Raw genomic sequence first — 72,089 nt, 5'->3', positions numbered from 1 at the left:
GTTCGAGTTTCTCTCGTTTTTTTGCTGACCCTCCACTTTACTAAACATGACGTCCTTTTCTAGCCATTGGTCTTTCCTGATGACGTGTCCAAAGTAAGCAAGACAAAGTCTCGTCATTGTCCCTTATAAGTAGTATTCTGGCTGTATTTCTTCTAAGACTGATTTTTTCGTTCTTGTAGCAGTCCACAGTATAGTCAGTATTTGCCATCAACACCACAGTTTGAATACATCCATTTACAGTATTATTATCTTCATTTTATTGATGGCAAAATTGACCCACAGAGAGGGTAAAATGACTTGTTCAGAGACACAGAGCTAGCAAATGACAGAGCTTAGACTTGACCCAGATCTTCTAACTAAATCCAGATTCCAAGTGCAGCACTCTCCCCACTATCTCATCACAGACACCCCTGATCACGGTACCTAATCAATGATGTTGGAGTTCAATTCCTGCTCAGCCCTCGCCCACCTAAACTTAATGGCTGCATCTGGCTCTCTTTAACCTCTATTGACAAAAAAAAAAAAAAAAAAATTGACAGGCATACCCTAATTTAGACAGGATATGGATAGAAAATGGAAAACAGTATACACCTGGCGCATTTATTGAACATAGTCCTATGGTGGTGATATTGTTGTTTATTGCCATCAAATCCATCCCCAAGTCGTGGCGGCCTCATGCACATTGCAATGAAACACTGCCCAGTCCTGTGGCACCCCCATGATTAGTTGGGGATCAGAGCATTGTGATCCATAGGGCTTTCCTTGGCTGGTTTTTGGCAGTGGATTGTCAGGGCTTTTTCCTGGTCTGTTTTAGTCTGGAGACTCTGCTAAAACCTCTTCAGCAACATAGCAATACACAAGCCTCCACTGACAGGTGGGTGGTGGTTGTACGCAAGGAATTGGTCTGAAATTGAACTGGATCTCCCGCATCCGAGAATTCTTCCACTGAACAACTATTGCCTCACTGTATTGTGTTAAATAGTAACTAAGTGATGGTGGGGCCTCAGGTGTGTGCTGGGTTTGAACTCTGGCTCGGTCACTTACTAGCTGCTTGCCCTTAGCAAAGTTTTTCCATCTATAAAGTGGGGATAATAAAAGTAATTATCTCATAGGATTGTTATAAGACTTAAATAGAAGAATGACTGGCACTTCCGAGGAACCCCTGAGTAGACTCAGTCCTCCAAAGTTTCAGTTAATAGCCAAGTGCATTAACTGCTTGCTGTATCCAGGACTCCATGTGAAGGAAAACTAAAACCAAACCCATTGCTACTGAGTCAATTCCAGTTCCAATTCACAGTGACCCTATAGGACAGAGTAGAACTGCCTCTTAGGGTTTCCAAGGAGTAGCTGCTGGATTTGAACTACCAACTTTTTGGTTCGCAGCAGAGCTCTTAACCACTGTACCACCAGTGCTCTGTGTGTGAAGGAAAGAGATAGTTAAAAAACATTCTGATGGCTACATTCCTGAATGGAACTTTGGGAAGAACATTAATGTCTCACTGGAGTTTTTTTTTTTTATAATTTTTATTGTGCTTTAAGTGAAAGTTTACAAATCAAGTCAGTCTCTCACACAAAAACCCATGTACACCTTGCTACACACTCCCAATTACTCTCCCCCTAATGAGACAGCCCGCTCTCTCCCTCCACTCTCTCTTTTCGTGTCCATTTCACCAGCTTCTAACCCCCTCCACCCTCTTATCTTCCCTCCAGGCAGGAGATGCCAACATAGTCTCAAGCGTCCACCTGATCCAAGAAGCTCACTCCTCACCAGCATCCCTCTCCAACCCATTGTCCCGTCCAATCCATGCCTGAAGAGTTGGCTTTGGGAATGGTTCCCGTCCTGGGCCAACAGAAGGTCTGTGGGCCATGACCACCAGGGTCCTTCTAGTCTCGGTCAGACCATTAAGTCTGATCTTATGAGAATTTGGGGTCTGCATCCCACTGCTCTCCTGCTCCCTCAGGGGTTCTCGGTTGTGTTCCGTCAGGACAGTCATCGGTTGTAGCCAAGCACCATCTAGTTCTTCTGCTCTCAGAATAATGTAGTCGCTGGTTCATGTGGCCCTTTCTGTCTCTTGGGCTCGTAATCACCTTGTGTCCTTGGCATTCTTCATTCTCCTTTGATCCAGGTGGGTTGAGACCAATTGATGCATCCTAGATGGCTGCTTGCTAGCGTTTAAGACCCCAGACGCCACTCTTCAAAGTGGGATGCAGAATGTTTTTTTAATAGATTTTATTATGCCAATAGACTTAGATGTCCCCTGAAACCATGGTCCCCAGACCCCTGCCCCTGCTACACTGGTCTTTGAAGCATTCAGTTTATTCAGGAAACTTCTTTGCTTTTGGTTTAGTCCAATTGTGCTGACCTCCCCTGTATCGTGTGCTGTCTTTCCCTTCACCTAAAGTAGTCACTATGAGTCGGAATCAACTTGAAGGCACTGGGTTTTGTTTAAAGTAGTTCTTATCTACTATCTAATTAGTGAATACCACTCTCCCACCCCCTCCCTCCCCCCTCTCGTAACCACAAAAGAATGTTTTCTTCTCAGTTTAAACTATTTCTCAAGTTCTTATAATAGTGGTCTTCTACAATATTTGTCCTTTTGCAACTGACTACTAGTCAATAATGCCTTCCAGGTTCCTCCATGTTATGAAATGTTTCACAGATTCCTCACTGTTCTTTATCTATGCATAGTATTTCATTGTTTGCATATAACATAATTTATCCATTCATCCATTGATGGGCTCCTTGGTTGCTTCCAGCTTTTTGCTATTGTAAACAGTGCAGCAATAAACATGGGTGTGCATATATTTGTTTGTGTAAAGGCTCTTATTTCTCTAGGATATATTGCAAGGATCGTATGGCATAAAAAAGAAAAAAAAATTTTTTTTCTTTTTTATGGCCGTTCTATTTCTAGCTTTTTAAGGAAGCGCCAAATCGATTTCCAAAGTGGTTGTACCATTTGACATTCCCACCAGCGGTGTATAAGTGTTCCAATCTCTCCACAGCCTCTCCAACATTTATTATTTTGTGTTTTTTGGATTAATGCCAGCCTTGTTGGAGTAGGACGAAATCTCATTGTAGTTTTGATCCGCATTTCTCTAATGGCTAATGATCGTGAACATTTCCTCTTGTATCTGTTAAAAACCCAGCGCCGTGGAGTCGATTCCGACTCATAGCGACCCTATACGACAGAGTAGAACTGCCCCATAGAGTTTCCAAGGAGCGCCTGGAGGATTCGAACTGCCGACCCTTTGGTTAGCAGCCGTAGCACTTAACCACTACGCCACCAAAAAAAAAAAAAAAAAGGGTTTCCATGTATCTGTTAGCTACCTGAATGTCTTCTTTAGTGAAGTGTCTATTCATATCTTTTGCCCATTTTTTAACTGGGTTATTTGTCTTTTTGCAGTTGAGATTTTGAGTATCATGTAGATTTTAGAGATCAGGCGCTGATCAGAAATGTCACAGCTAAAAACTTTTTCCCAGTCTGTAGGTAGTCTTTTTACTCTTTTGGTGAAGTCTTTGGATGAGCATAAGTGTTTGATTTTTAGGAGCTCGCAGTTATCTAGTTTTTCTTCTACATTCTTTATAATGTTTTGTATACTGTTTATGCCATGTATTAGGGCTCCTAATGTTGTCCCTAGTTTTTCTTCCATGATCTTTATAGTTTTAGATTTTATATTTAGGTCTTTGATCCATTTTGAGTTAGTTTTTGTGCAGGGAGTGAGCTATGGGTCTTGTTTCATTTTTTTTGCAGATTGATATCCAGTTATGCCAGACCATTTGTTAAAAAGGCTGTCTTTTCCCCCATTTAACTGTTTTGGGGCCTTTGTCGAATATCAACTGCTCATATGTGGATGGATTTATGTCCGGATTCTCAATTCTGTTCCATTGGTCTATGTATCTGTTGTTGTACCAGTACCAGGCTGTTTTGAATACTGTGGCGGTATAATACGTTCTAAAATCACGTAAAGTAAGGCCTCCCACTTTGTTCTTCTTTTTCAGTAATGCCTTATTTATCCGGGGCCTCTTTCGCTTCCATATGAAATTGGTGATTTGTTTCTCCATTTCATTAAAGAATGTCCTTGGGATTTGGATTGGAATTGTGTTAAATGTATAGATCGCTTTTGGTAGGATAGACATTTTTATAATGTTAAGTCTTCCTATTCACAAGCAAGTATGTTCTTCCACTTATGTAAGTCTCTTTTGGTTTCTTGCAGAAGTGTACTGTAGCTTTCTTTGTATAAGTCTTTTACATCTCCGGAAAGATTTATTCCTAAGTATTTTATCTTCTTGGGGACTACTGTAAATGGCATTGATTTGGTGATTTCCTCTTCAATGTTCTTTTTTGTTGGTGTAGAGGGATCCAACTGATGTTTGTATGTTTATCTTGTATCCCGATACTCTACTGAACTCTTCTGTTAGTTTCAGTAGTTTTCTGGAGGAGTCCTTAGGGTTTTCTGTGTATAAGATCATGTCATCTGCAAATAGACGTACTTTGACTTCTTCCTTACCAATCTAGATGCGCTTTATTTCTGTATCTAGCCTAATTGCTCTGGTTAGGACCTGCAGCACAATGCTGAATAAGAGCGGTAATAAAGGGCGTCCTTGTCATGTTCTCAGTCTCAAGGAGAATGCTTTCAGACTCTCTCCATTTAAGATGATGTTGGCTATTTGCTTTGTATAAATGTCCTTTATTATGTTGAGGAATTTTCCTTCTATTCCTATTGTGTTGAGAGTTTTTATCATGAATAGGTGTTGAACTTTGTCAAATTCCTTTTCTGCATCAATTGATAAAATCATGTGATTCTCATCTTTTGTTTTATTTATGTGATGGATTACATTCATTGTTTTTCTAATGTTGAACCATCCCTGCATACCTGGTATGAATCCCACTTGGTCATGGTGAATTATTTTTTTGATATGTTGTTGAATTCTATTGGCTAGAATTTTGTTGAGGATTTTTGCTTCTAAGTTCATGAGGGATATAGGTCTATAATTTTCTTTTCTTGTGGTGTCTTTACCTGGTTTTGGTATTAGGGATATGCTGGCTTCATAGAATGAGTTTGGAAGTATTCCGTCCTTTTCTATGCCCTGAAATACCTTAGTAGTAGTGGTGTTAACTCTTCTCTGAAAGTTTGGTAGAACTCTGCAGTGAAGCCATCTGGACCTGGGCTTTTTTTGTTGTTGTTGTTGGAAGTTTTTTGATTACCTTTTCAATCTCTTCTTTTGTTATGGGTCTATTTAGTTGTTCTACCTCTGTGTTAGTTTAGGTAGGTAATGTGTTTCTAGAAATTCATCCATTTCTTCTAGGTTTTCAAATTTGTAAGAGTACAATTTTTCATAGTAATCTGATACGATTCTTTTAATTTCAGTTGGGTCTGTTGTAATATAGCCCTTTTCATTTCTTATTTGGGTTATTTGCTCCCTCTCCTGTTTTTCTTTTGTCAGATTGGCCAGTGGTTTATCAATTTTGTTGATTTTTTCAAAAAAGCAGCTTTTGGTCTTTAATTTTTTCAATTGTTTTTCTGTTTTTTTATTTCATTTAGTTCAGCTCTAATTTTTATTCTTTGTTTTCTCCTGGTGCCTGTGGGTTCCTTTTGTTGCTCTCTTTCTATTTGTTGAAGTTGTAGGGATAATTCTTTGATTTTGGCCCTTTCTTCTTTTTGAATGTGTGCATTTATTGATATAAATTGGCCTCTGAGCACCGCTTTTGCTGTGTCCCAAAGGTTCTGATAGGAAGTGTTTTCATTCTCATTGGATTCTCTGAATTTCTTTATTCCATCCTTAATGTCTTCTATAATCCAGTCTTCTTTGAGCAGGGTATTGTTCAGTTTGCAAGTGTTTGATTTCTTTTTCCTGCTTTTCCTGTTATTGATTTCTACTTTTATGCTCTTATGGTCAGAGAAGATGCTTTGTAATATTTCAATGTTTTGGATTCTGCTAAGGCTTGCTTTATGACCTAATATGTGGTGTATCCTAGAGAATGTTCCATGTGCACTAAAAAGAAAGCATACTCGGTTGCTGTTGGGTGGAGTGTTCTGTATATGTCTACAAGGTCAAGTTGGTTGATTGTGGCATTTAGATCTTCGTGTCTTTATTGAGCTTCTTTCTGGATGTCCTGTCCTTCACCAAAAGTGGTGTGTTGAAGTCTCCTACTATTATTGTGGAGCTGTCTATCTCACTTTTCAATGCTGATAGAGTTTGTTTTATGTATCTTGTAGCCCTGTCATTGGGGGCATAAATATTTAATATGGTTATATCTTCTTGGTGTATTGTCCCTTTAATCATTATATAGTGTCCTTCCTTATCCTTTCTGATGGATTTAACTTTAAAGTCTATTTTGTCAGAAATAAATATTGCCACTCCTGCTCTTTTTTGATTGTTGTTTGCTTGATATATTTTTTTCCATCCTTTGAGTATTAGTTTGTGTCTCTAAGTCTAAGGCGTGTCTCTTGTAGGCAGCTTATAGACAGATCTTGTTTTTTAATCCATTCTGCCACTCTCTGTCTCTTTATTGGTGCATTTAGTCCATTTACATTCAGGGTAATTATGGATAGGTATGAATTTAGTGCTATCATTTTGATGTCTTTTTTTGTGTGTTGACAGTTTCTTTTTCCCATTTGATTTTATGTGTTGAGTAGATTTTCTTTATATATTGTCCTTTCCTCATATTTGTTGTTGTTGATTTTGTTTCTGCTGAGTGTATTTTTCCCTTGTATTTTATTTTGATTAGTAGGATAGTTTTTTTCCTTTGTGGTTACCTTATTATTTACCCCTATTTTTCTAAATTTAAAACTAACTTTTGTTTCTTTGTATCGCCATATCTTACTCTCCATATGGAAGGTGTATGATTACATTTCTTAGTCCCTCTTTATTATTTTAATGTTGTCCTCTTTTATATAATAACATTGCCGTTACCCTGTCTTGGGCTTTTTTTTTTTTTTTTAATCTTGCTTTGTTTTTTTGGATTTCCCTCTCTGGGTTGACTTCTGGTTGCTCTGCCCAGTGTTCTAGTCTTGGGTTGATGCCTGATATTATTGATTTTCTAACCAGAGAACTCCCTTTAGTATTTCTTGTAGTTTTGGTTTGATTTTTACAAATTCCTTCAACTTGTGTTTCTCTGGAAATGTCTTAATTTCACCTTCATATTTAAGAGACAGTTTTGATGGATACATGATTCTTGGCAGGCTTTTTTTTTTTCTTCAGTTTTTTAAAGATGTCATCCCATTGCCTTCTTGCCTGCATGGTTTCTGCCTAGTAGTCCAAGTTTATTCTTATTGGCTCTCCTTTGTAGGTGACTTTTCTTTTATCCCTTGCTGCTCGTATAATTGTCTCTTTATCTTTGGTTTCGGCAAGCTTGATTATAATATGTCTTGGTGACTTTCTCTGAAGATCTACCTTACGGGGAGTTCAATGAGCATCTTGGATAGATATCTTCTCATCTTTCACAATATCAGGGAAGTTTTCTGCCAACAAATCTTCAACAATTTTCTCTGTATTTTGTTATCCCTCCCTGTTCTGGTACTCCAATCACTCCTAGGTTATTTCTCTTGATAGAGTCCCACACGATTCTTAAGGTTTCTTCAATTTTTAAATTCTTTTATCTGATTTTTCTTCAAATATATTAGTGCCAAGTGAGTTATCTTCAAGTTCAGAAATTCTAGCTTCTACTTGCTCAGTTCTGCTCCTCTGACTTTCTACTGAATTATCTGATTCTGTAATTTTATTGTTAATCTTTTGAATCTCTGATTGCTGTCTGTCTATGTATTTTTCCAGCTTATTAAACATTTCATTATGTTCCTGAATAATCTTTCTAATTTCTTCAGTTGCTTTATCTGTGTATTCCTTGGCTTGTTCTGCATATTGCCTCATTTCCTCCTGATGTCTTGAAGGGTTCTGTATATTAAACTTTAGTATTCTGCATCTGGCAATTCCAGGAATGCACTTTCATCTAAAAGATCCCTGGATTCTTTGTTTTGAGAGCCTGTTGAGGTGATCATGGCCTGTTTCTTTATGTGACTTGATATTGACTGTTGTCTCGGAGCCGTCTATAAGTTATTGTATTAGTTTATGCTTGCTTACTGTTTTGTAGCTGCTTCCTTTGTTTTGTTTTGGTATAGCCCTATAGGTTGCTTGAGTGAGCTAGCTTGATTATTTTCGCCTTTGGAGCTCTGGTGTCCTGTCCCCAGATGGCTAGACCTGTTATCGGGTATACCAGTCTAGGAGTCCATTCCGTTTTCTTGTATGAATTCAGATTTCCAGGTAGCTGATATCAAGTGTGTGGTACAGGCTCTGTCCTACAGTCTTAGGGGGCAGGAGTGATTGGTGTATATACCAGTATCTGATTGCAGCAGGGGGTCATGCTCTGAACAAGGCAGGGGGCTGAGAACCGACCCCCAAGTGTCTCTGAGGAAAACACGTCTCTGTTCCCTAGAGCATGCTGCTGGGTGGGTTCTGCAGAGGGACCATGGGCACCCAAAGTTTTTGGTTGTAAGGACTGGGGGGTACCAGTTATCTTTGGATCCCTGTCATGGGTGGCTGGGTGATCTGAGTGGAGCTACCAGTCCTTAGGTCCCTGATGTGGGTAGGTGAGGACCTTGTTTAATAGGCAAACAACATCAAACATCAAACACCCACCTCTCCACTGCACAGTTGAAATGGTTGGAGTTTGCCAACAAGGGCCTATTTTCCCAAAATAGGCCCACACAGGTCCATGCAGAAGGGAAAGGTACTCAAGGCCCATGGACGGTTTATGCCTGGACAGGAGTCACTTCTGTCCTGAGCTCCCCCAGTTAATGGAGCTAGCAAATTATCTTTCCCCCCAGTTGCAAATTGTTTCCTCCCCCAAGGCTGGGAGGATGGCTCTAGGTGCTCACCAGGGTCTATCTCAGGCCCAGGGATTCAGCCGCTGAAGCTGGCTTGGGGGTGGGGGGGGCGCGATAAAATATACTCAAGTACTTAGCTTTTGCCGAGCGCGCCATTCTCCTCATGTTCCGGAGGTGTGAGTGGTCTGTGTGGCTGGCTGCTTCTCCCTGAGGAAACTGCCACTGAACGCTAGTACCTGCCTGCTGCCGCCGCCGCAGCTCCAGGAATGGTGCCTGAGGGCTCCCTGCGATTCAGGTCCAGTAACTCCTCTCCACTTCTGAACCATCTCTTCCTCTCCCTGCCCCTCAGTTCATTGTCTAAGCTTACCTTTGATGCTTAGCGCTCCCAGCTTGTCACAAATACACCTGTTTCACTTGTTTTTTCAGGTCTTTGTTGTAAAGAGGCCTCCACGGAAGCGTCCGTCTATTCCGCCATCTTGGCTCTGTCCCTCTCATTGGAGATTTTTAAATTTTCCTATGAAGTATGCAAAGTAAACCCCATTCTTCATCTCTTTTTATAAAATTTTCATTAAAGGCTACATGACAGGAACTTCCACTTTTGGATATGTTGGAATAACTTGTAACAGACTGATGCTTCTAACCATGAACAACTAGAAAGTCAGATAAAATAGAAAAAAGATGCTTACTGCCATAAGCCTACCATTATGCACACTGCTTTTCTTATCAGGGCATTTCCCAATTCTTGGAGTGGGGTAATGGGCTGTATAGTCTGGCAGAGTGTAGCTGCCTGGAGGTAGAGAAGTCAGTAGAATCTTTGGCATTCTCATTGGGCAGGAGAGACAAAAATTGGAGACTAGTACCCAGGCAGGATCCGAGGGGTGAAGACCCCAGAGAGAAGAAAGTGCAGAAAAGCCCAGCCACGGTTTTTTCCTTTTAGGGCCAGTGTAGCCGTGTAGGGCAAGAGACTAAATAAAAGATCAACAAAAATCAGAGGCGGGGCCAAGATGGCGGACTAGGTGGACGCTACCGCGGATCCCTCTTGCAACAAAGACTCAGAAAAACAAGTGAATTGATCACATACATAACAATCTACGAACTCTGAACAACAAACACAGACTTAGAGAAGGAGAACGAACAAATACGGGCAGACAGCAATCGTTTTCAGAACCAGGAGCCAGCGTACCAGGCAGGTGACCTTCGGAGCCCGGTCTGGGGCAGAGCCCAGGGGGGCAGACGGCACAGACAAGGGGCCCAGCCCTACCCCCCGAACTCATCCCGGGAGGGAGCCTGGCCGGTTGGCGCGGGCGGCGTAGCGGCGCAGCCGGTGGGAGAAGCACCCGGGAGGCAGTGACTGATCTTGGAGCAGGGATAGCAGCGTCCCAGCCGGGGAGCCGTCCCGCCGGGAGTTTGGCGGGAAATGGGCATGGCGCGAGCATGGGGATCAGCTATATTTCCCTAAAGCGACCCGGCGGGGGGGCCCAGACGTTAGTGCGGGGGACGCCCACCCAGTTCACGCCAGCGGTGCGGCGCACCGGAGGGAGAAGTCGCCAGGAGGAAGTGACTGGTCTTGGAGCGGGGAGAGCAGCGTCCCAGCCGGGGAGCCGTCCCACTGGGATTTTGGCGAAAGCGGGCGGGGCATGAGCGCGGGGACCAGTTATATTCCCCTGAATTGACCCCAGGGGCGGGCCCAGCCATTCGTGCTGGCGACGCCCACCCAGTTCTCGCGAGCGGTGCGGCGCACGGGAGAGAGAAGTCCCCGGGAGGAAGTGACCGGTCTTGGAGCGGGGAGAGCAGCGTCCCAGCCGGGGAGCCGTCCCGCCAGGATTTTGGCAGGCGCAGGTGGAGCGTGAACGCGGAGATCAGCTCTATATTCTGAGGTGCTACACTCCTAGCTCTCTGATCCCTCCCCCACCCTCCCCAGGCGGCTCCATTAACATCCGAGTACCATGAGCCAGAGGGAGAATTCAGATAGGGATCTGAATGCATTTTTTTTTTTAGCTGATTACCTGGAAAAACTAGTTTCCCAGTGATGGCTCGGAGACAGCAGTCCATATCAAACCACATAAAGAAACAGACCATGACAACCTCTCCAACCCCCCAAACAAAAGAATCAAAATCTTTCCCAAATGAAGATACAATCCTGGAATTATCAGATACAGAATATAAAAAACTAATTTACAGAATGCTTAAAGACATCACAAATGAAATTAGGCTAACTGCAGAAAAAGCCAAGGAACACACTGATAAAACTGTTGAAGAACTCAAAAAGATTATTCAAGAACATAGTGGAAAAATTAATAAGTTGCAAGAATCCATAGAGAGACAGCATGTAGAAATCCAAAAGATTAACAATAAAACTACAGAATTAGACAACGCAATAGGAAGTCAGAGGAGCAGACTCGAGCAATTAGAATGTAGACTGGGATTTCTGGAGGACCAGGGAATTAACTCCAACATAGCTGAAAAGAAATCAGATAAAAGAATTAAAAAAAATAAAGAAACCCTAAGAATCATGTGGGACTCTATCAAGAAGGATAACTTGCGAGTGATTGGAGTCCCAGAACAGGTAGGGGGGTCAGAAAACACAGAGAAAATAGTTGAAGAACTCCTGACAGAAAACTTCCCTGACATCATGAAAGACAAAAGGATAGCTATCCAAGATGCTCATTGAACCCCATTTAAGATTGATCCAAAAAGAAAAACACCAAGACATATTATCATCAAACTTGCCAAAACCAAAGACAAACAGAAAATTTTAAAAGCAGCCAGGGAGAAAAAAAGGTTTCCTTCAAGGGAGAATCAATAAGAATAAGTTCAGACTACTCAGCAGAAACCATGCAGGCAAGAAGGGAATGGGACGACGTATACAGAGCACTGAAGGAGAAAAACTGCCAACCAAGGATCATATATCCAGCAAAACTCTCTCTGAAATATGAAGGAGAAATTAAGATATTTACAGATAAACACAAGTTTAGAGAATTTGCAAAAACTAAACCAAGATGGCAAGAAATGCTAAAGGAGATTGTTTGGCCTGATGACCAATAATATCAGGCACCAGCACAATACAAGGTCACAAAACAGAACATCCTGATATCAACACAATTCAAATAGGGAAAGCACAAAAACAAACAAATTAAGATTAATTCTAAAAAATAAATAAATAAACAAAATAATACACATAACAGGGAATCATGGAAAACAATAGATAAACGATCACAATAATCAAAAAGAGGGACTAAATATAGGAGGCATTGAACTCCCAGATGGAGAGTGATACAAGGCGATATAGAACGATACAAGTTAGGTTTTTACTTAGAAAAATAGGGGTAAATAATAAGGTAACCACAAAAAGGAATATCAATTCCATAACTCAAGAAAAAAGCCAAGAAAAACGTAACGACTCAACTAACATAAAGTTAAACATTATGAAAATGAGGATTTCACAATCTACTAAGAAAAACGTCTCAGCACAAAAAAAGTATCTGGAAAAATGAAATGGCCAACAACTCACATGAAAAGGCATCAAAATGACAGCACTAAAAACTTATTTATCTATAATTACCCTGAATGTAAATGGACTAAATGCACCAATAAAGAGACAGAGAGTCTCGGACTGGATAAAGAAACACGATCCATCTATATGCTGCCTACAAGAGACACACCTTAGACTTAGAGACACAAACAAAGTAAAACTCAAAGGATGGAAAAAAATATATCAAGCAAATAATAAGCAAAAAAGAAGAGGAGTAGCAATATTAATTTCTGACAAAATAGACTTTAGACTTAAATCCTCCACAAAGGATAAAGAAGGACACTATATAATGATAAAAGGGACAATTGATCAGGAAGATATAACCATATTAAATATTTATGCACCCAATAACAGGGCTGCAAGATACATAAATCAAATTTTAACAGAATTGAAAAGTGAGATAGATACCTCCACATTTATAGTAGGAGACTTCAACACACCACTTTCGGAGAAGGACAGGACATCCAGTAAGAAGCTCAATAGAGACACAGAAGACCTACTTACAACAATCAACCAACTTGACCTCATTGACTTATACAGAACTCTCCACCCAACTGCTACAAAGTATACTTTTTTTTCTAGTGCACATGGAACATTCTCTAGAATAGACCACATAGTAGGTCATAAAACAAATCTTTGCAGAATCCAAAACATCAAAATATTACAAAGCATCTTCTCAGACCACAAGGCAATGAAGCTAGAAATCAATAACAGAAAAACTAGGGAAAAGAAACCAAATACTTGGAAAATGAACAATACCCTCCTGAAAAAAGACTGGGTTATAGAAGACATCAAGGAGGGAATAAGGAAATTCTTAGAAAGCAACGAGAATGAAAATACTTCCTATCAAAACCTCTGGGACACAGCAAAAGCAGTGCTCAGAGGCCAATTTATATCGATAAATGCACACATACAAAAAGAAGAAAGGGCCAAAATCAGAGAACTGTCCCGACAACTTGAACAAATAGAAAGTGAGCAACAAAAGAATCCATCAGGCACCAGAAGAAAACAAATAATAAAAATTAGAGCTGAACTAAATGAATTAGAGAACAGAAAAACAATTGAAAGAATTAACAAAGCCAAAAGCTGGTTCTTTGAAAAAATTAACAAAATTGATAAACCATTGGCTAGACTGACTAAAGAAAAACAGGAAAGGAAACAAATATCCCAAATAAGAAATGAGAAGGACCACATCACAACAGAGCCAAATGAAATTAAAAGAATCATTTCAGATTACTACGAAAAATTGTACTCTAACAAATTTGAAAACCTAGAAGAAATGGAAAAATTCTTGGAAAAATACTACCTACCTAAACTAGAACAACTAAATAGACCCATAACAAAAAAAAAAGATTGAAACGGTAATCAAAAAACTTCCAACAAAAAAAAGTCCTGGCCCAGATGGCTTCACTGCAGAGTTCTACCAAACCTTCAGAGAAGACTTAACACCACTACTACTGAAGGTATTTCAAAGCATAGAAAATGACGGAATACTACCCAACTCATTCTATGAAGCTACCATCTCCCTGATACCAAAACCAGGTAAAGACATTACAAAAAAAGAAAATTATAGACCTATATCCCTCATGAACATAGACGCAAAAATCCTCAACAAAATTCTAGCCAATAGAATCCAACAACACATCAAAAAAATAATTCACCCTGATCAAGTGGGATTTATACCAGGTATGCAAGGCTGGTTTAATATCAGAAAAACCATTAATGTAATCCATCACATAAATAAAACAAAAGATAAAAACCACATGATCTTATCAATAGATGCAGAAAAGGCATTTGACAAAGTTCAACACCCATTTATGATAAAAACTCTTACCAAAATAGGAATTGAAGGAAAATTCCTCAACATAATAAAGGGCATCTATGCAAAGCCAACAGCCAATATCACTCTAAATGGAGAGAACCTGAAAGCATTTCCCCTGAGAACGGGAACCAGACAAGGATGCCCTTTATCACCGCTCTTATTCAACATCCTACTTGAAGTCCTAGCCAGGCCAATTAGGCTAGACAAAGAAATAAAGGGTATCCAGATTGGCAAGGAGGAAGTATCACTATTTGCAGATGACATGATCGTATACATGGAAAACCCTAAGGAATCCTCCAGAAAACTACTGAAACTAATAGAAGAGTTTGGAAGAGTCTCAGGTTATAAAATAAACATACAAAAATCACTTGCATTCCTCTACATCAACAAAAAGAACACCGAAGAGGAAATAACCAAATCAATACCATTCACAGTAGCCCCCAAGAAGATAAAATACGTAGGAATAAATCTTACCAAGGATGTAAAAGACCTATACAAAGAAAACTATAAAACTCTGCTACAAGAAATTCAAAAGGACATACTTAAGTGGAAAAACATACCCTGCTCATGGATAGGAAGACTTAACATAGTAAAAATGTCTATTCTACCAAAAGCCATATCTATACATATAACGCACTTCCAATCCAAATACCAATGTCATATTTTAAGGGGATAGAGAAACAAATCACTAATTTCATATTGAAGGGAAAGAACCACCGGATAAGCAAAGCATTACTGAAAAAGAAGAAGAAGTGGGAGGCCTCACTCTACCTGATTTCAGAACCTATTATACAGCTACAGTAGTCAAAACAGCCTGGTACTGGTACAACAACAGGCACATAGACCAATGGAACAGAATTGAGAACCCAGATATAAATCCATCCATGTATGAGCAGCTGATATTTGACAAAGGACCAGTGTCAGTCAATTGGGGAAATGATAGTCTTTTTAACAAATGGTGCTGGCATAACTGGATATCCATTTGCAAAAGAATGAAACAGGACCCATACCTCACACCATGCACAAAAACTAACTCCAAGTGGATCAAAGACCTAAACATAAAGACTAAAATGATAAAGATCATGGAAGAAAAAATAGGGACAACCCTAGGAGCCCTAATACAGGGCATAAACAGAATACGAAACATTACCAAAAATGATGAAGAGAAACCCGATAACTGGGAGCTCCTAAAAATCAAACACCTATGCTCATCTAAAGACTTCACCAAAAGAGTAAAAAGACCACCTACAGACTGGGAAAGAATATTCAGCTATGACGTCTCAGACCAGCGCCTGATCTCTAAAATCTACATGATTCTGTCAAAACTCAACCACAAAAAGACAAACAACCCAATCAAGAAGTGGGCAAAGGATATGAACACACATTTCACTAAAGAAGATATTCAGGCAGCCAACAGACACCTGAGAAAATGCTCCCGATCATTAGCCATTAGAGAAATGCAAATTAAAACTACGATGGGATTCCATCTCACACCAACTAGACTGGCATTAATCCAAAAAACAGAAAATAATAAATGTCAGAGAGGCTGCGGAGAGATTGGAACTCTCATACACTGCTGGTGGGAATGTAAAATGGTACAACCACTTTGGAAATCCATCTGGCATTATCTCAAACAGTTAGAAATAGAACTACCATACAACCCAGAAATCCCACTCCTCGGAATATACCCTAGAGATACAAGAGCCTTCACACAAACAGATATATGCACACCCATGTTTATTGCAGCTCTGTTTACAATAGCAAAAAGCTGGAAGCAACCAAGATGTCCGTCAATGGATGAATGGGTAAATAAATTGTGGTATATTCACACAATGGAATACTACGCATCGACAAAGAACAGTGACGAATCTCTGAAACATTTCATAACATGGAGGAACCTGGAAGGCATTATGCTGAGCGAAATGAGTCAGAGGCAAAAGGACAAATATTGTATAAGACCACTATTATAAGATCTTGAGAAATAGAAAAAACGGAGAAGAACACATACTTTTGTGGTTACAAAGGGGGAAGGGAGGGAGGGAGAGGGTTTTTTTATTGATCAATCACTAGATAAGAACTGCTTTGGGTGAAGGGAAAGACAACACTCAATACAAGGAAGGTCAGCCTAATTGGACTGGACTAAAAGCAGAGAGGTTTCCGGGATAAAATGAAAGCTTCAAAGGTCAGCGGAGCAGGGGCTGGGGTCTGGGGAACATGGTTTGAGGGGACTTCTAAGTCAATGGGCAAAATAATTCTATTATGAAAACATTCTGCATCCCACTTTGAAATGTGGCGTCTGGGGTCCTAAATGCCAACAAGCGGCCATCTAAGATACATCAATTGGTCTCAACCCACCTGGAGCAAAGGCAAAGGAAGAACACCAAGGTCACACGACAACTAAGAACCCAAGAGACAGAAAGGGCCACATGAACCAGAGACCTACATTATCCTGAGACCAGAAGACCTAGTTGGTGCCCAGCCACAATCGATGTCTGCCCTGTCAGGGAGCACAACAGACAACTCCTGAGGGAGCAGGAGACCAATGGGATACAGACCCCAAATTCTCATAAAAAGACCATACTTAATGGTATGACTGCAACCAGAGGAATCCCGGAGGCAACGCTCCCCAGACCCTCTGATGGCACAGGACAGGAACCATCCCCGAAGACAACTCATCAGGCATGAAAAGGACTGGTCAGCGGCGGGGAGAGAGAGGCTGATGAAGAGTGAGCTAATTAAATCAGGCGGACACTGGAGAGTGTGTTGGCAACTCTTGACTGGAGGGGGGATGGGAAGATAGAGAGAGAGGGAAGACGGCAAAATTGGCACGAAACGAGAGACTGAAAGGGCTGACTCAATAGGGGGAGAGCAAGTGGGAGAAGGGAGTAAGATGTATGTAAACTTACATGTGACAGACTGATTGGAATGGTAAATGTTCACTTGAAGCTTAATAAAAATTAATTAAAAAAAAAAAGATCAACAGAAATCAGCTGAAGAGATGCATAAAGTTTTTGGCAATCTCACAGCTTTCAGGAGACAAAAATTACAGTTCAGGATTCACCAAAGGAAGAGGGATCCTGGAAAAGTATCCCATTTTCTCACTGGGGACCCTTGGAGGGCCCCAAATCAGAGAGAGAGCAATCTTTTCAAAGACTGCAAACTATCTGTGAGTCACTCAATCCCCTCTTGGTTTGAAGGGATCTGCCAGCCTACTCCCTCCTGATGGTGAAGTGAATTCTTTCTGGAGAAAGAATATCTTCCAGAATATATACAATTTTGTTGTTGTTGTTTTTAATACACAATGCAAGCATTTGGCCAAAAATCATCACACATTCTAAGAAATAGGACCAAGAAAAAAATTTTTTTTAAAGAAACTGCAGAAAACCACCCGGACTGTGGTGGTTTTTAACATATCCACAAATTTGTTCCCACTTCTGCCATCAAAAGGTATTACCTATGTCCTCTGTCTTCAACCCTGGGCCAACCTCGGAGATTCTTTGTAACCCAAAGAATGCAGATGCACTACAGATGTGCAGCTTTAGAGGCTGTGTCAGGAAAGACCACACAACTTCCACCTGGTTTTCTTGAGATACTCACCTTTGGAGTTCTTGAGACACCATGTAAGAAATCCAACCACCCTGAGGCAGCCATACTATGAGGAAGCCCAAGCCATATGGAGAGACCATATGCTCTATCTGATAGCCCCAGTTGAAATCCCCGCCAAGAGCCAGCATCAACTGCCAGTCATGAGTAAACATGTCTCTAAATGATTCCAGTCAACAGGTTTCCTCAACTGAGGCCTTAGACATAGTGAAGTACAGACAAGCCATACCCTTTTCCAAATTGCTGACTGTCTTAGTTACCTAACGCTAGTGTAACACAAATAATACGAGTGGTATTTAAAGAACAGAAATTTATTTTCTCACAGTTTTGGAGGATAAAATCCAAGTCAGGATCTTGGCTGCATAGATTTCCAGGCGTTTCTTGGTTCCTTGGCTTGTAGACAGTCCACACATGGCATCTGTCTTTCTTCATGTGTGTGTCTTTGAGTCCATCCTGGTCTTTTTATAACTCAGAAATTATTAGGTTTAGGATCCACACTACACCGCTATGACCCTACTAAATAACAAAATAAAAACCCTATTTCCAGACAGAATCCACAGATACTAATGCCAGGAATTCAACACATATTTTTGGGGGAACACAATTCAATCCATAATAAGATGAGAAAAATATATGAAATCTGAGGTGTCCAGAAAAGAAGACCAAAGACTGTGTTTAATTTTTTAATATCAACAGCACTTGGCCAAGTGCCTGACACAGAAAAGATCCTTAATAAACATTTTCTGAGTGTATAGCATCTGTTCCACAAAGGGAAGGAGGGTGTTGCTCAGGCTCTTCAGACTGGTTATTGAAGAGCTACCTGGGGCAACCAGAGACACTCCCAGATACTATTCTTCAGGTCCTCACATGACCTTCAGTTTTAATTTGTACCTTCTTCCAGAGATAAGACTTAAGAAGGATGGGAGGCAAAGAGTACCAGGATTTAGTACAGCAAGTTGTCCAGCTTCATTCCCTTTCATATACTTTTCTCATCTTGTTATGGATTGAATTGTGTTCCCAAAAAATATGTGTTGAATTCCTAGTCCTTGTACCTGTGGAAGTGATCCTGTTTGGGAATAGGGGTTTTATTTTTTTATGTTAATGAGGTCATACCGTGCAGGGTGGGTTGTAAACCTAATCACTTCTGAGTCATAAAAAGACCAGAACAGACACCGACATACACACACAGGGAGCAGACGAAGACAGACAACAGACACAGATGCATCTAGAAGGACTGTTGGAAACTACTAGAAGCTGAAATAGACAAAATGGAGCTGTCATACCTGAGGCCTTTGGGGAGCCAGGTCCTGTGTGGCTTGTTGTGTGTCTCTCTGTGTCTCTTCTATTTTATAAAGCTGTCGCTCAAATGGAATTAGGACCTACCCTACTCCTGTATGATCTCATATAACTGATGGCATCTTCACGACCCTATTTCCAAAAAAGTCTCATTCACAGGTGCCAGGGGTTAGGACTTCAGTGTATTGGTGGTGGGGGGGGAGGTAGTTCACACAATTCAACCTATAACATTGCTTAGACAAATTTTGAACAATTTTTTTTTTTAATATCCATTTAGATAGATTGAGTTAGCTGTCACTGCGTTGACTCCAACTCATGGCGACTTCATGTAAAACAGAATAAAACTTCACCCGGACCTGCATCATCCCATGATCGCTAGCATGTTCAAGTCTATCGTTGTGACTACGGTGCCAATCCATCTCACTGAGGGTGCCCCTCACCCCAGATGGCCCTCAACTTCACCAAACATGACATGCTTCTCCAGTGATTGATCCCTGCCGATGACATCATATTCAAAGCAGTTGGGTCAGGCAATATTCTATTGTGATCCATAGGTTTTCACTGGCTAATTTTTGGAAGTAGATCGCCAGACCTTTCTTCCCAGTCTGTTTCAGTCTGATATCTGTTCATCATGGGTAACCCTGCTGGTATTTAAAATACTAGTGACATAGCTTCCAGCATCATAGCAGCACACAAGCCACCATAGTATAGTAACCTGACAGACGGTGGTGGTGGTGGTGGAAATATTCATTCATCATGGACTAAAGTGATCTGCCCCATGTGGTTCAGGATCTGCGTCTGATAGGCCCAGGGTATTGAAAGATTCATTCCTTCCAGGAACCCCAAACCAAACCCACTGCTGCTGGGTCAATTCTGACTCACAGCAACCCTATAGGACAGAGTAGAACTGTCCCACAGGGTTTCCAAGGAGCAGCTGGTGGATTCGAACTGCTGATCTTTTTGTTAGCAGCTAAGCTGTGCCCCAAAACCTCATAAGTTTCCTTGTAAAAATAAGATTATGTCATATACGGCTTGTTTTAATAATTTAAAGGCTATAGGCACTAATATTAACAATGCAATGAATTCCAAAGGATTTTATTGTAAAAGCAAGCACGAGTAAGAAAGATTTTCGCAAATCATGTTTGTTCTTTTCCCTCCTTTTATCCCGATTTTCCTGAGAGACAATCAGAATTTTTACAATAGTGTTGGGCCAGGAGGGTTACTCTTTTCAGGCCAGCATAGACATCATCTACACTCTACAGACATTGTCGCTTGCCAAATTGTGCTTCTATGGGCCAATATCTCAGGCTTAAAATTAGAATTCCTAGATTTTGAAACACCAATCATTCTGTTTTCAAAGAAAGCTTTTCTCATTGACCCTTACTATATCACAAACAAAAATGCACAGCAGACTTGAAATTCCTTTCAACAATCTTATTTTTAAAACTCTACATTTTCATACGCCAGTGTTCCTAGTAGCACAATTCACAACAGCTAAAAGGTGAAAACAGCCTGTGTCTATTAACAGATGAATGGAAACGAATAATGTGGTACAAGCTTACAATGGATTATTACTCAGCCATGAAGAAAAATGAAGTCCTGACACACGCCATGACATGGATGAACCTTGAAAGCAGAATGTTGAATAAAATAAGTCAGTCACAAAATGATAAATACTCTATGATTCCACTTATAGGAAATATCCAGAAAAGGTAAATGAACTGAAACTAAAGTTTATTAGTGGCTTCCAGGGGCTGAAGGGAGAGAGAACTAGGGTATTATTGCTGAAGGGGTGCTGAGTTTCTATTTGGGGTGATGAAAACGTTTGGAAATGGGTGATGATGATAGTTGTACAACATGATGAAGGCAATTAATGTCATTGAATTTTACATCTAAAATGGTTCAAGTGGAAAACTTCTTGATGTCTATGTCTATATTTACCACAATAATAACAAATCCACACATCATTAAGCAGCAGTACCACACAGATTTTAATTAATTTGTCTTTGCCTGTTGTATTTATTCCCTTGTTGACAGCAGAAAACAAGAAGAACGAATTGTCAAATCATCTTAAGAAAAAACTGTGAGCCTCTTGAGTTTGTTTAGGGTGTGCAAGAAAACATTCCCCTTCCTTCAAACTGTCGTGCTTCCTTACCTTGTCTTCTAGAATCAGGAAGAATGGGTGGGAAAAGACAAGTGTTAGGAGGGAATGATGGAACGTTGGATGTTAAGCCAGATTCGTGCAGGGTTTTTTAGCTCATAATTAGAATTCTTGCCTTCCATGTGGGAGATGAGGGCTTGATTCCTGGCCAATGCACTTCATGTGCAATCACTACCCATCTGTCAGTGAGGGTTTGCATCTTGCCATGATACAGAACAGGGTTCAAACTAAGAAAGACCAGGAAGAAAGGCCTGGTGGTCTATTTCTGAAAATCAGCCACTGGAAACCCTATGGATCACAATGGTCCAATCCTCAACTGTTCATGAGAATGGCACATAACCGGGCAGCATTTCACTCCCTTGAGCATAGGGTCACCATGAGTAGGGGGCCAACTTGATGGCACCTACCAACAGCAACAACAATTCCAAATACAAAACAAGTCAAAGACTGTAAACAGTGAAAGGCAGTCCTCTGGGGAAAAGTCACTTCTTCACATTCTACAAAGCTGTTTCTCATTTTTCCTGCCGATGCAGTTTTCCCCGGCCTCTAGGGTATTCTATTTCAAAAGCACACAGGCCCACATCCATATCATTTAATGCCAAAAGCTGCAATTTCATTCTCTATTGAAAAGATCAGTTTTAATGTCCTTTATTATTGAATCCAATGGCAGTGTAACAACAGTCAGATTTTGAAAAGAAGAAAACATCTCTAATCCCACCTCCCTAGTACAGTAGTAACGTTCTCACGTTTGTCTATTCCCTTCTGGGATCTGTCTCCATGCATTCACATTTTTAGGAAGTCAGCGATGTAAGGATTTGTACCAATCTGTAACACAAATGGCACAAGTAGGTGGCTTTAAGATGCAGAAATGTTATCTTCTCAGGGTTCTAGAGGCTAAAGGTCCAAATCGGGGTATCTACCATGTCGATTCCTTCCCTGTTGGTAGCACCAGGCATTCCTTGGCTTATAGATGATCCTCATGTGGCATCTGTCTTCCCCTTGTGTGTGTCTCTGTGTCTTATTTGCTCTTTTTATAACTCAGAAGTGGTTGGGTTTAGGACCCATCCTACACTGGCATGACCTTCTTAGCATAACAAAAGAAAAAAAACCATTTCCAAATAGGATCAGGTCCACAGGTACCAAACCTGTTGCCATCAAGTTAATTCCGATTCATAGTGACCCTACAGGACAGAATAGAACTGCCTCATAGGGTTTCCAAGGAGCAGCTGGTGGATTCGGACTGCCAACATTTAGATCAGCAGCCAAGCTCTTAACCACTGTGCCACCAGGTTTCCGTCCATGGGTACAAGGGCCAGGAATATAACATTTTTGGTGGTGGGCACAATTCAACCCATAACATTCTGGATTTTACTTATTGACTATCTCTTTAGTCTTAGCCTCTTCCCAGCAGGCTTCTCTCCTCCTCCCTGGAAATCATGGACCCAGAAGGAAAGATATCGGGGTGACCATCCAATTAGCAGTTGGAGTTTGGAAACGATACTTTGAAGGGGTCATGGGCTGAATTGCAGCCCCTAAAAAGATATGTCCACATCCTAACACCTGGAATCTGTGAATCTGATCTTATTTGGAAAAAGGATCTTTGCAAATGTAATTAAGGACCTCAAAATGGGAGCATCCTGGATGGTCTGGGTGGGCCCTAAACCCAATGACAATTGTCCTCTTAAGACATATAAGACCGGAAGACACAAGGACAAGAGGAGGGGAAGGTCATATGAAGATAAAAGCAGGGACTGGAGTGATGCAGCTGCCAGGAAGATTGACAGCCACCAGAAACTGGAAGAGGCAAATAAGGATTCTCCCATAGGGCCTTCAAAGAGAGCATAGCCCTGCCAAGTCTGTACTTCTGGCCTCCAGCACTGTAAGAGAATAAAGGCCTGTTGTTTTAAGCCGCCCAGATCGTGGTAATTTGTAACAGCAGCCCTAGAAAACTGATAGATGGGGTAACAGGCTTTCATGGTTTCAGGGATAGCATTGCATGACAGCTTCCTGAAGCTACCGCACAGGGAAGCCTGTCTGCCCTTCTGGCCCCTTCTGTCTGGAGCCTCGTGGGAACGTGGGGTTTCTCTCTACCCCTAGGGCTCCCTGGTGTCTTGGCAGCGGGCACCGCTATACCCCAGCTGTCTGGGATCTGACCCACTTCTGGGATCCTGGCTGCTTTCTTCCAGAGCTAAACCCCTGCCTCTGCGCCTCCGGCCACACACTGAATCGCATTTCTACCAGTGACCCTCAGGCCTAAACCAACAGGGGGGGTCTTACCTCAAGTTGCACTCCTATTTCATTCCCTTGAATCGGACTCTCCTCACTGCTCCTTTGCTATTGACCTGGGTCCGATGGGACTTGCCATATTGGATTATAGGCCACCTGTATTGGCAATTTTATGAAAGAGAAGAAATGGAAGAGTGGCCGCACCTGTCCCTGGAATAGATCCAACACTCTGTGGGTGTCTTTTTTTTTTTTTTTTAATGCTACTATAGATAATGTCTCTCTGAAGTCTGGGGATTTAGGTGTATTCCTTTAAGCCCCCTTCCCCTATTTCATGACCTATTTTCTGATTTAGGTAATTTCTGTAAGTCTTGTTTATTATTTGTGTTTTCCTTAGAGTTGTATTTGAACGCTTTTCCTTTTACCTTTTCGGGTCTAGAATGTTTTTGTTTTAAGCTTGAATAAAAACCAGTTGTTGTCAAGTCCATTCTGACTCATGGCAATCCCATGTGTGTCAGAGTAGAATTGTGCTCCATAGGGTTTTCAGTGGCTGACTTTTTGGAAGGAGATTGCCAGGCCTTTCTTCCAAGGTGCCTCTGGGTGGACTCAAACTCCTGACGTTTTGGTTAGCACTGTTCTGGCTAAGCTGCTTTAAATCTTACCAGGTGTCATCTTTGGGCTTCTGGCCCAAAGAAGATATAAGGAAACATGCCTCAGAGCATCTCTACCATCTCCACTACCAAGTTCATAGCCCATGTCCTCAGGCTTCCCTCTGCTCCTGCTTCTGCAGGCTATTCCACTCCACATCTCGTGATGTCTGGGCAAACTCTGCCTTTCCACAGGCTCCTACCAGAAAAATAATAACACTCATGAGGATGTTGGTAGCTTTACCAAAGACTTCAGGAGTCACAAGTATGGATATGTTCTCTTAACCCATCTCCCCTTTCTGCCATCTGACACCTGACCTCCCTGCAGCCCCCAGGAAGTGTGGTTCCATTCCAGCATCCCTGGAAGCACCTTGCTAAATGCCAGCCCTGTGAACCTCCATCATCCTTCGCCTGTACCCTGAGAATTCAGAAACCAACATTTTCTCTATCTTGCCCCATGTTTATCAGAGAGACCAACTCTTTCAAACCAGTTACTTTTAACTCCTAACCGTTGAGCAAAACCACATTCACCATTAGAAGGAAGGAGAAAGTATGAATCCTGGTAGCAGCCATCAGCAAACCAGTCTGCCCTGACGCGGGGGTGGGGTGGGGGGGACTTCAAAGTTGAGGTATAAGAGCGTGCATAAGAGCCTTGTTCTAATCCAAGAAAATCAAAAGAAAATACCCAGCCAACACAAAACCATCATAGTCATTTGAATATCCTCTAAATATGGTTTCATGCATATTTCAAAGAAAATAAACTCTACAAATTCCAAACGAAAAAAACAACCCATTGCCGCCGAGTTGATTCTGACTCATAGCCACCCTATAGGACAGAGTAGAACTGCTCCCTAGGGTTTCCAAGGAGCACCTGGTGGATTAGGTAAATTCAATAGCTTGTACTTCTGTTGTGGCAGCTATTTCATTCTCGTCTGGTTATGGTTTGGCTTTTAAATATTTATTCTATTCCTGGACTCCAAGTTCCTTGATATCTATACTGGTATCTCCCACAATACAGATCATAGCACTTAGCTCAATGTGGGCTGTTATAGACTGAATCCTATTCACCAAAAATATAGGTTGAAACCCTAACCTCTGTGCCTGTGAATGTGACCTTGTTAGGGGAAATAGGGTTTTTCTGTTGTTATGTTAATGGTTCATACCAGACTAGGGTGGGTCCTAAACCTAATTAATTCTGAGTGGTGTCTTATCAAAGGAGCAGAATAGACACACACACACACACACACACACACACACACACGGAGAAAACAGATGCCCTATGAGGACCTGTCTACAAACAAAGGAAGGCCAAGGATCAGTGGCGGCACTAGGGTTGGTGTCACCCAGTGCGGTAACTCATGGTATCACTCCTGCATGCTAATTATCACAATATTGTGGCTAAAACGCCAGAAAATTTGACAAAATCAGCAACTATAAAAACACTAGCAGCAACAAAAACAATAGCACGTGCTTATAGCTCGTGCAGATGAAACCCCATGATTCGAAGTGTGATTGTAATTGGGTGACAATGACAGCTCTGACCGGAACACACTAGAAGGTTCAAAAACTAAATTAGCATGGAGTTTTAGCCTTGTAGGTATATGAATACATGTAAGCTGGGCTTACAGAAAACGTTCTGTTGTTATAACTAACTATAGGGGTATTTTTATTTAAAAGAATTCTGCTGAAACATTGCATAAACATTTTATAGACAGTCATATTGGTGTCATCCCCTCTGACAGTGCCACTGGGTGTGGTCTGAACCCCCCCCCCAGCCCCTTAATGACACCACTGCCAAGGATTGCCAGCAGATATCAGAAACTAGGAGTGAGACCCACAGAAGGAATCAACATGGCTGAAGACTCTGAGTTGGACTTTTTGCCTCCAGAACTGTGAGAAAATAAATTTCTGTTGTTTAAAGCCACCTGCTTGTGGTATTTTTTGTTACAGCAGCACTAGGTAACTAAGACATCGGTCCTCCACAACAGGTAGAGAAAAAGAGGCTAAACTGTGTGGTTGGCCCAGGAAACTAAGGGTATACCAAATGGGATGGAGGGTAATAATGGCAGAGCCCCTCCCATGTGAGGACCAGTCCTCACAAAACTTCAACAAAGACACGGAGACCCCCTGCTTTACAAGCCAGACACTGAGACTGAAAAGGTGGACGCTGCCAAGCTTACAGGATACCGAGCTGCAGAGCTGGGATTCCAGTCCTGGGTCTGACACACACCCCAGTCTAAGATCTTTCTTCTAAAAGATGCTCAAGCCTTATAAGGAGCGTTAGTTTCACCAACCTGAGGTTGTTGAGATCAGGCTTTGGAAGAAACGAAGCTTCTGAAGAACCACAGGAAAAGGGAGAAAATGGTTTTTGTGTAGGAGAACAACATCCCAGTGATTCTAGGATCTTGGTAAGGGAGATTGAAAGTTCTTTCGGAGAATTTGTCTCTGAAACCAGACCCCGATCACCAGGTTCTTAGCCTTGGGGGTACTAATGGAGTCAGCAATTTACTAACTCATCCCATGCCTAACGGGAACAGACAACTCTTCTTAGAATTTTCAAAACAAAAGACTCTACAGAATTTCTCCACAATGAAAGCAAGTGGTGATATGAGTGATGTTACAACAAGGCCACATTTGATAATACCAAAAAGATTGTCACTCCCCGTAGCCAGAGTCCTGGTCAGGATAGAATAATGACATGCCCTGTACAGGGAACCAGTTAACAAAAGAAGGGAAAGATGAGAGTAGAAGATTAGGAAACAGCATTTTTAAATTACAAGAATGAAAGAGTAGAAGCACCATAAAAGCATTATTAATCAACAGGATAGATTTCTGTTTTATAGCTAAAATCTAACACTCACTGTGTGCACATTTGGATTGTAAAAAGTGACATGAGGCTAAATCATAATAATGTGAATCAATAACTAATTAGCATTTATAAATGCAGCTACTGGGAAACATATTTCAATTTCATAGCAAGGCAGCTAGAGAATCGATGAACAAAGCCAAGAGTGAAGGAAGCCCAGGCTTGGCTTGCCCCGCATAACTCCACAGGTGAAATGCGGAACTGCAAGTGGCGTCAAAGGTGTGAACCCAAAATGTACGAGCCCAACCCGATGCTGTGATCTCAAGCCAAGCCAATAATTCAGACACACAGAGAAAGGATGAGGCACACAGTGCTCGGGTTCCCACCAAAGTCCTCGGAGGTCATCTTCTCGGGAGAGTTTTCTAGGATGGGCTAATGGAGATGAGTGGGACAGAAGGAAAAGGCAACAAGAGAAAACAGAGAAAGTAACCTCGCTGGACAAGGCTTGTTGCACAGGTAGGGCTTTGGAAAGAGGCAAAGGTGCATGGCTTAGGTGCCTGAGCTCCCATTAAGGGTGAGCAGATAGTGGTGCCGGCTGCACAACATGATGAACACAATGTCACTGAACGTACATACAAAAAAAGTTGATATGGCAATTGTTGTTATATATATACTTACCTCAATTTAAAAAAAAAAAAGGTGCATGAGTCCGATATAGTTGTAAAAGTTGATTCCAGAAGACAGATGACTTCCAATTTTGCGTATTTTCCTCCCTTCAGACTTAACGTGTTAGGAAGAAGATAGGAGCCCTGGTGGCACAAGAGTTAAGTGCTCGGCTGCTAACCGAAAGGCTAGAAATTCAAGCCCGTTCAGTGGTTCCGCAGGAGAAAGACCTGGTAATCTGTTCCAGTAAAGATTACTGCCTAGAAAACTCTATGGGGCAGTTCTACTCTGTCACATGGGTCACCATGAGTCCAAATCAACTCAACAGCTCCCAACAACACAACAGGAAGAAGATCGAAATGCATTTGTTAAAATGAGCAGACAATTCAATTTGCCATAGCATCTAGTATGGGCTGGTTTCCTGACATGACCGTGTCACACCTAAACACATTTGCTCAGCTGCTGCTGAGTGCTGACATGACCTGGTTCCGTACCAATCAGATGCAGTAGCCTCCTTATTCCCCAAGGGCCACCCGAGAGTCCAAATGGCCCTCTGAGGTATGAGCCAGGGAGGAAGGGGGAAAGGAGCTAGGATTAAAATACATAAAGAAGAGTAGAAGTGGAGAAAAAGATATATGAGAAGAAAAAGCAAGGGTGAAAAGTAGCACGTAAGTGGAAAAGTAGGGTGTTGTATCCTGCATTTTTTTCCTGCTACGTAGATCCTGACAAGCCTTGAGCATCACTGCTGTCGTTGGCTACCATGCAGTTGGCTCCCAACTCACAGCAACTCTGTGCACAATGGAATGCTGCCTGGTCCTGCACCGTCCCCTTAACTGGTTGTAGATCAGACAATTGTGATCCATAGGGTTTTCACTGGCTGATTTTCAGAAGTAGGTTGCCAGGTGTTGTAGATATACTTACCTCGATGATTCAAAGTCCTAGTCCGACTTAGTCTGAAAGCTCTGCGGAAAACTGCTCAGCATCATAGCCACACACAAGCCTGCGCTGACAGGTGAGTGGTGGCTTCACACGAGGCGCATCGGCCGGGACTCAAACCTGGGTCTCCCATGTGAAAGATGAGAGTTTGCCCACTGACCCACCACTGCCCTCACGAGAGAAGAGAAAAAACATTTTCTGCAACTCCTGGCACACCCACGTGCTACAGGAACCTCCTTCAAGGCACAGGCCAGTTCACAACTATTTCATTAAGTCATAGATTCATTCCAGCAAAGCTCCAAAAAGCCTCGACAGATCAGGGTGTCAACTTACATAAAATTCACATTACAGTCAGGCTGCGTTATCAAGGTCTTCAACAGAGGATCTCCTTGGCATTGCAGACCACCTGCCATGTTAGTTTTCCAAACTGGCTGGTGCAGCTATAGGTTGTCTCACTAGCTCCTGGGTCCTCTCCATTTCGAGAACATAGGTCTTGCCTCATCTTTGCCTCTTAGTAAAAAGTGGTCATGGATTTCTATATCTAACTTGGAATCTTTCACTCCACTTCCCTCCTATCCAGCCTGATTTCCTTTTCAGACCTTCTGGGCCCCCAAGATTGGGTTAGAGAGCCTCCTCTCTGCTCCCATAGCACAAAGTACATGTACCCTGGAACTTACCACACTCTTAGAGGGCTAGCTCCCCCACTAGAATGGAATCTCCTCAAGGGCAGAGATTGTGTCATAGTATTTCAGTGCCAGGTACAGTACCTGACACATAACTGGAGCTCAATAAATAATATACAACAAGCCAACAAATGAATGCTATTCACCTTTAGAAATAACAGAATCATATTGCAGTAGCTAATGAAGCTCACTCTATAGCAAACTTTTGTGTCAATGGTTAACCCTCCAATTACATATCAAAATTATTTTTTCTTTCAACCGAGGCTCAGCAACTGGAATATGCAACACTTATGTCATATTTTATACCTATCTTCCTCAGATTCACTGATAATTTTAAAGCAATAGCTGTATTTTAGCCAATGATGGAGTCTCGGAAGCAAAGCTCTGCTGTTTAAAACTCTAACATTTGCCATTTCTTTCACAACCATCAATGAACATTTATCCACAAATGGCAAGTGTGTTAAATTATGGCCGACGCTCCTTCCCAAGCTGCTGGTTTCCTAGCTCTCTCTCACGTGAGTAGCCATCCAGGGTTGGACGGGAGGCTCCCCACACCCCACCACATAAATTTCCGTGAGGACAAGTGTCCACACCACTTTAATCCTCCTTCATCATGGTAAGGTGTAAAGTTTTCAAGTGGTCCAGGCACAAATGGTTGCTCTCCAGGGCATTACAAGCTTGAACAAAGTAACATCTTTCTCAAGATATAAACATCCACCTACTTTTCCTTTTTGAGAGAAGAAGCCTCTTTTTCTATGTGGCTAGGTTCTTGCATACAAATCCCTAGCAAATTTATTTTTCAGATTCCAAGCTTCATTAATTTAGTCGAATCTGTTCCTAATTTTTAACTAAATCTGCATTTCTCCCCAGTAACCTCTGGAAGGAGATAGAAGCCATACCACCATATTGGAGAGAGCGGGATCACAGAGCAAGACAGGCACAAAAGAGAAGCACAAAATCTTAAGGCAGGTTTTCATATAAATTTATTTTTGTACCGAAAACTAACATCCAAAGGCAATGTTTTTATTGTACAGTAAAAATAATATCCACTAAGTTAAAAATAGGTTTTCGGGTTTTTTTTTTTTTTTTTGGTTTTTTTGCTTATAAGCCACTGATAACGTTTCCATTAAAAGTAACACAAAATTTACAGCTTGCAGCACTTGTAGAAAACACACCTGTTCAATAATTGGATAAATACTCTTGACAGATTTCAGTAGCCCATTACGTATCCTTTTTGGCAATGTCAGCTTTCTAAAGTCAATTAGCTTCTAAATTTGAAAAGCACCTGGTGGCCAGCATCCTGTTTATTATTCAAGGCATCCATTTTATTTATCTTTTTTTTTTTTTTTTTTGCACAGACTTGACAAGTCCGAAGACTCTATTAAGTTAAAAAGAATGAAGAAATATAATACATTTGGTATCTGCAAACAACATTTTTTTCCCCCTTAGCTGCAAGTCTTCCCCAGGGGATTTACAAAGTGCACCAGTTAAATATGTCTGTACATTTAAAACATTAAATATGTCAACAGCAAGACATTTTAAATATTTTGAACCAAATACTATAGCACAAATATAATTTACAATACTTTGCACAGAAAACATTACATCTGAAATATAACTTTAGACATTATATAAAAATACATCTATTTTCCCTCCTCCTTCGAAAAAGTATTTGCAGGTTCCAGCATGATGTAACAATTCAGAAGAACTTAACTCTTCAGATGATCGTCCCTTTGCTTTGAAGATGACACCTTTTCTTCAACTGCATAGAGGCACATAACCAGGAGCTGTTGTTAGTCGCTGTCAAGTTGATTCCAACTCATGGCAACCCTGTGTATACAGAGTAGAACTGCTCCATAGGGTTTCCAGGGCTATGACCTTTCAGAACCAGATCACCAGGCCTGTCTTCCAAGGCTCCTCTGGGTAGATTTGAACCACCAAACTTTCAGCTAGTAGCTGAGTGCTTAACTGTTTGCCCTATTCAGGGACTCCCAACCAGGAGCTAGATGCAGACAATTAACGACCCCCGTCCCGGTAGCCCAAATGCATCTTTTCATAAGGCCAATCATCACGGATGCAATCCGGTTTAATTCTAGGAATTCATTACAAAATTTAAAAACCACTGTGTAATAAGAAAGCCTTTAGATTGTAATACACCTAGAGTTCAACATCTCTCATTGGTTGTAAATACACATGCTCTCTACAAGGTCAAGAGCGTGGACAGAGGGTCTTACTGTACCACTGTGGCCATGCCTCTTAGTAGTCTCACACACCTATATACATCTTTCTTGGCTTGCTTTAAAAAAAAAAAAAAAGTTTACACACATCCTAGGAAATACATGATAACGCGCCACTAAAGTGGGTTCAATCTATATCTCGAACTTTAAAAGCCCCAAAGTAAGTTGCATCTTGGTCTGGATCTAGTAGTGAAGGGTTGGATACCTGGATGCTTATTGCTTCACCAGATCGTAGTTTAAAAAATCCTCCAACATTTATGGAATAAAAATGGAATTCCGAATTTCCGGACCAGTATTTGGTGCTTCCTCCTTTCATCAGGGTATGAGAGCTCGGGATTTTGATGCTGGTTTTAGTGACGTACACCATCAGCTGAAGATACTCTGTGGCTAGGTCTCCTGACGTTTCATGATGTCGAAAGCAAATGTTGGCATACAGGTAGTAAAAGCCATCTTGGTTAACGAATAGTTTCCCGTTTCTGAAAGTCATGTTGGAGATCTTTGCCCAACCTCGGTCATGGTGCCAAGAGGAAAGACTCACTTTGTGAGAACCTGAGGAGAGAAGAGGTGTGTTAAAGTCAGCCTCCTGTGGGAGGAGGACAGCCTCATGGTTCCCTGAAGCTGCAGAAAAACACAGCACACCAGTCATTACCCCACTGGCAGAACAGCTTCTCAGAATTTATTTTCTAAAGAGAGAAATACATTCAAATACATTTAGTGCTTTCTGCTAAGCACTTTCAAGCAGTTGTTGTTGTTAGCTGCTGTCAAGTCAGCCCCCCATTCATGGCGACCCCATGCACAACGGGACAAAACACTCCCCAGTCCTGTGCCATCCCCACGACCAGTGTGGACAGAACTATTATGACCCACGGCGTTTTCTCTGGTTGATTTTCAGAGGCAGAGCACCAGGCTCTTCTTCCTAGTCCATCTTAGTCTAGATTGATAGATGGACGGTGGCTATGCATGAGATGCACTGGCCAGGAATCGAACCTGAATCTCCCACACGGAAGTCGAGAATTCCACCACTGAACCACTAATGCCTTAGCATGTATAAGCACAGCAGGAGAAAAAGGTGAGAAAAGTATGCTGGGATTGGGTTGAAGGACTTCACATTGCAAACCTGGAATTCCCGTACAGAGGCATGTTGACCACCTCTTATCACAGCCCCCAGTCCCCACTGTCACTGCTGCTAGTTGTTGGACAAGTCGTTATTGTAAGTTTCCATCGAGTCACTTCTAACTCATGGCAACCCCATGTGTGCAGAGTAGACTGCTCCACAGTGTTTTCAAGGCTGTGACCTTTTGGTAGTGGATTGCCAGTCTGTCTTCCAAGGCGCCTCTAAGTGGGTTTGAACCAACAACCTTTCAGCTAGTAGGTCAGCTCTTAACCATTGGTGCCGCCCAGGGACTTCCACTGGAAAAAGAGGCCTCTGCAAATATTTAGCCTAAGGGTGCCCCTAAAGAAAGCCACATGTTCTGGCCTCACAAGATACTTGCCAATGCATTGGATTCAAGAAGCTGTGAAAACACACAAGCTAATAGTCCGTACAAGGCAGATCCTGATTTCTCATGTGTAAATAGAGTATAAAACAGTTCCAAAATGAACATGCAGAATTAAAGCTATCTTTCCCTGAAGTATCCAGCACTGGCCAAAACTGGGAGATAAATGGACTCAGGGGATAACTGGCCCAGCCAGGGCCACAAATCCTATTTCCTTCAACAGAAGCATACACTAACTCATTCCACTCCGTCACAAACTCAATAACCCTCAGAAAAGAACCAGGAGTTTTGCCTTTTTTTCTGCCAATGATGTTGATGCTACGTGTCTGGAGAGAGAGCTATATAACTAAAACATGCTTTCTATTGCCAAAAAGACTTTGGCACACACTCTAATGTAACATTTATCATATGTCATTTAAAGGAAACTGAAAAGACAAATGCAGAATACATTCAGAGCACACACAATTGACGCACCACTATTAATTTGATTGCCTTTGCTCACGTGCAAGCTAGTTTTCCACTCAGAGAAAAGTATGTAGTTCTACCATAAGGTGCACACACGCACACACACACACATATGCACACATACAATTTGTTTATGAAGCAAGTATCTAGGACGGGGTGCGTAGTTTAGGAAAATCTTCTAAAACCCAGACAGTTGGCTTCTTGTGCCCTTTGTCTTCAGTCAGGAACAGCTCCTGCCTGGGCTGTCATAAAGGCTGGGTGGTGCAGGCGGTTTGCAATCAGCTGCTAACCTAAAGGTTGGCAGTTCGAATCCACCCAGTGGGGACATGGAAGAAAGGCCTGGTGATCTGTTTCTGCAAAGAAGACCCTATGGAGCAGCTTCACTCTGTAACACATGGGGTCGCTGTGAGTCAGAATCCACTCTATGGCAATGAGTTTGGGTTTCTGGTTTGGTGCTATGGTAACAGCTTCAAAAAAATTTATTAAACCTTGGGTTTTTTTTTTTAACTAAAGACAAATGTGCCTTAAATCACTTTGAGAACAAAGTGGACTGTGTATAATTATATAATTAAACTCAAATAATAGCCAATTACATTCCCTGAGTGCTTACACAAAGCCAGGTGTCATAGAAGCATGTTGGTATATTATCTAATTTTATCCTCATAGCTACCATGTGAGGTATACTATCATGATTCCCACTTTATACATGATGAAGCCAAGGCACAAACGATTCCAAGAATTTGCAAAAGGCCACATAGCCCGTAAGTAGTATGACGGGGCCCCAAACCCATACAGTTGGATTTTAGAGCCCTGCTATGTAACGCTACATCAATCTGCTTCCTACATGAAAAGAGGAACACAAGAGCATTGAATCTGATTATTTCTCTCTGACGAAGTCCACTGAACACAAGCACCTTGTGCCCTGCTTATATGATGGTGCACACTGTAAAAAGCATGGGCTTTGCAGTCCACTAGATCGGCACTGAACTTCTAATGTTGCTGCCACTGTGACCCTGGGCAAACGGCTTAGCCTCTGTGAACTTCAGTCTCCCTGTCTGCAAAACCTGAATGATAATATCTAACTCACAAGGTTGCAGTGACAGTTAGAGGAAGAAAGCCCTGGCAATCTACTTCCAAAAGATCACAGCCCTTGAAAACCCTAGGAAGCACAGTTCTACTCTGACACACATGGGGTCCACATGAGTTTCAACTGACTCAATAACAATCGGTTTGGTTTTAGTAAAAATTAGAGATAATGAACACAGAGCAAAACACCCGATACATAGTAAGTGTTCAAGAAATTGCGAAATAATAGCAGCAATGTCCAATTATTATTCTATTATACTGTTCTTTATAATCTTTTTGACACCTACCTATCCCCAGGTGAAGTAACCATTGGGGATTATATGATGAAAGAGCTGGTGCATTAAAAGTAAGAGATGTAGGCACTGAGCTCTGGATTTTCTTATTCCTAAAAGATCATCAGACCTCTAAAACACTGAGTGAAACTCTTTCCCAGGGAAAATGCACCTGGAGAAGGGAGAGGATGTCTCATTTTCCAGAGCTACAGCCTCTTACAGGTTACTCTGCTGAGCCCCTACGTGGAACTCTGCAGGAGACAGCTGAGTATACGACTAACTGGATGAATCCATACACCTCAAGATCAGCAATGGGGGTGTGTCAGCTTTAGCTTGGATAAATACAGGTGGGCATAACAAGGGACTGCTCTTCCTACTATACACACTCACCCAGCAGTCATTTAAAGTAAACACCCACTCTGATCATCTGAAAATGAATGTAATAATGACGTCCTTTCTGGGATGATTGAGAATCTCTGTCTCCAGGGTGTCAACTTACTCATGGATCACCAGCTGCAAACTAAATGACCTCTAGAAGTTAAGGGCTCTCAAAAATCTTGTAACAGCCTGTGGGGTAAAGCACCTACCTAGCTTTACCCAAAGTAAGGTGGCCTTTGTCCTTGGTTTATGTGAAATAACCCTTGGAGTCACTGGGATGCCTAAGCCTAGAATTTCCAGGCCATACTGGAGCATTCATGCTGAGTGGGGGCCGGCCAGACCAGAAAAGACTCAATATCAACTGACCTCACAAGGCACGATTTGGCCTATCACGCAGGACTGGCCAATAAAAGCCTGAAACCCTAAGGCTCAGAGAGCTTCCTGGTTGGTGAAGGGAGGGTGAGGTTCCTTCTCTGAGACATATCAGCTCCACATTGGGGACCTTCCCAAACCTCACCCGTGCATCTCTTTCTTATGATGACCCTGATTTATTTTCTTTTACTATTATAAAACCTAAAACTGGTAGTTGTACGTATAATATCTTCTGCAAGTTCTGTGAGTAGTTCCAGAGAATTAATGAATGCAAGTATGGTGTCCTTTTAGCTTACAGGCTTTGACTTAGCTTTTGGATGGCTAGGGGCTAAGAGAGTGTGTGTCGTGTGGGTGGCTGGTGTCAGAAATGGTGGAAGAGTGGGAACACAGGGATATACTTGATCTCAGCTTTGTGAGAATCAGTGGTATGCTAATTCTCATCCACGAAGTTATCACCTTATAGGCTAATAAGTTTATATATTTAAATGGGCTGATAAATGACTCTTAAAATACTCTTCAGCCTGTATGTAAACGCAACTTACCTGAAGGGATGTCGGTGGCATTAATAGTGAGATGAGCAAAAGGCTGAGTGTCAGGCTTGCCCCTCCTAGCCAGGTCTGACCATGAACCTTCCACCATAGCTGGAGATGAGAGAAGCCAGGTTAGCTCAGAAAGTGGTGGCCCTATGGAATTTCAAATATTCACAGAGTCATGCTTACCTTTCTCTGCTCTGATGTGTTGTGATCCAACAATATGTTGTAATTCCTGAAACGAAATGGAAAAAAAAAAAAATCTTGTTTATGTATTCAAACTTTTTCTATAAAGTGGTGAAGAATTATGGGCTGTTGGATACATAATAAATTCACCTTCTTTTCCTTTAAAAGATGCTAGAAGTACATAAGCAGCAAAATTCCTTCATGTTCTAGGTAGTTATCAAAGGACGTTCACCCCAAAGAATGCCACTGCTGTGCTTACAAACTAGACCTCACATCCCATCTAACAAAATACTCTTGACAATAAGACGAAAGAAAAGACAATGTAATTTACAAAACACCGAATAATTGAACATAATTAAAACTATGTAGCAGGTACACAAATGAAGATGAAGTTAACAGGCAAAATAACAATTACCCAGAATAGATGACCCTCTTAAATCTTCAAGGAGGCTCTTTTTATGTCTATTTCATTGCAGAACTCCTGTCATGACACTGGAGCGCAGACCACAAGAAAGGGAATGATGCTCAGCTCCCAGTGGCTAGTTCTTTTTTAGTTTAAAAACATCACACTGTATTTAAAGTACTGTATGGAAGGCTAAAAGCTTTTAGAGTACTAATAATTAACTTAAAATATTGCTGCAAATAGAGGTTTTAAGGCACAAGCCAGAGAAAGAAAGAATACAATACATAAAAAGTGGGGGTAATTGCCATATCTCAGTTTGAATAATGAAAACGAAGAATCCGTAAAGTAACCACATGCCCACCTGAATGAAGACCTTAAAAGAAAAACTTAGCTAACATTAAATGTCACATCTTGGCACATGGTAAGGAGTGAATGAAGGCTCAGGCTTTGACCTCCATTCAAATGTCTGCTCAGCCACCTACCAATTTAACACTTCAGTTTCCTTACCTATAAACTGCAGATATTAACAGCACCTTTATCAGAGAGAGTGGTCGTGGAGATTAAACAAGATAATGCATGAAAGCACTTAGCATTTTGTTGTTGTTGTTGTTGTTGTTAACTATTCTCAAGTAGGTCCTCAGCTCGTGGCCATCCCATGAGTTGGGAAACGCCATCCCCATGATGGGTCCTGCACAGTTCTCATGATCGACTGCAGACTGAACCACTGTGCCAGTGAAAACCCTATGGATGAAAACGGTCCAATCTGCACTTAGCATAAACCAAAACCAAACCCACTGCTGTCAAGTTGATTCCGACTTGTAGTGACCCTGTAGGACAGAATAGATCTGTCCCATAGGGTTTCAAAGGCTGTAATCTTTATGGAAGCAGATTGCCACATCTTTCTCTCACTGAGCAGCTGGTGGGTTCAAACCACCAACTTTTCAGTTAGCTGAGTGCTTTAACCACTACACCACCAGGGCTCGAGGGCAGAACTGGCCCATAGGATTTCCAAGGGCCGGCTGGTGAATCCGAACTGCCAACCTTTTGGTTAGCAGCCCTATCTCTTAGCACTGTGCCACGAGGGCTCCATGGAGCCTGGTAAATTTAGACATCTAGATATTAGAAACATCTGGAGAGACACCTGATATCTCTGTGGCTGGGATGACCATTCATGCTAACCATTTCCCCCATTGTGTTCAAAAGATAAGCCATCTAGCTTAAGTTTGTTAGAGTGTCTGAAGAGCAAAACTTTGAAATATATACATACATACGTGCATACGTACATACTTACATGCATACAGGCAATAACCAGCATCAATGTTATCAAGCTGGAAGGGATGTGGAGATAAAATAACATGTATTCTTCTCTCTGACTTCAAGACACTCAAGAGAGATGAGTCTAGACTATTTTTAAAGAGCTCAGCTATCTATTTTTAAGTCCTAGAGAAGTCGCCGTGCTGTTGACTTTACAAAGAAACCTTAGAGGCTCCCCGAGGGCTACCCCTGCTGTTGCCTAGACCTGAGGCTGCTACACTGCACAGTTCTGGGGGCACCATCTATGGGGTGTTCTAGGCAAGCAGTGGCCCCTTTGGAGTTGTGCCGTGCAGTGGCCCTTTCTAGACCTCCTTGCTCTTCCACTCTGTCCAAGATTTATTTCTCTCTCCTGCTGACCTCCAGTCTCCCAATCTCACGGCCTTTGGATTCCCAATGGTGCCCTGATTTCTGGAATTTCCTGGTTTTGCTTCCCCTGCATTCCCAAAAGGGACTTTTATATACAGTGTATCTTTATACACACATATATAACAAAATGTACAAGACATATCAAGAGAGTCCCTGCATGGCACAAATGGTTAAGTGCTTGACTACCAGCCAAAGTGTTGGTGAACCCACCCAGAGGCCCTTGAAGACAGGCCAGGCAATTTGCTTCTGACAGTCACACCCTTGAAAACCCTATGGAGCCATTCTACTGGGTTCCCATGAGTTGGAACTGACTCAACAGCACTAACAAAAACAACAACACACACACGAAATGTGTCTTTATACAGTGTGCCTATTTTTATAAATTTATATATATACACAATGTATTATATATAATGTGTCTATATACTTTGTATATATCTTTATATAGACAATGTAACTTTACCTTAGTGCTGTTTCTTGAAGACTGAAATAGGAAGCTTTGAGCTGAAGTAATTTGGAGATGTAAAACTACCACTCTTTCTACCTCTAGTGCTGATTGCCTCACCCTTAGGTCCTGTCAGAGGGGAGAGGGAGGGAAGAAGAAGGAAAGCAAATGCTTTGCTACAAATGCCTGATTCACACTTTTCTACACACACACACTTACTATTGAGACACAGGAACGGATTGCCCAGTAAGCAAGGTACACACGGGCTGACTTATGCTTACTAATCTGTAGTGCACAATTTCACCTGTATTCCATCACATCAAAGATATGGTGAAACCCATGTGAAATTGTGCACTATAAATTAGTAAGTAAGCACAAATCAGCCCGTGTGTACCTTGCTTCCTGGTTAATCTGCCCCTGAGAAAAACAAGAAAAGAGCAGTCAGTCAGACTGCGGTGAGGGCCAACAGTTTGCCTTTCTCACAGGCGAGCTGCTGCTGCAGACCTGGGACCTGCCTTGATTTGAGAACTGCAATCCACTCGTATTCCAGGAGACATCCAGATGGGCAAGTCGGAGGTTTGCTGGAAGCTACAGGCTCATGCCAACCAGCTGCCAACTGAAACCACCAATTAACTGGGCAGGGAAAGTGTCTTCTCTGCCACCTGGAAATGAACGCTTCCTGCCCGTTTGATGAGCAGCTTCTAACCAGGCTTCAACATGTTTGTTCCAGTTTGAACCCCTGCTGAGAACTGCATTTCTCACAAGTTCCTGAGGAGTTATACACAAGAATCACCTGGGGATCTTGTTCAAAATGTAGATTGTGATTCAGTATATAGAGGGTGGAAATGTGAATTCTCAGCAGGAAACTTGTTAGAAATGCAAATTTGCAACGGGGGTTCAAGCTGGAACAAACTGGTCCAAAGCCCTGCTTCCCACTCAGAGCTGCCACGGATTCATTTCATGTGACAACAAATTCAATAACCGGCACCTCACAAATGCACTTTCAATATCCCAGCTTCAAAAAAAAGCCATTATGATGATCCAGGATGAATTAAAACTCTTCAGAGACCTCTGAGGTAACCTTTCTCTCATGTTCCATCTACTGTTGGGCATCCACAAACTGCGATTCCTTTCAGGGACCCTATGGGAAGTTTCGATGTGAAAACTGGGGTGTATGATGTGCCCACAACCTCAGGCTACAAAAAGTGTACGCTCAAGACCTGCCCTTGTTCTGCACATCCCACACACAAACTTTTGATCGTCCATATGAAACACTGGTGTTTCAGTGGCAAAATTCTTGCCTTCCGTATGGGAGACCCAGGTCCGATTCCTAGTCAATGGGCCTCATGCACAGCCACCACCTGTCCGTCAGTGGAGGCATGCGTGCTGCTATGATGCTGAACAGGTTTTGGAGGGGCTTCCAGATTAAGACAAACTAGGAAGAAAGGCCTGGCAATCTCCTTCTGAAAATCAGCCAATGAAAACCTTATGGATCACAACAGTCCAATCTGCAACTGATGACAGGAATGGTGCAGGACCGGGCAGTGTTTCATTCAGTTGTACACGGGGTCGCCATGAGTCAGGGTCAACTCACGGCATCCAACAACAACAAAGATCACTGTTATTTATTACAACAACAAAGATCACTGTTATTTATTTGCATAGTTATCAACTTATAAATACAACATTCTTCTAAGATGACATTTTTAGGGCGTCTGCAGAGGTGTAACTAAGGTATGGCAGGTAGACGTACTAATGAGCAGTTTCAATTGGCCATCGTAGTTTCTAGTGCCCGCTGTGAGAGATCATTCAGCAATTTAAAACTAACTGCCATAGGAGCTATCTTCTGTAGATAGGCCCCTGGGTCTTTGGAATTGTAAGTACAGGCACCCCTGAGTTGAGAACGAGATCCGTTCCTGAGTGTGTCTTTAAGAATTTGTAGGTAAGTTGAAACAGGTGCACACAGTTCTTATTTTGCCTTACTTCAGGGCAAGAAAAGGCTCAAAGCCTTTTCGATGATTTAAAAACCACACGTGCAGCAAGCGAAAGTGACTGTGATGAAGAATCGATTGTGAGTAGGGGTTGGATCAATCGTTTCAAAGTGAAGACAAATTTACATAACATTAGAAGGGCAAGTATAAAAAAAAGAAAAAGAAAAAAAGTATAGCTGTCCTTAAATCAGAGGTTAGTGATCTGGGGACTTACTGCAAGCTTTCACAGGTGGGCTTGATGCATCCCAGTGGGGAACCTGGCTGCCCTTTAGAGCCACCTGGAAGCTTTTACAAGCTCCCTATGCCCTGAGCCCACTCCCAGCAAGTCTGCACTCACTGGCCTGATATCGACTTGGTAGTGTTTAAAGACGCTCTCCAGGAGATTACATATTAGTATGTGACAGGCACTGAGAGACATTATCACTAAATGAGTGATCCCATGAATTGTTTTTTGGTGACACCTGTATTTAATCACAGATTCAGTCTAGTCTCACATCTTAGGTATCTTCCACATATTGAAAATTTAAAAATAATCAGATTTGTAGCCACCAAAGTGTTTTCCCACGTATTCGATTCTTATTAGAATTGGAGGCCAGATAACTATTATTATCCTTCTTTTTCAGACAGATGGGGAAATGGAAGCAGAGAGAATAACGACTCACCTAACAATGCTGGGACTTGATCCTATGTCTTCAAACTCCTCTTCCAGAGCTATATAACCTCATGCCCCCTTAACAAACAAAAATATCACACATATTCATGAAAGCTGGGAAAAAAGTATGGATGGCCCTGTCAGGTAATTCTTGCAGGGTGGTTTTGTCCCTGAAGTAGGGACTCTACAAACGAGGTCCACACTCAGACTGGGTATCTGGCTGCTTGGCAGGATGGCCAAAGGAATGGAGCCTGGACACCAGGTAATATGGTCACAGAATTCCAAAGGGCTTCAGAAAACTGGCTCAGAGACCATGTTCAGGGCCTGGCTGGTGAACTCCCCAAACTAATCCTCAGAGGCTCTGTGGATGCAGGGGTGACACCATCACCAAACATGACCCATCGAGCCCACTCTGCGAAGGAGAGGCCATTCTGTCATGTTCCCCAAAGACCAGATACTTTGCTATGTAAATTTTGAGCAATGAACTTTCTCAGATACCCCCTTTCAAATAGTTTTTCATTTACAAACTCCTTTCTGAAGGAGTTCCTAGGTGGTACAGTTAATGTGCTCAACTGCTAACCAAAAGGTTGGAGGTTCAAGTCCACCCAGAGGCACCTCAGAAGAAAGGCCTGACAATCTAATTCTGAAAAATCAGCCACTGAAACCCTACGGAGCACAGTTCTACTTTGACAAACGTGGGGTCGCCATGTATCAGAATTCGCTCAACCACAACTGCTTACTAGTCTGAAGGAGTGTCCAAATTTCACCCAACTGACTGTCCCATTTATTTTCTAAGCTTTGCATTTCCAGATCTTTTCATCCACATTGGTCCTCTACTTCTGTCAGATTAATTGTTGTTGTTGTTCTTAGGCGCCATTGAGTTGGTTCCAACTCAGCATGACCCTTTGTACAACAGAACAACACACTGCCTGGCCTGTGTCATCCTCACAAATGTTGCTATGTTTGAGCCCACTGTTGCAGTCACTGTGTCGATCCATCTCATTGAAGGCTGTCCTCTTTTTCACTGACCCACGACTTTACCAAGTGTCATGGATTGAACTGAGTCCCCCCAAAATATCTGTCAACTTGGCTAGGTTATGATTCCCAGTATCGTATGACTGTTTATCATTTTGTCATCTGATATGATTTCCCCATATGTTGTAAATTCTATCACTACGATGTAATGAGATGGATTAGTGGCAGTTATACTGATGAGATCTACAAGATTAGATAGTGTCTTAAGCCAATCTCTTTTGAGATATAAAAGAGAGAAGCAAGCAGGGGGATCTCAGACCACCAAGAAGGCAGCGCCGGGAGCAGGGCACATCCTTTGGACCTGAGGTTCTTGTGCTGAGATGCTGCCAGACCCAGGGAAGGCTGATGACAAGGACCTTCCTCCAGAGCTGACAGAGAGAGAAAGCCTTCCCCTGGAGCCGGTGCCCTGAATTCGGGCTTCTAGCCTACTGGAGTGTGAGAGAATACTTCTCCTTGTTGATGCCATCCACTTGTGGTATTTCTGTTATGGTAGCACTAGATGACTAAGACACCAAGCACGATGTCCTTCTCCAGGGACTTGTCCCTCCTGATAACATGTCCAAAGTGTGTGAAAAGTTTGCAGAGTTCTTTATTCCCGTATCTTATAATTCAAACATTGTTTTGGGTTTCTTTGAATTCAGAAAGTTCCAAACATCTAATACTGGAAAATCACCACAAAGAGCATCCTAACTCCTTTTCTCTGAACAAATCATCCAGATGAAAGAGATCTTAAAAAAAAAAAAAAAGTTACATATATTTTATCATAGTTTAAACCCAGCTGTAAATTAAACAACTGTTAAGTTTCTGGACAAACATTCAGTATAATTATACATTGCCTACAATATCAGAATTGCCCGTAAATTTACAGAAGGAAATGTAGGCAGCTTTGACACACCTCCCAGCACTCCCTGGCAGAAGCCAGAAACGGTCTCCAGTGTGAGAAAGCAAGCAAACAGCCCTCTCTGCCATCTTCTCCTCTTGGCTAAGAGCAACTATTGAACTCTCCTAAACAGAACCTGTAGATTGAGTGGTGCAAGCAGTTAACACATCTCAGCTGCTAACCTAAAGGTTGGAGGTTCAAGTCTACCCAGAGGCACCTCAGAAGAAAGGCCTGGCAATCTACTTCCAAAAAATCAGCCATTGAAAGCCCCATGGAGCACAGTTCTACTCTGACAACATGGGCTTACCATGACTCAACCACAACGGCTTGAACAGCGCAATATTCTGATCCCCAAGAAGATTCCATATCTGCCTTCTCGGAATACAGCATGCTCATCATTTGTTGCATGCAAAAGCCAAAGAGAATTGTTTGCTGGTTTCTATAAACTATATATGACAACCGCAGTTATTACTTACCGTAAGTTTAGGAAGAAAATTCACATGAATGAATGGACTTATTTATGACCGCAGTGTAACAAGTCAGCTTTCCACTAAGTTTATGCATTTTTAGATAAGCATAATTTGGGCCTAAATTATGATAGCTTCATTTAACCCTTCTAAACAGGGCAAAAAAGGAAAATTGCTCTACTGGTAGCCAGCCAAAGGAACCATTACTGATTCAAGGCTTAAAGAAATGCTCTAGCATGCTGCCACCTTGTGGACATTGTCCGACATTGCTGAGCCCAGGGCACCACAGTCAGACTTGGCTGACTTTAAACTGCACTCCAACCTTGCTCCAAACTCCAAAGACAATAGAGATGAGGACATTTCACCACACTGTTTTAATCCTCTCTTTGTACTGTTTCCCTGTTTAGGCTGCATTAACTTTTCATCTTGGAAAACTTTGGGTTGTCATAAACCAAAACCCAACCAAACCCACTGCCGTCGAGTCGATTCCAACTCATAGTGACCCTGTCATAAAAACCAAAAAAAAAAAAAAAAAAAAATACCAAACCCACTGCCATCCAGTCAATTCCGACTCTTAGCAACCCTGTCATAGTACATTTAGACAGGAAAACAACAGATGGGCATTTTTTGTTTTATTTTTATCTCAATTTTTATTTAACTCATATAAAATGTTCGAGTTTCACAATTTCTCCTCCAGGAAACAAGTACACACAAGGTCAATGTGAACTGTGGTCTCTAGCAGTGTCTCTCGCCCGCTTCTCTTCTACTCGATATCCAAGAAGGCCGGCTCCCAGGAGACAACAGGGAAAACTTAAAGAGCGGTGTCTCCAGCCCACTGGAGCCAGGCTCTGTTCAGACACGTGAAAATCATTTAAAACGTTTTAAGATCTTTTGCCAGACAGGGAGGAAGGAGACATCCCAGTCCTGACTTGATCTTGATAAGTCAGGGCCATTTAGACGAGGTCGTACTGTGTAAGAATAAATATAAAAACCTGTGAGTGCTTTCAAGGTCCCTGGGTGGTGCAAATGACTACTAACCTAAAGGTTGGTGGTTTGAATCCACCTAGCAGTGCTGCAGAAGAAAGTCCTGGAGATCTGCTTCCATAAAGATTACAGATAAGAAAACCCTGTGGAGCTCAGTTCTACTCTGTACCACATGGGGTCGCCATGAGTCGGAAACCACTCAACAGCAACGGGTTTAGTTTGGTGTGAGTTCTTTCAGCTCCTCTGCACGGCTATGGGATTTTGCTTCAGGTAATTTAAATACTTACAGCAAGTGCTAACCCCCCTTTGCAAACTCAGCCAAATTTCTGCCCCAAACGAGTCTGATAACATTCCAATTCAGGAATGAATGTTACTAAATTGGTCTTCAGTTTGTTTGACTGCAGTGTTTTTTAGTCTAACAAAATAATAGGAGTAGATTTCAGCCACAACCAAGGCCATTTCCAGCTGCAAAGATTCCCTGAGAAGGTCAAGTTGCTGGAATCTGAACGTGGGCTATTCCAACAGAAAATCCCCTCCTGTGCATCCTGATGTGCCTCGTGCAATCCATGTGGTGTCTGTCAATCTGAAGAAGTCATTTGTACAGCCAGATGCTGCGCAAACCACTGGCACCCGCACATAGCTGGGGTCTCAGGTGGTTGCCTCCCTCTGCAATACCAGCAGCAGCTGCAGGGACATCTGGCTGGTTGAACAAGGATTTAACACCCCGTTTGCCAGATATAATGCAGGGTTCATACTCTTGTTAACATATGTAATGCATTCATTTTAACATCTTAATGATACCCTTCATGTAATTCTTCTCCAACCTAGCTACGAGAACAGTATATTCATCAGCTGAGTTAGCACATGAATGCCACCCATGGGTTGTTTCTGAAAATGAATAGCCAGTTTCCTATTCCTGCAGAGAACTCCTGCAGATTCCACCTTGTAAACAGCTCTGCAATGCATCCCCTCCACTCCAGTCCTGCCTTCCTTCAAGCTTTCATCATTGCTTATTAGGATCACAATCATAGCTTCCTACCTCTCTTCTCCTGGGTCTCCTGTTCTCTTCACGCCCATTCATTGTTGCTGGAGTGCTGGTCCTAAAGCACGAACGGGAGCAGGTCCTTTCTCTTCTTAAAATCCCTCGGGACCTGCCTACGGACCTCAGGAACAAGTGCACATTCCTTACCAGAGTCCATAAGACCCTGTATGTCTGGGCCTGGCTACCAGTCCTGGTTCCAGACTCTCCTGTTATTCTTACCCTGCATCCCCAAAGAGGGCAGTGGTGGTTCAGTGGTAGAATTCTTGCCTTCCAGGCAGGAGACCTGGGTTCGATTCTCAGCCAATGCACCTCATGCTCAGCCACCACCCATCTGTCAGTGGAGGACTGCGCGTTGCTATGATGCTGAAGAGGTTTTAGCCAAGCTTCCAGACTAAGACGGACTAGGAAGAAAGGCCTGGATGTCTACTTCTGAAAATCAGCCAGTGAAAACCCTATGGATCACAACCCTCTGATCCTCAAGAGATAATAGGGATGGCACGGGACTGGGCGCCATTTTGTTCTATCGTACACAGGGTCATCATGACTTGGGGGCCGATTCACTGACAGCTAGTAACAAACTCTTAAGGACACTCAGGGACCCCATAGATTCCTGTAAGTATCCTGTCCCCCTCTTTCTGACAGACTTTTACATACACTCCCTCACTGGAATCCCTGGGTGCCACGAATAGTTAAGTGCTGGGCTACTAGCCAAAAGGTTAGGTGTTTGAACTCACCCAGAGGCACCTCGGAAGACAGGCCTGGTGATCACCTTCTTAAAGGTCACAGCCTTGAAAATACTATGAGGCAGTTCTACTCTGTACGCATGGGGTCGCCATGAGTCTGGATTGACTTGATGGCAGCTAATAACAAGTTTCCTTGCCAGAGATACCATAGTGTTTTATCAAGGGCTCACCTATAATTGCAAAGCTTTTATTTGCACTCTTAGTACACTAAGAGCACCCACAAGGTGCTATGCAGCAACTAAAGAGACAGGATTTAGAACAGATGCCTCAGCCTCTCTCTTCTCTTCCTCTTCTGATGCTCACCCAAAAAAAGCCCAAACCCTCTGCCATTAAGTCGACTCCAACTCCTAGGAACCTTACAGGACAGAGTAGAACTGCCCCATAGGATTCCCAGGACTGTAAATTCTTATGAGAGCAGACTGCCACATCTTTCTCCTGTGCAGTGGCTGGTTCGGTTAGCAGCCAAGCACTTAACCACTGCACCACCAGGGCTCCCTCTGATGCTCACGCTGACCTTTAATCCACAGGACCTGATGGAACACTTTGGATGCAACTGGATGCAGCTGGTAAATAAGATAAAAGCCAGTGGTACCACTCCAAAGCCACCCTAAAGCAAAGAGCAAATCCATGGATGAGTCTGTCACCTAAATGCGTGTTACAAAAGATGCAGTAGGCCCCATTCGTATCAGTCCAGGTTCTTTAGAGCAGAGCTCTACAGGGCACCAGGGAAGAGAGGCAAGGAGCCCTGGGGGCCAAGAGGAGGAAGCTTCTCACCATCCCCAAGAGGGGCCGTGGGCTGGCCAGTGGCCCTATAAGTAGCAGGGGAGGAGAGAAGGTATATTGTTATTGTTGGTAGTTACCATCACGTTGGCTTTGACCCACAATGAAATGTTGCCCGGTTCTCTGCTATCTTCATGACTTTGGTGTGTCTGAATTCATTGTTGCAGCAGCTATTGTGCAGTGACTTCCAACCTTGGGGGATCATCTTCTAGCACTAAACCAGACAATATTCTTGTGATCCCATAGGGTTTTAATCGGCCAATTTTCAGAAGTAGACTGCCAGGCCTTTCTTCCTAGCCTGTCTTAGTCTGGAAGCTCTGCTGAAACCTGTCCATCCTGGGTGACCTTGCTGGTATTCGAAATACTGGTGATCTAACTTCCAGCATCACAGCAACACTCACTGCACCACAGGAAGACAAACTGACAGAGGGTTGGTGGAAATGGGGTACAACCCCACTAGTCCTGAAGATAAAAGCAATCTCTGACTCAAGTCTGTAACTTTACATCTTGATCTCCAAAACTATTTTTTAAATATAAACTACCAGTAAAAAAACTCACCCAAAGTCAAAGTCTTCTCAACGCAGATTCTACCACCCACCACCACTGCCCACTCTTAACCTTCTAATCTCATCATCATCTGAGTCAATCACCACCCCACAACCACAAAAAAATCTCAGGGAAGAACCTGACCAGGATGGAGGTCAGACTCTTAACATATTCCCCTAAGTACAATCATTTGGGCATCATTTCTTCTAAAAGAAGTCAGCCAATTGGACAAGACAGGTCTTTACAAACAGCTAACCTATTAAACCCACCAAAGGGCTGAAGAACAGGACCCCCTTGTTTTCATAAAGCAAAGTGATGCTTTTCCTAGCAGTGATGAGTATGCTAGAAATAGAAAATTAGCTTTTATTGTTTAACCTTCATGCTTTAAACGAGGAAGCTTCTGCTACAGTTAACAGTCCTCTCGGGTTTTCATAAAATAGCCTTGTGACAGCAATATTAGTCTTCATAAAGACCCCAGTTTTAAAATGTCTTCCACTATGGTACTCATTTTAAAAAAGTTTAATCTAAGGGCTTGGCAGAATAACTGCAGTGTGGCATCTTGGGCTAACTGTACTATTTACAATGTCTTGGCTTTATTCTCCCACTTGAAAATTAAGAATGCCACCTTATGTTGTTTGCAGAGCTTTCCACATTTACAAAACATCCCCTTGGAAAAAGGCTCACCTCCCAGATTCTCCCAGAAGGGTCTCTGACTGCTAGGAATCAGGCCCAAAGGGAAGCAGAAGGCACCAGACAAGCCACTGTGGACAGATCGTGGGGCAAGGCTGCAAAGCCTGGTCCCCAGCCAGTGAGGAGGTGTCTCCAGCCTCAAGAGGCTCCTGTAGGGGAGTCACTGAGGACCTGTCTACAGAGATGGAAAATTCAGCAACAGATACTGGTGATGGCCGCACTTGATGAATGTAATCAGTGTTGTTAAATTGGACATGTAAAAAATGTGAAACTGGCAAACGTTTTGCTCTATATATTTTCACAACAATAAAAAAAATTTGTTTTAATGAACAAAAAAAGAAGCTCCCTTCTCAAAGAAACAGGAAAAATGCCACATTTACGAGTGAGCTCCGGGCTTTTATGAATCTCCTTGGACACACCTAAGGTGACTAGCTTCTGGCAATATTAAAGAAGTAGCCCCCTGATGCCACCACACAAAAGGGAGGGTGTAGATCATCCGTTTATTCATTACACGTGTTCTTTACACTTTTGTTGAGCTCCTATGACGTGCCGGCCACTGGGGAGAAATGTCGCACAGTTCTTGGAAAGCTTACAAACAGCCGAGTGAGCCGGACAAGCCCCAGCCCATGTGATGAGTATGATGGTGGGGTGAGTACAAGACGCTGTGGGTAACCCGAGGAGGGGTGCCTCACCCGAAAGCGAGGCAGGCAGCACCAAAGCTGGCCTCCCTCGGGGACATAATGCCTGGGCCAAATCTTGAAAGACAATTAGGAAATTGTGGTTTCCTTGTCCACTGGTGGTTCTCACCTCTGCTTAGAATGCTTCCAACACCTCTTTGGTCTATACCCTGAGGCCTTCTTTAAAGACAGACCAGCCCTTTTTCTAGGAGGTAAGACAATAAAAAACAACAAAGAAACCAATTGCCACTGAGTTGACTTGAACTCATGATGCCCCCATGTACGTCAGCATAGAACTGTGTTCCATAAGGTTTTCAATAGCTGATTTTTTCAGAAGTAGATCACCAAGATTTTCTTCTGGTGCACCTCTGGAGAGACTCAAACCACCAACATTTCAGTTAGCAGCCAAGCACATTAACTGTTTGCCAAGCTATTTCCAAAACCACAGAGTCCACCCCAGAACTACACAAAGAAAAGTCTGGAATGGCATATAAGAATCAAAAACTTCAGAAAGGCTCATAATTCATTCATCCATCCATTCAACAGAGTTAATTGATGGCTACTAGGGGCCCAGCATTCTGCGGGTGTTCAGGATACCGTGTTTACAGGACAGCTGTTTTCCATGCCCTCCCTGCCCTTATAACCATAGCAGAGAGGCTGAGAAGTGAAGGGCAGCTTAGGGAACTTCATTTACTTTAGTTTGGCGGGGCCACTGAGTCCAAGCTGAGGTGAGAGTAATGAGATGGAGTAGGTCATGCTTGGTGAGGCAGAGGTCAGGGTGAGGGTTTGCAGAACACAGAGGACATTGTGTTACATGTTAAGGAGCTCAGCCTTTATCCTAAGAATTACAGGGATCCGCTGACGGATTTTTAAGCAGAAAAGTAAGAGACATGGTCAGATTTACATTTTAGAAGTGACTTTGTGATGGAGATGTGGACCAGAGAAAGTGACATCATGGGTGGGCAACTATTTGCAATGATCCAGACAAGAAATGATGACGGTCTGTATTAAGGTGACAATGGCAGTGACATAAAGTACAAAGAAGTATCTGAAGGTTTTGTAAAGAGGTAGAACTCTCAGGATGGGAGTGGGGTGAAGAGTTAGAGAATAAATGTATAAGACCATCCATCCTCTGGCTTCTGGTTTGGGGTAATGAGGTAATGGCATTGTCATTCACCATGAAAGAGCACCCCAGATATGAACATTGAGAAGAGATGCTGAGTTCACCAACACTTTCTGGTCAATATGAGTCTTAAGGTTTACAATTATAATTATTAATTTTTACTTCAACCATCACCACCTCCACCACCACCACCTCCACCACTTCTTCCATCACCACCCCACCATCTCCACCACCACCACCACTGCCACCGCCAACTCTCCCACCACCACCACCTCTACCACCATCACCGACACATCCTCCACAACCTCCACTACCACCTCCACCACCACCACCTCCACCACCACCACCACCACCTCCACCACCACCACCACCACCTCCACCACCACCACCCCCTCCACCATCACCACCACCACCACCACCTCCACCATCACCACCACCACCTCCACCTCCACCACCTCCACCTCCACCACCTCCACCTCCACCACCACCACCACCTCCACCACCACCACCACCACCACCTCCACCACCACCTCCACCACCATCACCACCACCACCTCCACCTCCACCACCACCTCCACCACCACCACCACCTCCACCACCACCTCCACCACCACCTCCACCTCCAGCACCACCACCACCTCCACCACCATCACCAACACATCCTCCACCACCTCCACCACCACCACCTCCACCTCCACCACCACCACCACCACCTCCACCTCCACCACCACCACCTCTACCATCTCCACCTCCACCACCACCTCCACCTCCACCACCACCACCACCACCACCTCCACCACCACCTCCACCACCACCACCACCTCCACCACCATCACCAACACATCCTCCACCACCTCCACCACCACCACCACCTCCACCACCTCCACCTCCACCACCACCTCCACCACCACCACCACCACCTCCACCACCTCCACCTCCACCACCACCTCCACCACCACCACCACCACCACCTTCACCACCTCCACCTCCACCTCCACCACCTCCACCTCCACCACCTCCACCACCACCTCCACCTCCACCACCACCACCTCCACCATCACCACCACCTCCACCTCCACCACCTCCACCATCACCACCACCTCCACCATCACCACCTCCACCACCACCACCACCACCACCTCCACCATCACCACCACCTCCACCATCACCACCTCCACCACCATCACCACCACCTCCACCATCACCACCACCTCCACCATCACCACCTCCACCACCACCACCTCCACCATCACCACCACCACCTCCACCATCACCACCTCCACCTTCACCACCTCCACCACCATCACCAATACATCCTCCACAACCTCCACTACCACCTCCACCATCACCACCACTACCACCACCACCACCGCCACCACCACCTCCACCGCTACCTCCACCTTCACCACCTCCACAACCTCCTCCACCACCATCACCATCGCCACCACCTCCTCCACCATCACCTCCTCCACCACCTCAACCACCACCATCAACCTCCATCACCGTCATCACCTCCACCACCATCACTTCCACCACCACTACCACCTCATGTCCTCTAAGAACCAAGACCGAGGACGGGGTAGCAACCTTGTGATGAGAAAGCTGAGAATAGAACTCTCCTAACACCTGAAACCAAACAAGTTCAAACAAGAAACTGTTATTTGGTCATCCCGGATACAGACTTCTCCCTACCACTTCTCAGATTCCAGGACCCACATTTTATACACCACACACACTAGATCCTACTTAGTAAATACAGTCACTTCATTCACAACTGGCTTGCCTGTCCACCAGTGGCTCCCACCTCTCACTGCAGTCCCCTGCCAGCACCCGACATGCACAATCACACACACACACCTGCACACACACACACCCCCTGATGTGCTAGCCCTATCACGACCACATCCACCCTCTCCCACGCTCACTCTTCACCAACTTTCACTCACACACACCCTGCCACGCTCACCCCATCACACTCATTCTCCCACCAGCGTCAGAAACAACCACAACGGCACTGTGCACACACGCACTTAGTCACACTCGCTCCCCAATCGTCACCCTCAATTCACCCACCGTGGATCTCAGGCTTTACACACACATGCCCCCAGAGATCACAGCCACACATATTTCTCACAAATGCTCTCCCTCCCTTAAACCAGCATCATCTGGGCCTCACTCAGCTTTCTGGCTCTCTCACTCTCCAGCCCTCCCTATCACATACACACACAAATACACACCAGTTAAAACACCTCCCTGGTCTCTACACCTACCCTCACCATTCACCAGTTGTCGTCCAGTCATCTCTAACTCATGGAAACCCCATCTATGGCAGAGTAGAACTGTATCCTGTAGGGTTTTCAATGGCTGATTTTTTGGAAGTAGGCTGACAGGGCTTTCTTCCAAGGCACCTCTGGATGGACTTGAACCTTCAGCCTTTCAGTTAGGGTGTTAATTATTTGCACCATCCAAGGACTCCATACCTACCCTGAAGCACCTTCCTTTAAAGGCAGACTAGTCCTTCCTCTAGCAGGGGATTTCCAAAATCACACAGTCCACTCCAGAATGACAGAATCTCCATTAGTCAATCTATACTTTATTATTATTATTTTTTTAAACTGGCTCCAAGTGATTCATAAAATCACGCAGGTTGGAAAACACTGCTCTAAGGACATGTTTCTCTCCAATTACATAGGCTATACTTCTCTGGGAAACCCTGGTGGCGTAGTGGTTAAGTGCTATGGCTGCTAACCAAAAGGCTGGCAGTTCAAACCCACCATGTTCTCCTTGGAAACTCTATGGGGCAGTTCTACTCTCTCCTATAGGGTCACTATGAGACGGAATTGACTCGATGGCAATGGGTTGTTTGTACCTCTCTGAGGATAAACCACTCCTGGTGGGACAATCCAATCCACCCCTTCACACCATGCTCTCCAACCAAGGACCCTCAGTATCATTCACCTCTTGAAATGTAACCAAAGATCCCAGGCCACACAATGAAACAACTCTTCTTTTGGTCATGTCCTTCCTCTTCACTGTTTCTTTAAATATGTCATCCCAGAATATCTTTTCTTCCATCCTAGGGTACTTCAAGCACAAAGAAAAGCCCAACTCTGATGACACCACTCACTGGCAAGCCTTCCTACTTTCTGCCCTAGGTCTCCCCTGAGATTGAGCTCATCACAGCTAATAGCCCATTGTTGGGCCAAAAGCTGTAAGGTAGCCATTGTTTTGCAGGAAAATTCTGTGGGTCTTACTTGCGATTTCCCATAAAGACAGCTTTTATAAACGCTAAATATGATTGGGGTTAAATTGCAGTTCCCAAAACTGTTATGGCAAACAGAGATGAAATCCCATTGGAAAACCACGATATGACTAACATCTTGATTTGGGAACATCAGTGCCCCAAAACCCAAGTTTCCTTGTGGGTTTACAAGAAACTCTCTTTGGACACATGCTCTTTCTTGTAGACCAACGCAAAGAGACAATGAATGAGGTTTAATTATTTTTCCTTTAACTAAAAAACAAATGAGAAATGATGGCTATCTAACACCACCACTGATCGAAATTTTGCAACCAGTTAAGACATACGCAGATTTTAATGGATTTCTCATTTACTTTAGTTTTTAAAATGGGAATCTTGTAATAACTGAGGTTGGAATTCTAAGGGATAAACTTTACATATGGAGAAAACGCAGCCACTTCATCTGATGAACTTTCTGGTTTTAAATTAATGTTCTTGAAACACAAAATCTAGTAAAAGCTGTGCAGGTAACTATGAACGTTTATTCAAAGATCACAGCCTAACCAGAGTTTTTGAAATTTCCTCGAAAGGATGAATGCTGTTAAATATACTTTCAAATTTTTCTCCTACAGTGTAAATAATCCTGAAGAACTTTAAAAACTTTAGCCTCTATAAAATAAAATCTTGACCATTAAAATTTATCATGTTGCTGTTGTTGTTAGGTGCCATGGAGTCAATTTTGACTCATAGCAACCCCCATTTGACAGAGTAGAACTGCCCCTATAGGGTTTTTGGGCTGTAATCTAGGGGAGCAGCTCACCAGGTCTTTTTCCTGAGGAGCCACTGGCTGGGTTCAAACCACTAACCTTTTGGTTAGCAGCCAAACACTTAACCAAGGGCTTCTAATGTTTTTCATAGACTTGTGTATTCTGGATAGCTCAGAGTTAACTCTCGCTCCTAAAGTAAGCTAGTCCACTTTCCTGCCTACATAGGGTATAGTGAATGTCAGAGACTGCTCACTGTCCCCCCATATCTGTCCTCTACTTTTTTCCTATTAGTTAGGTTGTGGTGGTTAGATGCCGTCACATTGGCTCTGACTCATGGTGACTCCATGAACAACAGAATGAAATGCTGCCCAGTCCTGCACCATCTTCACCATCACTGGTATGCTTGAGTCAATTGTTGTTGCCACTGTGTATTTTGATTGCCTTCCGACCCACGGGCTCATCTTTCAGCGCTATATTAAACAATATTCTGCTGTGATCCATATGGTTTTCATTGGCTAATTTCTGGAAGGAGACCACCATGCTTTTTTCCTAGACTGTCTTAGTCTGGAAGCTCTGTTGAAACCTGCCCACCATGGGTGACCCGACTGGTATTTAAAAATACCGGTGGCATAGCTTCTAGCATCACACCAACGTATAAGCCACCACAGTATGACAAAGTGATAGTGGTGGCGATTAGTTATAGGCATCCTCTTTCTTCAAGCTATGGTGAGAAAATGGCCACCCAGCAGGAGACTGTACTGTCCAGCCTCCCTTGCAGGTATGCGTGGTCTTATGAGTAAATTCCAGCCGGTAAGATACTACTGAATGTGACGTCTTAATCTCCTGGCACTGCTCTCACTTTTTCTTTCTCCCTTCCCTCTGTCTGGAAAATGACAACAAAATAAAGCAGCCAACTTGGACCCAGAGATGGAAGGTACATGTTAAAGATGGAACAGCCTCCCTACTAGTCCTGGACTGCTCACCTCTGGATCATTATATGAGAGAAAAAAACTTCTGTCTTACTCAGTTCACTGAATTTATGGGTCTCTTTGTTACAGCAACTAGCTTTTGTTGTTGTTAGCTCCTGTCAAGTCGCCCCTGACTCATGGCAACCCCTTGTACGATGGAACAAAACACTGTCCAGTCTCGCACGATCCCCATGATCAGTTCTGGTTGGAACCATTGGGATCCATAGGGTGTTCGCTAGCTGATTTTTGGAAGTAGATTGCCAGCCCTTTCTTCCTAGTCCGTCCTAGTCTAAAGCTCTCCTGAAACCTGCTTAGCATCAAAGCAACACACAAGCCTCCACTGACAAATGGGAGGTTCATCGGCTGGGAATCGAAACCGGGTCTCCTCCATGGAAGGCAAGAACTTACCACTGAATCAACACTATCTTCAAAGCTTTGGATATACTGTTCTTAATTATCAGTGGAAACTGTACATTTACAGTATGAATCCTGCAGGAGACAAGGCCAAATATGTACTCATCCCCAGAGACTTAAAAAAGACTTCCCGCTGAGTATTAATTGTTCAGTATTATGGCTCTCTGGTCCCATTTTCCAGTAAGTCTTTGAAGGATCATTGATTCCAGGAAATGGTTAGTCAAGAATATGCCAGCAAGATAACCTATTGGTACTCATTATCATCATTTGGCTTTTCACAATCTGGAGTATAATTAGAGTTTTATAAAATCATAATTATAGAGCCAAAGCTGTGTTTTTAGTTCACATTATAGGGTAGCCTCTATAGCAAACAGTCTATGGCAGGAACAAAAGGCCGGAGGAAATGTGACTAAAGTGAAAAGTCCAGCTGAAGAGAACTTTAACCGAAGATGACCTGTATTGCCTCAGGCTAATAATTTTCATAATTATCAACTGTAACATTGGAAAAACATCAGATAAATGAGAACTAGGCTTATAACATTCAAAGTGGCTTGATAAGTTGGTTAATGTCCCATTTTTATTTAAAAGTATTAGTTCACAGGGTTTAGTAAGTCATCACTCATTCATTTGTTCATTCATTCTTTCCTGAAGCTGAATTAACCAGTTGCTGTTGAGTCGATTTCAACTCACGGCGACCCCAGCTCACGGCGACCCCAGCTCACGGAGACCCCAGCTCACGGCGACCCCAGCTCACGGCGACCCCAGCTCACGGCGACCCCAGCTCACGGCGACCCCATGTGTGTCAGAGTAGAAATGTGCTCTATAGGGTTTTCTTTTCTTCCTTTTCTGTTTTCTTTCTTTCTTTTTTCTTTTTCGTTATTGTTGCTGAGAGTGTGCACAGCATAACATACGTCAATTCAACAATTTCTACATGTACAATTCAGTGACGCTGATTACATTCTTCAAGTTAGGCAGCCATTCTCTCCCTCCTTATCCAAACTTCTCCTCCCCACACACAGAGTTTTCATTGGCTGATTTTTCAGAAGTAGGCCACCAGGCCGTTCTTCTGAGATGCTTCTCAGTGGCTTGAACCGCCAATCTTTCAGTTAGCAGCCATGCACATTACCGTTCGCGCCACCCAGGGACTCTGAAACCGCATTGGGGTGATATATTCAAATGTAAGGAAAGTGGTTATAGTCTTTGTCCTGACGGAGCTTACAGCTTCATGCCGTGATCTTTCTGACTGTGCAATTCTAACAGGGAAAAAATTTTGAATGTTCCCAAAATGTGCAGGCTTTTTTATCTAAATATTAAATAGAAGCACTCCTATATAAATATATACATTACAAAATATTCAGAAAAACAAATGCCTTTAAAAGCTGATATTAAAAATATATACATATAAATCTCAATACTTCATTCCCACATCCCAGGGGGTCATCTTGAATGCATCAAACATCCCACTTTGGAGAGCAATGGGTTTCAGTTCAGTTAGGTTCCAAAACAAGCCCTTTGGCTAAGGAGGAATACTAAAGACTATCCCATACAGCATGCTGTAACAGATACTGATCTCTCTTCTTTATACCATTTTTTCAAATATCTTTGAAATTAAGTTGCAGGAAGTTCAGGAAGTTTTTTTTTACAAGCAGGTATCGAATGTGTAATTAACAACCTGGCATATTAGAATTAAGTGCAATGGCTCCCAAGTTAGGGTTCCAGTTCCGAGTACCCAGAATACATATTTGGTACATAAACAGACGGCACCCCGCCGAGGCCAGCCTGGAGGACAATGTCCAAGTAGCCTCACCGTCAAGCAGGGCAGGCCCCTGCTCAGACCAGCTCACCACTCACCTCCCCACCATGCACACTGGCAGACACTGGTGGCTGCCAAAGCTGGAAACAAGAATCGCTTCATAAACTGGACACCATATTTATGCTAGTGTTTTCTTTATTGTCATAGACTGTTATGATAGACTTTATAAATTGTGGTTGGTAGGGTTGGATCGCTAGGAGACTTTTAAAGTTCTGTGCTAAAGGGGAAAAAAAGCCAAGAAAACCCAGCCACAAACAAAAAAAGGGGAAAAAAACAGCATTACTTGTCTGGCCAAAGATTGGCTGGGTAAACACTACTTTTTGCACACATAGAACGTGATATTATGCTTATGTCTAGCATTTGTTACCACTGGATGGGTTGATCTTTCAATAATGATTCCAGCAACACATGTAATTTTGTTTTACGGGTTCACTCAATATCTACATTAGAGCTAACACTAAGATACGAAGCTACTCATGAATGCCTAATACACCATCATATTTTCAGCATTGGCAAGAGAAATGAGAAACCTGGTTATTGTAGCAAGATGTGTAGAATACCACCCTAGCCAACAGTCCTCATCAAAGGATGACACACCCAGGAGAACATTATTTGACTGGGTAAGAGAAGAGTAAATCCTTTGGTATGGGATTAAAAAAAAAAAACAAAAAAAAGGGCAAACTCAATGCTGTCAAGTCAATTCCGACTCATAGCAACCCTATAGGAGAGAGTAGAACTGTCCCATAGAGCTTCCAAGGAGCACCTGGTGGATCTGAACTGCCGACCTTTTGGTTAGCAGTCGTAGCTCTTAGCCATTATGCCACCAGGGTTTCCTTGGTATGGGATAAGGTATGGCAAAGTGCCTAGCATGAGACCCACAACATAAAACCAAAAATAACCAAACCTGCTGCCGTGGAGTTGACTCCTACTCCTAGCAACTCTACAGGACAGAGCAGAACTGCCCCATATGCTTTCCGAGGCTGTTGGTTGAGTCTAATGATAAGGCATGGATAATGCTCGTCTCCTTCCTAAAGATCCTCTGTCTAGAGGGGAGAGATAGCATCTTCCACCCCTAAACACACATTGGTATATTATGACAGCTCCTTAATGAAAAAAAAAAAAAAAAGTCACTATCCAATAAGCTGAGGTGCCCTAAATCGTGTTTGGGGAATACAGAGATTGCACTTTGGTTAGCATGAAGTTATTCTTCCCCAGTCTTAAAGAACCTTAAACTCCGGCCATGGGCAGACACTAGACAAATAGCCGGAAGTCAAAATGAGAATGTGAGTCATTGACTTGTCTGGACAAGCCTTATTTTTCGCTCCAGTATAGGTTTTTATCTGTGGATGACCAGCTTGGGTACAGGTTGTGGAAACCTTTAAAAGGTGTGAAGAGTGAGTTTTTTACTGTAGTGGATGGAACAAGGAGTTTTGAGCCAAAGGATTCAGAATCCACATTTGGAGAAATGTAGGACGTATAATCACGGCAGCAACCATATATTTTTCCACTGAAAGACAGCTGGATGTATGGGGTGCTCGTGGGATATATGAGTAAACAATCTATTTGAGTCAGAATCCACTCGACGGCGGTGGGCTTGGTTTTTATTTTTGTTTCTGAGTAATTTTAATAAGTTTCTACAAAAAAAAGAAGTACCTGTAGCATAATATTATTAAAACAAACCAAACCCAAGTGCCGTCAAGTCGATTCCGACTCATAGCGACCCTATATGTAATAGCTAAAATATATAGCACAATGAAAACAAATGAGAAATTAATCCTGTGAGCTATAATAATCTTTTAGTATAATTAAGACTGTGTGCCTGTAGTTAAAGCAGTTGACTGTGGAGTCCCTGGGTGGTACAATTAACACTCAAGGTTGCTAACCAAAAGGTTGGAGGTTGAAGTCCACCAAGAGACTCCCCGGAAGGGCCTGGTGATCTACTTCTGAAAAGACAGCCACTGAAGACCCAGTGAAGCACAGTCCTACTCTGACATACATGGGGTTGCCATGAGTTGGAGTCTACTACGACAACTGGTTTTTGGTGATTTTTTTTTAATACATATTCTTGCCTGCCCACAAATCTTACTCGTTCTGGCTTACCAGATACTGAATCTCTCATAATTAGTGTTACCCATTTAGAACAAGGCACTATGTTTCCAAAAGGTTCCTAAAACTGTGAAAATTCTGCCCAATTAACATATTTAAATACAAATTGGTTTATCATAATATCTAGGCAGTCACTTAGAAAGCTCAAATGAAATGGGGCAATGAACAGGGAAGTTCTGATGGGGCAGGTAGGGGCAGATACGCACACAAAAGCAACAGAGATTATTGCAAGACCGCCAGAGAGTACAGATTAGTCACCAAGTAATTGTTCTATATTATTTTTATTCATGCAACTTTCCTGTAAGTTTGGAAATATTTCCAAATAAAAAGTTAAAAAATAAGATTATCAAATGTTATATTTCCTAAGAGTTCATACATGTGTCTATGTATACATATATATACACACATACATATATAAACACACACATATAGATACACATATACATATATGAATATATATGTATACATAGGGTCGCCATGAGTCAGAACTGACTCGATGGCAAAGGCTTTTATGTGTGTGTGTATACAAATATATAGACATATATAATATATATGTATAAATTACTGCTAGTCTATGTTAATAGTTGTTTATAGCTAGATTACTCAGCATGTGAGAGATAAACTTGACAAATGGAGCAAAAAGCAGATTGATACAAAAGGAAATATCAAAAAGAAAAACAAAAACAGACAGATCAGCAGAAATGCCCCTGCTTGGAAGTTAGCACGTAAGATGAAAAGATCACTAAATGTAAGCCCACATTTAAAACATACATCGACTGCATGAAGCTAAGCCACATACGTTAATTATAATGAAAAAGGAGTTTTCATAAACAATGTGCTCTCGTACAAATACTAGAGTAAGAGTCCACGAGGTACTTTTTTTTTTTTTTCACATTTTATATCTATGAAATCGGGATGCAAACCAGAATCTGTGATGATCATGTTTAAGTTTTCAGCCAACATTTTTTCTTTCTTAATGGTGCATGAAATAAGGAAGTAAGCTGAAAGTTGGTGGTGTTTCAGATCTGATAAAAAGTACCAAATCTCAGTGTTATGGGTGTTACACTTATCTTTACAAACAGTTTTTTCGACCTATCGCTACCTCCAACATGCATCCTCTTTGGGAAAAAAAAGTGCAATTACTATGTGTGTATTGAAAAAAAAAAAAAGTAAGCTAAATAAAATTCAATTTAGATTTACCGGCTTTGACGATTTCAGAATTTACTCTGAGATGACCAGAGATCCCCAAAAGAAGAAAAGAAAACCAGTTGCCATTGAGTCAAATCTGACTCTTGGAGGCCCCTTGGGCTGCAGAGTAGAACTGCACTCCATAGGATTTTTGTAGATGTGACCTTTTGGAAGGAGACCTCCAGGCATTTCCTCCTAGGTGCCTCTGGGCAGGCTCAAGCTGCCAACCTTTCTCAATTAGTAGGAAGCTGCAAAACAGATGTTGGAATGGAGAGGTGGATCCATGAATGTGTGCAAGTGTATACCCAGGTGTGAAATGTGCATGCAGGTATGTGTACATTGAACAATAAGTAATATAATTCCAAAACTACAGGACTCTCAAGGGTGTTTTGTCAGGGAAGTAAAATGGCCAGTTATTACAGTGTTTCTTAACTGACGCTGTTTAGTGTGAAAGCAGTCATTGGTCTTTTCTGTCCCCATCTCTTCCCTTCTCATCCAACTCTCCTGGAAAACGAGAAACTAGACACAGAATTTTTATCTCACCCACCACATCATTTCCTGCCCTGCTTGCTTACTTCCTCAGCATAGATGACAACAAAGGACCAGTTACAACTGCTTCTCATCAGAGCCTGGATCAACAGATGTGGACAAGGGGATCCTACCATCACAAAACCAAACGTAAAGGAAATAGCTACCAGAAAGTCCTGTGAACTGAGCAAATGGTTTCTAGGTCAGTGAATTCAAACTAGCAAACGGACCCATTGACTAACCACAAACCACCTTGTCTTCCTTCCAAGTAGGAATTTAAAACCCTCCTCTTAAAAAGAAACAAGAAAAAAATATTTGCATGAATGTCTCTGGTCTCCATAATCAATCATTACCAACTTCAAAAGAATCCTGTTAGTCCTTAGAAAAAAATTATCCTTAGCTCTTTTACAAATTGTTAGGATGATAATAAAAAAGGACCAAGTCAATAGTACTCAGCCTCTTTTAATTTTCAGTACTGGTAAAGCCAGCAGGGTCCTTCCTTGACTGATCCACCCCAGTAAGAACCTACCTTTTGCACAGCTCCTTGAAAGGCCTGTTTAATTCTCCTACACGAATCAGGTAGTAATTTTGTGTCTTGACTCTCCGGAGTTGTGTCTCGCAAATCTGAATTTTCATGGAGTTTGAAAAGTCTCTTAAAGCAGTCGGTGTCGTCTTCTGATATTCTATTAGGATCCATCTGAAAAAAAAAAAAAAAGGACCTTCGAGTGGGTATCATTAATCATTCTGCTATTTAATAAAGTGTGACTTAAGGAAAAACTCATTCTTGCAAAAGTCTTTATTTCCCTAATGGCTAATACCAAAACCCCTTGCTGTCGAGTCAAAGTCCAACTCAGAGCGACCCTATAAGACAGAGTAGGACTGCCCTGTGGCATTTCCGAGGCTGTAAATCCTTATGCGAGCAAACTGCGTCATCTTCCTCCTGCAGAACACCTGGTAGGTTCACGCCGCCGACTTTCTGGTTTGTAGCCGAGCACTTAACTACTGCACCGCTGGGGTTCCCAATGGCTAATAGTTACCATAATTACCCTCAAGTTGGCAAAAACATGGACTTTTAACTCATTTTAATGAGCAGCTGCATATCTTCCACAACCCAAAGCCAAGTTTTATGGTGGGTTTTCAAAAATACCAGAATTATACTTGTGTGATTCATGGTGAAATTACCAAAATCATCTGACAACGTGAAAGTCTTCATAGAGGGGAATGGCATCAAGGAAATCACAGATGGTGGGTACGGGCAGAGAAAGCGTTTCATCTTCAGGTGAGATGCAACACACTAGACAGGATTACAAAGCCCGTTCGGATATACGAAGCACGAAGCCTACATACATCAGGAGAAATCAGCATCACCTTGGGCCACTGTTTGCCCGGCCTCCTCCCTTAATCGCTGTATATTTTAATCAGAGACAAAAGAAATCCATTTCCTAGCTCCAAACAAAACCCGAACCCGGAAGCACTCTTTCCCTTTTGTTGATTCAGTGTTTCTCAGCTACAGTGGTAGTCTGTCTGGGGGTGTCAGGGAATGCATGCAGGTGACATCTGCTGGTCACACGGGGCAAGGACTGCATAGGTAACCAGCCTATACTTGCAGGTGCTAAAAAAAAAAAAAAATACTTGCAGGTGCTAAAAAATTCTTATAATGTGAGGACTGTCCCACCTAAAACGTCCCCATGGTATTATGAGCAGATGCCTGGTTAGGGCACTTACCCCGTATTTCTAAGCACTGCTGTTCTCTGTAAACGGTCTGCCTGCTCCTCCTCCAGGCTCTGGCAAAGCCTTTGTAGCAGTTTCCACTGCCAAGCAAAACCACCAACCAGTTGCCACCAAGTCATCGCCCACTCACGTCGACCCCATGTGTGTCAGAACAGAACCGTGCTCAATAGGGTTCTCAATGGCTGATTTTTTGGAAGCAGATCCCCAGGTCTTTCTCCTGAGGCACCCTTGGGTAGACTCGAACCTCCAACCTTTCAGTGTTAAACGTTTGCACCACCCAGGGATTCCACCAAGTAAAAGGGTAGATATAATTAACAATCGACTGTTTTTATCAAAATAGTTGCACTTATTGTCCTCTTCTTTCAAAAATTCAAATACACTTCATGTGTATTTGCTTATTTAGTATGGAAAAAAGGAAAAATTGGATTAGTTTAAAACAACCAGAGCTCAGTTAGAATTAATACCAAGTCCCTCATTTCCTGATCTCTTTAACAGTAATCAGAATGTGTATGTTTATTAACCGGCCATCAGAAATAAACTGGGAAGTTCCCCACCAGTACCTGAAATTCCCAAAGCAAAATTAAGGCCTTGCAACAAACATGCATCCACTAATACGAATTTTGTTATTCCAGCCTCGCAAATATAAGGATTATCTATGATCGTGAGAGCATGAGGCATTGGTGGTTCAGTGGCAAAATTCTCCCCCTCCATGTGTGAGATCCAGGTTCGATTCGTGGCCAGTGCACCTCAGGCACAGCCACTAGCCATGTGACAGCGGAGTTTTGTATGTTGCTATGACGCTGAATAGGTTTCAGTGGAGATCCCGCATTAAGAAGGAGTAGTAAAAAAGGCCTGGTGATCTACTTCCAAAAATCAGCCAGTGAAAACCCTGTGCGTCACAATGGTCTGATCTGTAACAAATTGTGGGGATGGTGCAGGACCAGGCAGCGTTTCATTCCGCTGTGCATGGGGTTGCCATGAGTTGGGGGCTGACTTGACAGCAGCTAACAACAAAACATGATCGTGGGAGAGGTACTATCCACCAAGCAAAACTATTTGCAAGCCATATTTATTTTTCATATTTTCATTAAAATAATCAGATATGTGAGTTTTTATATAAAGAAAGCTTCCAATCATATTAAAAAAAAAAAAAAAAAAGAAAGAAAGCTCATTTATGTGTATGTCAATAAGTATCCCACAAAACCAGAAAAGCCATGGGGTTCAGACCTCAGGAAAAAAGAGCCGCGCAAAAGGCCTCCTGCCTCCGTTGCTCACCATCAGAAAACTGCTTAGCTAAAGGAACAATGCAGAGCTGCAGGAGAGTGCCTAAAAAAAAAAAAAAAAAATCCCCTTGCCGTGATTTGATTCTGACCCATAGTGACCTTATAGGGCAGAGTAGAACCGTCCCATAGGGTTTCCAAGGCTGTAATCTTTACGGAAGCAGGCTGCCATGCCACATCTTTCTCCCATGGAGCAGCTGGTGGGTTTGAACCACCGACCTTTCAGTTAACAGCCAAGTGCTTTAACCACTGCACCACCAGGGCTCCTTGGAGAGTGCCTTCAGGCCCTAAAATTGGTTAAGTTCGAATCCTGTTGACAAGGTAAGAGCTGTCTAACTGAAGCAGCAGTCCCCTACACCCTTGCTTCTCGAAGTGTGGTCCAAGGACCAGCAGTATCATCAGGCCAGGGATCTGTTTAGGAATGCAAAACTCAGGCCCCACCCCAGAGCACTGCATGGAAATCTGCATTTTAACTAGATCCCAGGTGATTCACATGCTAAAAAAGCTTTGAGAAATCATGCCTTAAATGCCAAATACACAAATATAGATTTTCTGCTATTAAAATGACCCCAAATTTCATTGGAGACAAATTTTTAAATTTTATTATAAGCAGCACCAATTAGTACAAATACTACAATTGCTAATGGTTCACGATTTGATACAAGTCAATATAATGCCAAGATTTTATCCCTTCTCCCTTTTAAAAAATGCCCATGCCCAGACCCCCCTCCCCCGCCCCCGCGAGGCCAAGCCAATCAGCATCTCGGGGTAGGAGCCACTTGGTGTCTGTCTCTCCCAGTACTTCTAGTGTGCAGCGAGAGCCACTGTTTGGACAGGTAACATTAGAACTAAAACATATAGAAAACTTTAACAGTTGTTTATCCAAAAGAAATCATGCAAGTGTGACACAATTATTTTTGATACATTCATTTGTTTACTTAAGGATCATCCGTTAGAAATTAATTTTTGATCTACAATTAAATGTCTTTCTCATTCTGGGTATCTTTGCAGCTCTCCTTTGCAGAAAATGGTGACCAGGAGAAAGGCGAAGAGCGGAGGTTCGGGGTGCAGGACCAACCAGGAAAAGGTAGATTAGGACTTCCCCTCCTGTGGCCTCTAGGTTGAAGGAACTCAGAACATGGGGTGTGAACAGCACTGGAAGCTCACAGAGGATTAAATGAGTGATTCTATCTAACAACCCATCCCTTGGCACACAGCAATCCGGATAGAGGACTTACACGACTGAAAAATTATACTTTTGTCCATTTTGATAGCTAATCAGATCATTTCATGTTACACATTAGAAACTGACATATGCATAGGGTTGTAAATCATTTTAAAACCCTTCTCAGTAAATTAAACATACGGGGCTACACGATTGGAATAAGGTAGTGTGAGTGATACAGGCCGTCGCTACTTTCATCGAACTTACACTCCACTGAGGAAGCCAGACATTCACCAGAAAACCACAGTAAACTGAGTCATGAAGGAATTCATTGTACCTAGAAATGTCTGAAAACACCAAATAAATCTTGACTATCAGATTCAAAACGGACTTTCAAAGTGCATTTATCAGATAATGTAGTTCATATGAAATGAACTTCAGTTTTCTCTTTTTTTTAAACTTCCTTGAAAATCAAGTGAGGCAGGATGCTTGACGTTTGTGCTACTTCGTTATCTGTGTTTTCAAACTGGCAGCCTGCACAGCTTTACATCAGATTGTCAGCCGTCACTGCTCTCCTGGGTAACAGCCCTCAAGGTTGGCGTGTGCGCATCGGGAGATGGGGGAAGGAGTTGAAAGAGCAAAAGAACTTGAGTTTTCTGAAAAGCTTATCTTGTGGCTAAACTCTCAGCTTTGATATATGATTCTATGGATGTTAAACACACATACGAATTTTACAAGCAACTTTTTGGAAGGGTTTTTTTTTTTTTTCCTTTGTAAACCGAAGTATGAATACTATGTGGTAAATATATAGCACAAGCCCACATGCTATTTTCTCATCGGTGGGTTGGTGGGGAAAAGCCAATCTATGCGGGATCTGGTACATTTGTTTTTTTTTCATCTAGGCACGGGCAAGCTGCAAACACTCCGGAGGCTGATTCATTTTTAACTCTTCAAACATAAGTTGAGGCCGGAGAAATGAAAAACTAATAGTCACTGCTATTTTTACAATCTGCTGGGCATCCTTCTTTATGCACTTAAAATTAAACTTCTCTTTCTTGAGGATTGGAACAGCATCTTACCTCCACCTTTAATCAAAAACAATGAAACTGGCTCCTTTTTCTTTACTTTAAACTGCAAACATGTTACCTGCTACTAGATGATTTCATTCTCATTCAAATGCATCCAGAAACTCCAAGTAGTTGATCCACAAGGAGCTGATATCAAAGAAAATGCAGGATCAGTGACAGGTCAAATTGAGTCTGTTCTCTTAGCTAGAACTTTAAAAGAAGGCTTCAGATATATACGAAAGTAGAAAGAATACTAGAGTTCAACCTGTATATACTGATCACTCAGCTTCAACAATTATCAACCCATGGCCAGTCTTGTTTCCTCTATAACTAACCACTTCCCTAACCCCTACTCTCCCCACTGATCATTTTGAAACAAAGTCCAGACACTACTGTCTTTTGCTTGTAAATATTTCAGAAAGTATCTCTCAATGGCTGTGATGATATTAGGTTTCAAGCACAGATACAACATCTGGTAAAATGCAACCAGCTTTAATGGTAGGTTCGCATGAACACGTCACTCCTAATATTACTTCTTCACTGAGGGAGATGACCTTTCCAAATGTAGTGCAAAATCGTGCTCAGAGTAACGGCTCAAATACTCTACGTAAGTCTTAGAGAAACCCAAGTTTCATGGCATTTCGGAAAACTGTATCCAAAAATCTGGTGACATTAAGCTCTCCAAATGAGAATTTGCTAGCGAGGCTTACTTTAGAAAGAGTTTCCCTTTTATCCATGTATCATCAAGACCTCTTGACTTTAATGCAGAAGATAAGTTATAAGTGATCATCAGAAGGCCAGACCTTGTAGTCCTCTGGACCATTAATATTAAGAATTCCTACAGGAATGCTGAACAACTGTACTAAGAGCTCAGCAGGTCACTCTTTTCTGCATGGCCATACCAATTCCATGGTTCCTTCCAAGCTACACTGCACATGGTCCCTAGGACTCTCTCATTCCCACCTGCTCTAGAACCCTCTCATTCCCTCCTGCTCTTTCAACACTGAACACCCACTTCACTGTTACTGCTATGAAAATGTCATATCCCTAAGGTGTCGGAGGAGATAAAAGGTGGAGAATTACTGCATTTTCTTACCCTTTTCTGAATGCTGACTTCTTTTTGCTTAAAAGATTTTAAGAGTCTTTTGTTGCAGGCCCCTGAAAGACAGAACCCTGTAAAGCATCTTTATATGCCACTTCATTACCTGGAACCACGTCATGCACACAGTAGGTGCACAACGTATGTCGAATGAATTATTCTTGCCTCATATCTCATAGTATTGAATAGTGTCGTGCATAGGAGGCACTCAATACACAGCATTAAATAGGCAGGAAGGAGCCCTGGTCAGACAACAGATAAGCAGTTAGCTGTTAACCAAAAGATTAGCAGCTGGAACCCACCCAGAGCTGAGCTTTGTGGGAGAAATACCTTCTGATCTGCTTTGGTAAAGATTATAGCCATGAAAACCCTATGAAGAAGTGCTACTCTGTGAGTCGAAATCAATTTAACTGATAGGAAAAAACAACATGCTAGATGGAAAAAAAAAAATTAAACCACTCGTTCTTGACTGCAACATACGCCAATGAAAGGAAAATATCTCATCGCTTCCATGTAGATTTCTGTAACCTATGTTGCAAGGCAACCACTCAAAAGTCATCTATTCAGCAAAAAAAAAAAAAAAAAATTCCCTCAACAGGTAAAGATCATTTCTTATTAATATGCAAATATTGGTTTTCTGAAGTACGGCTCAGAGCACTTCTACTTTTGTTTTAACAGATAATCAAAACAGCTCTACAAAAAGTGAACTAGAGGATAATGAACATTTAACAAAAATCCCATGATTAAAAGCAATGGCAAGATGCAGGCACATGACGAAAAGCTAGACAAGCCAAGCAATGTCAGGTTTTTGTGCTTCCAGTTTGGTTAAGTAATCACCTATGAGCCTGAAAACAAATGAAGGCCAAACCCAACTCTCTTTTCCCATAAAAAAATGCACAGTCAGCCCCCCACTTCCTCTGAGAAAGAGTTCATAGCACCAGACAAGATTACTTGAATGAATCCAACCAACGGCACTGCAATTTCCAAGAAAACACAAGGGCATAAACCACCAGAAAGCATAATATTACAAATTTACCCCTTCCTCTCTCCTATCTTCCTGCAGTTCTGAGCCTTCATGCAGGCCTGGCTCGTCTTTTAAAAGGCTGGTACTTGCTAGATTGTAGACAGGCTGTGCTACTGGAAAGAACTTCACCACTATCTCCCAAACACACCACCACCACCACCCATACCTTGCCTCCTTCACCCTCACTGCGAGAGGAGTCCCAGAGGACTATGCAGCAGCAGCAACGGTGCCCCGTGCCCCACGACCAGGCTTCTCCGATCGCGCTGTGCCATTGGGCTCATCTGGCGACCTGGGACATAGCCACCCACTATCCCAACCGCTGCAGGCACCGCAAGCACCACCACCTTCCGCACTGTGTGCTCCAGAAGCCGATGCACTTCAAGCGCTGTGGCTCAGAGAAGACCTGAAGAGCAGCCAGCCCAGAAACCGAAATCCCCTGCGTGGTGAGCGGGCAAGGAAAGGGTTGAAGATTAAGCAAAGGCGCATTTTTCCCCCCTAAGTGGAAGTTAAACCAAAACCAAGCCAAATCAGTTGCCACTGACTCAATTGCTACTCATGGAGTTGCTTCTTACCTCCAAGTAAGAAATGGAAGGACGAAAAAAGTTTGCGAACACTTCTAAGAGGTGAGCGGCCAATGCCGTCTCACGGGGGAAATTCAAACTAGCCAGACAAGGGCAGCCCAGGTTTTGGCGCGCTGCTGCGCAGGAGTGCGTGTACCAAGGAGAGGCGAGCGCGCCCCGCTGTCCCCATGCGCGCAGCCCTGCGCAGCGTCGCGCTCGGCTCTCCCCAAGTGCACTCTCCCTTCCTTTTAGTCACTCTGCCGGTCTGAATACAGAGGGTCTGGGGAGCCGAGCTCGGCGGCCACACTCAGTTTCCCCAACAGTGAGGGCGGTGCGCCCCGACCGCGCTCTCAGGGGCAGGCGGGCACTCACCTGCGCTCTGAAGTAGAGGAACAGGGCGACGCTGCAGACGACCTGGCCCAACCCCAGCCCGAGTAGGGCGACGAACATGGAGCGGGAGGCAGCGGGGGGCGGGTGTGATGCGGGCGGCGGCGGCGGGACGTGCAGGGGGCCCTCGTGCGGGGCGCCAGAGCCGCCACTGCCCATCTCCTCGGAGCCGCGCAGGTACTTGGTGTAGTCTCGGCTGGCGCGGCGCATGGCGCTCTGCTCCGCTCGCTCGGCGCTCTCCTCTCTCGCGCGCTCCCTCTTTCTCGATCTGGGGGCCGCAAACTCAGGAGACCACAGCGGAGTCCGAACTGGACTAGGCGAGGCCTTGAGTGCCGGGCGCCGACTCCTAGGGCGCGCTGGCGAGCGGGCAGCGGGCCCGGCCGCCCCAGCTCTTATAAACCGCTTCGAGAGGGCTGGGGTTCGGGAGCCAATCAGCCCCGGGCCAGGCTGCCTCTTCCACTCCTAGCTCTAGCTCCCCTTCCTTCCTTTCTCCCTCCCTCCCTTTCTCACTCTCACTGAAAGGCCTCCTCCCTACCCAACCGCTCAGAGGAGGACGGTGTGGGTTGCTCCAGCAGTTCCCAACTCCTCTTGCCCATCCTCACAGGCCTTCCAAAAGTCTAAGAGATGGGCTGGGAAAGATGCAGCCCAGGGTGAAGTATAAGGGTTACGTCGTGGATATTCCTCGCGGGGCAGTTTGCATCCCTGCCTTCCTAGGATTTAGAAAGTTGAACTTGAGGATGTCTCGGCCCTCCCTATCCAACCCCTCTCGCCCCCCCCCACCTACCTCCCCCGAAAAAAATAAAACTCCGCTGGGAGTATCTTAAGGAGTCCTGAGAATTCGACTTCTATCAGGGTTCCAAATACAGGTTCTGAATTATATATTTTGGCAGACGCAGAAAATTCCATTGCCCCATTCCCAAATCCCTGTTTCTGCACTCTCAAGTGGCCTTGAATGCCTTAGGTTTTAAATGTGTCATCATAGAGCCTATTAACACCAACTCTGATTTTAAAAAGGAAATGGGGCAGAGAAAGAGGAGGACTATGCACCCCAGAAGTAGGCAAACCCTTTAACCCGTTGTCGTGGAGTCGATTCCGAGTCATAGTGACTCTACAGGACACAGTAGAACTGCCCCCATCGGGCTTCCAAGGAGCGCCTGGTGGATTTGAACTGCTAACCTTTTGGTTAGCAGCATAGCTCTTAATGACTAGCCACCAGAGTTTCCAAGGCAAACCAGGAGGGCTCATTGTGCTATCAGTCAGGAGAGAAGGAGGTCACACAAAGCTAAATGTGTACTTAAATGTCAGCTTCTTTGCTAAAGAAAACTTTCCAGAGCTTTTAAAACTTCTCTTCAGAATTGTGCCCCTTGTTGTGAAAATGGAAATATTAACATTGCTCACAAATTCTGATACATCTTCAGAGGGAAGGGGAGGAAGTGCTGGCCGATTTAAACACCTATAACACTTAGGATGTTTCCACTTTTTTATCAGGGCTTTTCTGTTTTGCATCCTGTTCCTGCATAGCACTCTAATGAGCACTTACATAGGGAATAGTTAACACAAATGGTGTATCTCAGAGTTATTAAAGCGTGCCCTGTAAATTGTACACTGAGACCTCAGCATGTGTGGACAAAAAACAACCAGGTTGAATAAAAAAAGCACACATGCAAATGAAACGCTTTGTTCAAGTTTAAAAATGCTTTTGGCTTTTAGATGTGTGTGTATATCAAGTTTGATAGTGAAAGAAAAAACATTCCCAAACTTCAACAAAGAAACTATTAACACAAATCTTCTATCCCGTGTAGTCCTTGCACACCCTTCCTACTTTCCGTCAGTTTATCATCTTCACCAAGTAGGGTTTTTTTCATCCTTTATTCAGAAAACCATTCTATATTTCATCCCGTTTATAAGTCTTTACCAAGATCAAAGATTTTTAAAATGTGTTATAGCAACTGTCTTAGCTAGTGCTCCTGCAACACAAATACCACAACTGAGTGTCTTTAAAAAAGACAAATTTATTTTCTCACATTTCAGGAAAGTGGAAGGCCAAATTCAGGGCCCCAGCTCTAGGGGAAGACCCATCTTCTCTAGGGGAAGATCCTTGGCTCTTTCACCTTCTATAACCCTGGTAGTCTTTGGTTCCTTAGCAATTCCCTTGTGCTTACTTCTGTGTCTAATCTGCTCTTTTTATAAATCTCTGGTGATTAGGTTCAGGACACACCCTACAGGTATATGGCCTCATTAACACAACAAAGAGAATCCTATTCTGAAACTGGATTACATTCACAGGTATGTTGTTGTTGTTGCTGTTAGGTGCCTTTCAGTTGGCTCCAACTCATAGAGACTCTGTGTACAACAGAATGAAACACTGCCCAGTCCTGTACCATCCTCACAAACAT

The 72,089-nt window shown here is 42.9% G+C and overlaps 1 protein-coding gene across 1 annotated transcript; it reads right to left on the bottom strand.

Annotated features, from left to right (window-relative positions):
• Positions 1-30,518: 30,518 nt before the first annotated feature.
• TNFSF11 (TNF superfamily member 11) lies at positions 30,519-70,010 on the bottom strand. The gene is made up of 5 exons (XM_003412603.4): positions 69,679-70,010; positions 61,910-62,077; positions 36,221-36,266; positions 36,044-36,142; positions 30,519-31,981 (listed from the first exon to the last, which is right to left on the bottom strand). The coding sequence occupies exons 1-5, from the start codon at positions 69,901-69,903 to the stop codon at positions 31,560-31,562; spliced, it is 960 nt and encodes a 319-aa protein (XP_003412651.2). The 5' UTR covers positions 69,904-70,010; the 3' UTR covers positions 30,519-31,559.
• Positions 70,011-72,089: the final 2,079 nt, after the last annotated feature.

This window comes from Loxodonta africana, chromosome 17 (assembly GCF_030014295.1).
Source record: "Loxodonta africana isolate mLoxAfr1 chromosome 17, mLoxAfr1.hap2, whole genome shotgun sequence".
NCBI lineage: Eukaryota > Metazoa > Chordata > Mammalia > Proboscidea > Elephantidae > Loxodonta > Loxodonta africana.
Note: the sequence above shows the minus strand (reverse complement) of the source record. Positions and strands in the feature narration are given on the sequence as shown.

Excerpts from the sequence above, each read along its gene's own strand:
- TNFSF11 (XM_003412603.4), bottom strand. The coding sequence starts at position 69,903 with ATGCGCCGCGCCAGCCGAGACTACACCAAGTACCTGCGCGGCTCCGAG. Across the intron at positions 62,078-69,678 it reads TCCTCTACTTCAGAGCGCAG|ATGGATCCTAATAGAATATC; the intron begins GTGAGTGCCCGC and ends TTTTTTTTTCAG. Across the intron at positions 31,982-36,043 it reads TGCCACCGACATCCCTTCAG|GTTCTCACAAAGTGAGTCTT; the intron begins GTAAGTTGCGTT and ends TTCTCTCCTCAG.